The sequence below is a fragment of the Oryx dammah genome, unplaced genomic scaffold, assembly GCF_014754425.2.
Source record: "Oryx dammah isolate SB20612 unplaced genomic scaffold, SCBI_Odam_1.1 HiC_scaffold_7, whole genome shotgun sequence".
Taxonomy (NCBI): Eukaryota; Metazoa; Chordata; class Mammalia; order Artiodactyla; family Bovidae; genus Oryx; species Oryx dammah.
In genome coordinates, this window is record NW_024070191.1 from 7,342,437 (window position 1) to 7,414,525 (window position 72,089).

General features: G+C 39.6%; 1 pseudogene; it reads right to left on the reverse strand.

The window, feature by feature from the left end:
- Positions 1–16,572: 16,572 nt before the first annotated feature.
- LOC120865597 lies at positions 16,573–55,715 on the reverse strand (annotated as a pseudogene).
- Between the last annotated feature and the right edge of the window lie 16,374 nt (positions 55,716–72,089).

The window sequence follows — 72,089 nt, forward strand, 5'->3', positions numbered from 1 at the left end:
GTATATGCCTAGGAGTGGGGTTGCTGGGTTATATGGTGGTTTTATTCCTAGTGTTTTAAGGAATCTCCATACCATCTTCCATAGTGGCTATATCAATTTACATTCCCACCAAAAGTGCAAGAGCGTTCCTTTTTCCATACCCTCTCAAGCTTTTATTGTTTGTAGACTTTTTGATGATGGCCATTCTGACTGGTGTGAGGTGATATCTCATTATAGTTTTGATTTGCATTGCTCTAGTAAAGAATGATGTTGAGCATCTTTTCATGTGTTTCTTAGCCATCTGTATGTTTTCTTTGGAGAAATGTCTGTTTAGGTCTTTTCCCCACTTTTTGATTGGGTTGTTTGTTTTCTTGATATTGAGTTGTATCAACTGCCTGTATACTTTGGAACTTAATTCTATGTCAGTTGTTTCATTTGCTATTATTTTCTTCCACTATGAGGGCTGTCTTTTCACCTTGCTTCTAGTTTCTTTTTCTGTGCAAAAGCTTTTAAGTTTAATCAGGCCCCACTTGTTTACTTTTGTTTTTATTTCCATTACTCTAGGAGGTGGATCATAGAGGATCTTGTTTTGATTTATGTCAATGAGTGTTCTACCTTTGTTTTCTCTAAGAATTTTATAGTTTCTGGACTTCCATTTAGGTCTTTAACCCATTTTGAGTTTATCATTGTGTATGCTGTTAGGAAGTGTTGTAATTCATTCTTTTACATGTAGCTGTCCAGTTTTCCCAGCACCATTTATTGAAGAGGCTGTCTTTGACCCATTTTGTATTCTTGCCTCCTTGGTCAAAAATAAGGTACCCATAGGTTCATGGTTTATTTCTGGGCTTTCTATCTTGTTCCACTGGTCTATATTTCTGTTTTTGTGCCAATACCACACAATCTTGATGACTGTAGCTTTGTAATATAATCTGAAGTCACGCAGGTTGATTCCTCCAGCTCCATTTTTCTTTCTCAAGACTGCTTGGCTATTCAGGGTCTTTTGTGTTTCCATATGAATTGTGAAGTTTTTTGTTCCAATTCTGTGAAAAATGCCATTGGTTATTTGATAGGGATCACATTGAATCTGTAGATTGCCTTTGGTAGTATAGTCATTTTCACAATATTGATTCTTCCTACCCAGGAACATGGAATATCTCTCCATCTGTTTATGTTGTCTTTGATTTCTTTCATTAGTGAATAGTGAAGTTGTTCAATCGTGTCCGACTCTTTGCAACCCCGTGGACTGTAGCCTACCAGGCTTCTCTGTCTATGGGATTCTCCAGGCAAGAATACTGGAGCGGGTTACCATTTCCTTCTCCAAGGGATCTTCCCGACCCAGGGATAGAACCTGGGTCTCCCACATTGGAGGCAGACACTTTAACCTCTGAGCCACCAGGGAAGCCCTTCTAAAATTTTGTTGAAGATTTCTTTCGTTAGTGTCATAATTTTCTGTGTACAGTTCTTTTGTATCTTTAGGTAAGTTTATTCCTAGATATTTTATTCTTTTTGTTGCAGTGGTGAATGAGATTGATTCCTTAGTTTGTCTCTCTGATTTTTAGCTGTTAATATATAGAAATGCGAGTGATTTCTATGTACTGATTTTGTATCCGCAACTTTGCTAAATTCACTGATTAGCTCTAGTAGTTTTCTGATACTGTCTTCAGGGTTTTCTATGTACATGTCATCTGCAAGTAGTGAGAGCTTTACTCCTTTTTTCCCAACCTGGATTCCTTTATTGCTTTTTCTTCTCTGATTGCTATAGGTAGGACTTCCAAAACTTTGTTGAATAATAGTGGTGAAAGTGGACACCATTGTCTTGTTCCTGATCTTGGGGAGAATGTTTTCAGTTTTTCACCATTGAGAATAATTTTTGCTGTAGGCTTATCATATATGGCCTTTACTGTGTTGAGGTAGGTTCCATCTATGCCCATTTTTTGAAGAGTTTTAATCATGAATGGGTGCTGAATTTTGTCAAAGGCTTTTTCTATATCTATTATCATATGGCTTTTATCCTTCAATTTGTTAATATGGTATATCACATTGATTTGCATATATTGAAGAATCCTTGCATCCCTGGAATAAACCCAACTTGATCATGGTGTGTGAACTTTTTGATGTGTTGCTGAATTCTGTTTGCTAAAATTTTTTTGAGGATTTTTGCATCTATGTTTATCATTGATAATGGCCTGTAGTTTTCTTTTTTGTGTGTTGTCTTTGTCTGGTTTTGGTACTAGGGTGATGGTGGCCTCATGGAATAAGTTTGAAGTATTCCTTCCTCTTCAATTTTTTGAAAGAGTTTTAGAAGGATAGGGTTAGCTGTTCACTAAATGTTTGGTAGAATTCTCACGTGAAGCCATCTGGTCCTGGGTTTTTGTTTTTTGGGAAATTTTTTTTTAATCACAGCTTCAGTTTCAGAGCTTGTCATTGAGTTGTTCATAATTTCAATTTTTTCCTGGTTCAGTCATGAAAGATTGAACTTTTCTAAGAATCTGTCCATTTCTTCTAGGTTATCCATTTTATTGCCATATAGTTGTTCATAATAGTCTCTTATAATCCTTTGTATTTCTGCATTGTCTGTTGCAACCTCTCCTTTTTCATTTCTAATTTTGTCTTTTGATTCTTTTCTCTTTTTTTCTTGATGAGTCTGACTAAAGGTTTTGTTTATCCTGTCAAAGAATCAGCTTTTAGTTTTATTAATCTTTACAATTGTTTCTTTCATTGCCTTTTCAGTTATTTATGCTCTGATTTTTATAATTTCTTTCCTTCTACTAATTTTGGGGGGTTTTGTTCTTCTTTTTCTAGTTGTTTTAGGTGTAAAGTTAGGTTGTCTATTCGATGTTTTTCTTGTTTCTTGAGGTAGGATTGTGCTGCTATAAACTTCCATCTTCGAATTGCTTTTGCTGCAACCCATAGGTTTTGAGTTGTCATATTTTCATTGTCATTTGTTTCTAGAAAATTTTGATTTCCCTTTTGACTTCTTCAGTAACCTCTTGGTTATTTAGAAAGTATTGTTTAATCTCCATGTGTTTAAGTTTTTTTTACAGTTTTTTTCTTGTAATTGATATCTAGTCTCATAGCACTGTGGTCAGAGAAGATGCTTGATTCAATTTTCTTAAATTTACTGAGGTTTCATTTGTGAACCAAGATGTGGTCTATTTTGGAGAATGTTCCATGTGCACTTGAGAAGAAGCTGTATTCTGCATTTGGATGCAATGTCCTGAAGATATCAATGAGATCCATCTCATCTAATGTATCATTTAAGACTCGTGTTTCCTTATTAATTTTCTGTTTTGATGATCCGTCCATTGGTGTGAATGGGGTATTAAAGTCTCCTACTATTATTGTGTTACTGTCAATTTCTCCTTTTATGTCTGTTAGTGTTTGTCTTATGTATTGAGGTGTTCCTATGTTGGCTTCATAGATATTAACAATTGTTATGTTTTCCTCTTGGATTGATCCCTTGATCATTATGTAGTGTCCTTCCCTATCTCTTGTAATCTTCTTTATTTTAAAGTCTATTTTGTCTGATATGAGGATTGCTACTCTAGCTTTATTTTGCTTCCCATTTGCATGGAAAATATTTTTCCATCCTCTCACTTTCAGTCTATATGTGTCTTTAGACATAAAGCAAGTATATGGGTCTTGTTTTTGTATGCATTCAGCCAGTCTGTGTCTTTTGGTTGGAGCATTTAATCCATTTACATTTAAAGTAATTATTGATATATATATATATATGTTCCTATTGCCATTTTCTTAATTGTTTGGGGTTGGTTTTGTAGATCTTTTTCTTCTCTTGTATTTCTTGACCATATAAATCCCTTTAACATTTGTTGTAAAGCTGGTTTGGTGGCCCTGGATTCTCTTAATTTTTGCTTGTCTGAAAAGCTTTTTATTTCTCCATCAATTTTGAATGAGGTCTTTGCCAGGTACAGTAATCTTGGTTGTAGAGTTTTCCCTTTCAGTACCTTAAATATATCCTGCCATTCCCTCTGGCCTGGAGAGTTTCTTCTGAAAGATCAGCTGTTAAACGTATGGGGTTTCCCTTGTATGTTACTTGTTGCTTTTCCCTTGCTGTTTTTATTATTCTTTCTTTGTGTTTAGTTTTTGTTAGCTTGATTAGTATGTGTCTTGGTGTGTTTCTCCTTGGGTTTATCCTGTATGGGACTGTTTGTGCCTCTTGGACTTGATTGACTATTTCCTTTTCCATGTTTGGGAAATTTTCAACTATAATCTCTTAAAAAATTTTTCTCACACCTTTCTTTTACTCTTCTTCTGGGGCCCCTATAATTCAAATTTCGTGTGTTTGATATTGTCCCAGAGGTCTCTGAGACTATCCTCAGTTCTTTTCATTTGTTTTACTTTATTCTGCTCTTCAGAAGTTATTTCCAACATTTTATCTTCCAGCTCACTGATTCATTTTTATGCTTCAGATATTCTGCTATTGATTCCTTCTAGTTCAGTTCAGTCACTCAGTCGTGTCCGACTCTTTGCAACCCCATGAATCACAGCACACCAGGCCTCCCTGTCCATCACCAACTCCTGGAGTTCGCTCAGACTCACGTCCATCGAGTCAGTGATGCCATCCAGCCATCTCATCCTCTGTCATCCCCTTCTCCTTCTAGAGTGTTTTGAATTTCAGTAATTGTGTTGTTTACCTCTGTATGTTTATCCTTTAATTTTTCTAGGTCTTTGTTAATTGATTCTTGCATTTCTCCATTCTGTTTTCAAGATTTTTGATCATCTTTACTATCATTATTCTGAATTCTTTTTCAGGTAGTTTGCCTATTTCCTCTTCATTTATTTGGACTTCTGTGTTTCTAGTTTGTTCCTTCATTTGTGTAGTTTTTCTCTGCCTTTTCATCATTTTTTTTTTAACTTATTGTGTTTGAGATCTTCTTTTCCTAGACTTCAAAGTTGAATTTTTTCTTCCTTTTGGTTTTTGCCTTCCTAAGGTTCATCCAATGGTTTGTGTAAGCTTCATATAGGGTGAAATTTGTGCTGAGGTTTTTGTTTGTTTTTTCTCTGATTGGCAAGGTTGAGTGAGGTGGTAATCCTGTCTGCTGATGATTGGGTTTGTATTTTTGTTCTGTTTGTGCTATGTCTTGTATTCAAGTGGTTTCCTTTGTGTGAGTCCTCACTATTTGATATTCCCCAGGCTGAATTATCTGGTAATCTAGGTTCTTGGAGTCAGTGCTCCCGCTCCAAAGGCTCAGAGCTTGATCTCTGGTCAGGAACAAAGATTCCACAAGTGGTTTGTTATGACATTAAATGAGACTAAAACAAATACCAAAAATGAGAAACCAAAGATGAACCCCCAGCAAATGGCAGTTGCAAAACCAGGCAAATTATAATTAAAATAGTGGAATATACACATATGCATAAGCAAAATCAAAACAGTCAAACGAAAATAAAGTACAATAGATTGACCCAGTGAGCAAAGGAAACCAAAAATTATATGTACCAGTTAAGAACAAAACTAGGTAAAGCACAAATTGGAAAACAAAACTAAAACAAGGGGCCAAGTGGGGAATAAAGCAATGAAAACTAAAATTAAAAATATGTTGAGAGGAAAGGAAAGAAAGAATAGATATGCAAAGTTATATAGAGGTAGATAAAGACGATTTATATACATTAAAGATTAACTGCAAGGAGAAAAGAACAGTAGGAAAAGCAAGCAAAGGAATAAATGTAGAAATAATAATAGGTTTAAAAAATTAAAAATTAAAATTAAAAAAGAGAAAAAAAGGAAGAAGAAAGAAAGGAAGGAAGACTCCACAGAACTACAAAAGCCCAATGAAGAGGCAGAGTTTTATAACAACAATAAAAATTGTCACTGGGAAAAAAACTCAAGAGCTTAATTAGATTTCATAGTGCCAATAAAATTGACAGCTACAACACAGGGGGTAAAAAAAAGGAAAAGGGAAAAAGAAAAAGAAAAAAAATCCAGTAGAATCTACAGAACAAGTCAAAACATAAGAATAATAAATGTTTTTCTTGAGTCACTGCTGTCAGAGTCCTTTCCCTCACTGGGAGTCACAGTCCACCTCACCTCCCTAGGACGCCCTCCAACACTGTGCTGGTCTCTGGATCTGCTGTGGGGGCAGCTCAGATTCTAATCTGGTTCTACTCCTGTGTGTTCTTGCCTCCAATGTCCACAGCTATCAGAACTAGTGCATTTTCTTTTGTGGGAGATCTCACTGTCTTTTTATATATTCCAGAGACATGGAGTCTGCCTAGTTTATCATGTGGGTTTAATCTGAAGCTTGTACAGCTGGTGGGAAGGTTTGGGGTCTTCTTCCTTAGCCACACTGCCCCTGGGTTTCAATTGCGGTTTTATTTCCACCTCTGCATGTGGGTTGTGCTTTGGGTTTTTCTCTTGAGGCTACCCTGGAGGACTTGCTTCTGTCCCAGTGAGGACCTGGTTAACAGCAGCCCTCACCCTGGTGTTGCTCCACAATCCCTAAACTCCAGCTCCCAGCTGCTGCACCTTCCAGGGGACCTGTGCCCCTGTCTAGCATATGCATGGCTGCAGCAAGGACTGTCTGATTCTCATTCCATTTAGGCTGCCACAGATCAGCTGTTTCACTCTCATCCTTAAATGTTTCTCGTCTGACTCAGACTGTTGCCCCAGTGTGGGGATTGGACCCCTGCTTCAGTTCCCCTACCCACTGAGGGCAGGTCTAGTCCTAGTAACACTCCTGGTTTTCCCCCTAGTTCCTTCATCCTACCAAGTTTTGTGTGGTTCTATATATTCTTTTCCACTGGTCAGGTACTCCTATCTGCTTGCAGTTGGTGTTCTGCATGCACTTCTGTGTCTGAAGGTGTATTTCTGATGTATCCATGGAGAGAGATGCACTCCACAGCCACCTACTCCTCCGGCATCTTATTCTCCTTCTCCAGGCATTGCTTTCTTCACCCTCCTAAGCAGTCTCCCCAAAACCTGACATCGTTCCACTGGGCTTCTACATTGCCTGGAAAGGACATTGTCCCCTGGTGTGGCCATGTAGGACCATGGACAAGGAAGACTGGCCCAGAAAGCAGCTTCTTGAGTAGCCACTGTCTGATCAAAAGACTTACTCCATTTCAAGGAAAGGGGAATCCTTGCTTTTTCTGGACAGCAGTGTATGTTTTGGGCCATGGAATATTGAATATGTTATTTCCCATTTTCTCCTTTTTCAAAGGAGAATTTTCTTTGGGATTTCTTATTCTTTCACCATGATTATACTTGAAAAAACAGGGATGGAAAAAATCTCTCTTACCCATAGATTACTGGACCTTAGAAAGTTTCAGACAGCACAAGGAAGAGGATGGCATGTCACCAAGAGATCTTGCAAATGGATCTTTATGCAGCAAACAAAAATGTGTTATCCTATGGGAAGAGTTAAATATTTCCCTGTAGGTTGTAGGGGTTTTTGAAAAGTGTCTGTAAGATTGTGTGCTTCTGTGTGAGGGCAGGGAGTGAGTGAGAGAGAGTTAGAGGAAAAAAGAAGTAGCCATTGTATTGGTTATTGTTGGAACATCTTTTCCGTCCAAGTCTCCGTGGTCTTAGGGATAGAATGAGGCACATGATTCAGCCACCTCCTGTCTCTAGGCTGATTACAACCCCCTTGCCACAGAGATAAATTCAGAAAATCTACGTCTAAGCCAATCAGTGCATATTACTCTAGGCAAGGTGATTACTTCAGAAATGAACTTGAATTGATTCAGACCAATGGTATATGAGGGTCTTCTGGACTAGAATGTTCCTCATTCTCCTGGTCAAACATGCAGACACCATAGCTCTGTCTCCTTTTGGATGATGCGCTAAGCAAATAAGACATTTGGTACTTCTGCAGCCTTCTTGCCACCATGAGGGGAAACCACTTTAGGAAGAAACTGACACTGTGAAAGATGAAACACTGAGAAGGAAGGAGAAAGTATCTTTGATTCTATCATTAAACCACTGTAGTGCCAAAAATTCAAAAGTGTCATAATTGCATATATTATTGCTAAATGCATATCTTTATTTAGCTTTTCACCTATTTCTTCTTTTTCACCTAACTAAAGTGTACATTCTTTGAGAACAGAACCCATGTCTTACATTTCTATTTCTAGCATACCACCTAACACATAAAAATGCCTTATGAATGTTTGTTAACTGGATCATCAAGAGATTTGTTATAACTAGATGAGTTTGACCACTGATATAGCTTGCTCCAAAAATGGTTTAGATATTTCTGCATCCCTATAAAAACAATAAAATTGAAAACAATCCTTTATTTAAGTTAAAGAATGATTTATACTTGACTCTAAAATGGGTATTTTTCAACCACATGCTTTTCTAGCCAGTTCTTTAGGGTGATCCATTTCTCTCTAGAGACCATCTTCAAAGAACTCCCTCAAGGTCTGACTGAGTACACTGCTGATCTCCATGATGACTAGTATTCATTTATTGACAGTGATTATACTATATAATCTGGGCAATAAAATCAGTCATTGAAGATACAAGTTGTTTTTAATTTGATATGTTTCTTCAAGTATCTCCAGATTCATACATTTCTCTTCTACAATACAGAACATAAAAAAGCATTGTGTGGTCAAATTAACCATTGTTTAAAAAAAAAAAAAAACCTCCAAGTATTTAGGAAATTTTCTCTATGTGTAAATATTGATCTCAACTTGTTTTCCTCCCTCCAGTGAAGCAAGAGCATATAGGGTCATGGCCCAATTACAGACCATTTGATTTGCTGAGCTCAGCCTCACAACTGCTCACCAGAAATCCCTGAAGTAAAATTTATCATTATTTTCATCAAGTTGTTTAGAAAGTAAATGTTAAGTGAAATAGTTTCATCATATCTTGCAGCTTGTGTATTTTTTCTTTCCCTAAAATAAAATACTATAGCAGAGATCCAGTCAAATGATATGAAACTCAAATCTCTTATAAATAAACTCACATTGGATTGAAGTCTGATTATTGTTACTTTTTTTAATGGAGTTTAAAGATTCTTATCTTTCCTTAAATTTGTTCAAGTTTATTTTGTTTTTCCTATTTTAGTCTACAGTTTCATGGGGAGTTACCATCTGTTATGATTCAATGCTGGATCATTATAGAGATTTTTCATATCACCTGTTTTCTGCTGTTTTTCATGAATCCCTTGTTAATTTTTGAAACAGTTGACTCCTCAGTCTAGAAGCTCTTGTGTTATCATCTGTGTATATGAAGGGCACCAAAAGGACGAGCATGAAAGAACTCCGGTTTTTAGTTTTCCTGTTTCTTTTGTTTGTTTTAGTTTCCGAATATTACTCTTTTCTACAAAAGTTCATAAATGACCACCGTTTACTAACATCATAATAAAAATGGTTTTAAAACAAAATATTTTCATAAATTCCTCTCTGAAACTTCCGATCCACTGATATGAAGTCAGTAATGTTTGTATATTATAGTTTATTCTTTTAATAAAAAGGGCTTTGTACCATAGCCTTCTGCTACCAAAGAGATATGGTCAACAAGGAAATACTGATTTTCCAAAGACATGATCTTTCTAAACATATTGTTTTATTGTTCTCTTCCTTTTGTCCTTTGTCCTTTTTTTCCCCACTTTTCTTTTCCACTTGTAGAAACAAATGAAGCATATCCTAGTGACTTACTTTGAAAAGTAATACAGCCCACTTGAGAAATCAAGGAAAGCAGAGTGACACTGAATGGAATAAGTTGGGGACCAGAAGACTTGCTTGTCAGTTTTAAAATTATGGTTATGCTGTTAAACTAGTGTATGATAACCACCCTTTCTTTCTAATTTTACGAAGTACTGTAATTAATACGTGCCAAGCTCTGCACCAAGTACAATGACTACATGCAAGACAGAAATACAGATTATGTTTGTGATCACCAGGGTTGAATTCCATCATGGATGACCTGCTAGTATTAAATAATAACATGTGGTCAGAGCTATGGACAGGGAGCCCAAGGGCCTGAAAGAAACAATTGTAAGGCAACACTTGCCATTGCAGGAGTCAAGAAAGGCTTTTTAGAGAAAGACATCCTATACTTCAGGGGTCTCCAAACTTCAGGATCTAATGCCTGATGGTTTCAGGTGATGCTGATGTAATAATAATAGAAATAAAGTGCACAATAAATGTACTGTGCTTGAATCATCTCCAAACCATCCCCCCACCCATCCATGGAAGAATTGTCTCTCCCAAAACTGGTCCCCAGTGCCAAAAAGTTTGGGAACTGCTACTACTGGAAATAGAATAATAAGTATAAATTTTACCAGGGAAGCAGGCAGAGAAAAAAATACTCCAAAAGCAAGAAGACACAGGGCTGGGGAAGACTGAATGAAGTTCAGCATGGATGTGTCACAGAGTTGTTTATCACGAGGTCAGGGGAGCAAGGGAGCAGCATGGCAGGGGTTGGATACACACAGTAAGAAAGGATAAGTAAGCGTAGGCAAGAGGTGGCTGCTAGAAAAAAAGGGAGAGAAAACTGACCAGGGAAATGCAGAGGGATTCTGGTCAGGCCAGAGAATATGAAGACAGTGGGCACCATTTGTGATCATTTGAATCAAGTAAAAGATCCCTCTAAGAAAGCACATGACCCTTTCCTTGTCTCTGTAGCAACTTCATTCCTGTTTGATTTCACAAGAATGGAAAGCATCAGAAACAACCATTAAAAAAAAAAAAAAAAAAAAACAAAGGACATGCAAGTTCCTTGAGACTAATAACTCTTGTCAGTTTTGTCCGTTAATTTTGGTACTAAATTTTCCCCACTTACGAAAAACAATGAGGTTTGTGCAAACCATGATAATTGAGCAGTTCTTGGAATCGTAGAATGATAGAATCGTAAAGGTGGTGAGCAGATGGTTGAAATCAGATATTTTAGGTGCTTATTTTTTTTCAATATTAAAACTGTCATATGTTAACATGTTAATACATTTTGGTAGTCATAGAAAAGTGGGAGAAAGAAAAAATATTCATGCTGTTCCATTATCATTTTTGGATTATTCTTCTGGAATACGCCTTTAATAAAATAGATGTGCTTATGCTTTAAATATAGGCTTCTAAATTTGTTTCTCTTAACGTTATGTCATACTTAGTTGTCCATGGTACTACAAGTCCTTTATATCTTAATGACAGTAGAGTAGACCATAAAATGTGTGTATGTTTGTGTGTGTGTGTGTGTGTGTTAACTTTCCCTACAGATTTTACATTTGGGTTTTTTACATTACGATAAACAATTTTAGTTAGTATTATCTAGTTGGTTGATTGATATAACAAGTGATTTATGTTAAACATTGTGTCAAGTGCTGTGTATATACAATGATTTTTAAGAAACAAAAATTGATTTTAAGGAGTTTACTACCTTTGTCAAAAAGTCCTTTTCATATTTAGGATGAATTTCCAAATGTGGAGGGAAAACATATGGACGTAGTAAAGACTCTTAAAAGAGTCTACCAGTTCTTCCAAAATATATATGAAAGAAATATATTTCTTGTTGTCATGAAATCCAGATTGTTTACATTATGACTGACATCAAACCGACTCGAACTGGGATAAGTGGTGGCGAGGGGAATGGGAATATTGATAGAAGCCCAAATAGCTGGATAATGATTGGGTCATGTTGGCTTTGGGTGTCAAGAGATCCAATGGCTCAACCAAGGGCATCTGAGTTGTGTTTTCATTTCACTGCTCTCTTTTTTTCTGTTACGGCTTCACTCAAGCAGGCTCTGTCCATTCATGAACACAGATATTCCAGGTTTCCTCCTCCTCAAGTGTAGCAATAAGAGAGCTATTTGTGCATTTCAATAGTCTTACCAAATGTCCCACAATCAACTTTTATTGACTTGGCTTGGTCCTTGTTGATTTTGGAACAGACCTCAGTGCCATAAGACTTGCATACTGATCTACAAGGCTTGGATATCTCACCTCACTCAAAACACGTGACTGAGCACCTGAGAGGAGTTTGTGTCATAATAGAACAAGGATGCTCTCATCAGAAGAAGAAGGAGTAGGTACTGGACATGCAAACCTGACATCCACTGAAATTGGTAGTACCATGTGTTAAGTAGATGAGAAAACCAAACAGAGGAGGTGAAATCACTCAACGTCGTCCTGCTAATTAGGCACAGATCTGAGAACAGGGCCCAAAGCCATGTGCACAGACTTCAGTGCTATTTGGATGGTGTTGCCTTTCCTATGTTCAATATCAACAAATAATTTGGTATCTATCATATATAAGGTTCTGCTTTTTAAAGTAGCTTAAATTTTAGTTGGAAAACAATAAGCTGCTTTGTTGTTTTTGTTCAATGTCTAAGACATGTCTAACTCTTTACAATCCAGTGGAAAAACAGCATGCCAGGTGTCCCTGTCCTTCACTGTCTTCCAGAGTTTGCCCAAACTCATGTTCATTGAGTTGGTGATGCCATCTAACCATCTCATCCTCTGTCACCCTCTTCTCCTCCGGCCTCAATCTTTCCCAGCATCAGGGTCTTTTCCAGTTAGTTGGCTCTTCACGTCAAGTGGCCAAAGTATTGCAGTTTCAGCTTCAACTTCCATCCTTCCAATGAATATACAGGATTGACTTCTTTTAGGATTGACTGGCTTGAACTCCTTGCAGTCCAAGGGACTCTCAAGAGTCTTCTCCAGCATGACAATACCAAAGCATCAATTCTTCGGCATTCAGCCTTCTTTATGGTCCAACTCTCACATCCTTACACAACTACTGAAAAAACTATAGCTTTGACTATATGCACCTTTATGGACAAAGTGATATCTCTGCTTTTCAGCATGTTGTCTAGGTTTATCATAGCTTTTTTTCCAAGGAGAAAGCATCTTTTAATTTCATGGCTGCAGTCACTGTCTGCAATGAATTTGGAGCCCAAGAATATAAAATCTGTCACTGTTTAAACTTTTTCCCCTTCTATTTGCCATGAGGTGATGGGGCCAGATGCCATCATCTTCATTTTTCGAATGTTGAGTTTTAAGCCATTTTTTTCACTCTCCTCTTTCACCTTCATCAAGAGGCTGTTTAGTTCCTCTTTGCTTTCTACCATAAGGGTGGAGTCATCTGAATATCTGAGGTTATTGATATTTCTCCCGGCAATCTTGATTCCAGCTTATGCTTCATCCAGCCCGGGATTTCACAAGATGTACTCTACATAGAAGTTAAATAAGCAGAGTGACAATATGCAGCCTTGATGTACTCCTTTCCCAAATTTGAATTAGTCCATTGTTCCATGTCCATTCTAACTGTTGCCTCTTGACCTACATATAGGTTTCTCAGGGGGCAGATAAGGTAGTCTGGTATTCCCATCTCTTTAAGAATTTCCCAGTTTGTTGTGATCCACACAGTCAAAGGCTTTAGTGTAGTCAATGAAGCAGAAGTAGGTGTTTTTCTGAAATTCCCTTGTTTTGTCTGTGATCTAGTGGATGTTGGCAATTTAATCTCTGTTTCCTCTGGCTTTTCTAAATCCAACTTGTAAATCTGAAAGTTGTCAGTTCACATACTATTAAAACCTAGTTTGAAGGATTTTGAGAATTATCTTGCTAGCGTGTGAAATGAGTACAATTGTATGGTAGTTTGAACATTCTTTGGCATTACCCTTATTTGGGATTGGAATGAAAATTGACCTTTTCCAGTCCTGTGGCCACTGCTGAGTTTTCCAAATTTGTTGACATATTGAGTGCATCACTTTAACAAGTGCTATTATATTTTAGTATTATATCCGATTTTAGTATTTTAGTATTTGAAATAGCTTAGCTGGAATTCCATCACCTGCACTTGCTTTGTTCATAGTGATACTTCCCTAAGGCCCACTTGACTTCACACTCCTGGATGTCCAAGAAGGGTATCGAAGTTTCATACCCCAGGAACTGGAGGTTTTCTTGCAGAAAGTCACATCTTTCTGGGACTGTGCGGGCAAGAAAGTTGGAGAAGGATGAAGAATGGTTCAAGTGAAGGAAGTGGGTGACCGAAGGCCCAGACTAGGAAGGTGCTGAATCTGAAAGCTGTCCCATCTGGCCAGATTTGCTAACATACAAGGTGCCCCATCCTGAAAGGGAGGCTGTGGAGGAGAGCTGGGAATGAGGAGTCAGTCCTCTAACAAGCTGAGCTTTGTAAGAGAGATTCATGTAGTGACACAACCAGTTGGTATTTTAGAATGTTTATTCTCAGATGAGTATAGAGAAGAAATTGCAAGGGGAGGGACCTCAGAGCAGAGAAATGGGGCCTGGGTAAGAGGATCCAGGCTACAGTCTCTACAGTCTGAGCCGGCTGGCAGGGAGAGGCAGAGAGCAGGGCTATGCCAGGGCCCACATATCACTTCCAGCACCTGAAGTGCCAGGCCTCTGTGCAGTCAGCATAAAGAGTGGCACATGCTTCTTTCAGTGTCCCTGTCTGTCACCCAAACAGGAACATATGCCATGAGGTCAGAGCAGAGTCAGCTGTCCTTCTTCCTTATTGGTTGCACAACTGGAAAATAGATTTGTGACAATTTCCTGTCTCCCTTCTTTCTCATGAAAAGAAACGTGATTTGTTCAGAGGGGCCAAGTGCCCAGTATGCTTCTTCTTACAGATTTCCTTGCAGTCTATGTGGCCCTGTGATGTATTCTAGCCAGGGAGAGGTCCATCTACTTGGTGGAGTTAAAAAGAGAAAAAGAGCCAGGAAAAAAAAAAAAAGCCGCACATTTTTTTCCCTCTGCTCTTGAGGCTCCTTCCTGTCTGTAAAGTGCACATACTGCATGGAGGTGGAACAGCCACCTTAAGACCTGGAAATAAAACCCCAGTGGTGATGATGATGATGATGGAGAAAGGGAAAAAGGGAAGCTGAGTCACTGCAGACTTAATGAAACTGCCTCACTAGTCCTCTTGTCTCCTGCAAGGGTGGCTCTAATGCGAGAAAAATCAGCGTTTGTTTGAATAAGCCCTTGCAGTCGGTTTCTTTGACATTCAGGTGAAAACAGCCATAACTAAACCAGCCATTTTCTTTGCCATTTAACAGAGCCCTCTGGTATTCCTTTTTATTTTCCTTTTTTATTGAAGTAGTGTGTGTGTGTGTGTGTGTGTGTGTGTGTGTGTGTGTGTGTTGTCCCTCAGTCATGTCCGACTCTTTGTGACCCCATGGACTGTAGCCCACCAAGCTCCTCTGTTCATGGAGTTCTCCAGGCAAGAATACTGGAATGAGTTGCTATTTCCTTCTCCAGGGGATCTTCCCAGCCCAGGGTTCAAACAAACCCAGGTCTCCCACATTGTGGGCAGATTCTTTACCATTTGAGCCACCAGGGAAGCTCATTAGCTCTTCCCATTGAAGGAGTATAATGAATTATCTCTCATTGAACACATGGAGATCCACCTCGATTTTCTGGGCAGAGCTTTGTAAGGTAAACATTCAGGGTGATATCCTCAGGGTCCTCTGTGAAGCTGGGTTAATCTGTCTCCAGAAGTATTTGTAGAATTATTCAGTCCCTTTCAGAGCTCTGGCCATGAACAGTTTTCACTGTCACAAAGGGAGAATCAAAGCAAGTTTAATTTATTCAGTTAAATAAACGCTCTCATTTCCACAAAGTAATAAAAAGGAAAAAAAAAGAAGACAAGGCTTAACTTACCAATTAAACTTGACCTGTTGTTCAGTCATGTAGACGGGCTGTTTCAAAGACCTGGTCTTATTCTTAGAGTGTTACAGACCCTGTGTGAAGCCTCTGCCCCCCTGCCTCCCTAATCCAGTATAGAACAGGATTCATGCATAATACTCTTCACTCACTCACATGGTTCTTGTTTCACTAAACACTCAATAAGTGCCTGTACTAGTTGCTCACATTGGACTGACTTAGGAATCAAAGATGAAAAAGTCCCCATCCCTGACTCCAAGGAAGGGACAGTGTTCTAGGCGGGGGCGGGGCATTTAACAAGCCACCCTTTACACAAACCCCTGCACAGTGCAGCAGGACCGGGAGGAGGGGTGGGAGGCTCTAGCTGGAGATTAGCAAAGTGTCCATTGAGGATATGGCACTTGAGTGAGTCCTGAGTGTGCCTCAGTGTTTGCCAGAGGGACAGAGAAGAATGTTCACATCAGGCGCAGAGAGCCACCCAGTTGGGAATCGAACATGGCATGTGAGGAAGGAGCTGAGGCTGCTTGGGTGGAGATGAGAAGCCACAGACACAGGAAATAGGGACATGATCAGATGCAAATCTAGGTGTTAGAAGGATCATTCTAGGACTTACCTGGCAGTCCAGTGCTTAGGACTCCATGCTTCCAAAGCAGGGGGCATGTGTTTGATCTCTGGTCAGGAAACTAAGACCCAACATGTTGTTGTTGCTTTGTTGCTCAGTCATATCCAATTCTTTGGGAGCCTATAGACTGAAGCCCACCAGGCTCCTCTGTCCACGGGATTTCCCAGGTAAGAACACTAGCGTGGGTTGTCATTTCCTTCTCCAGGGGATGTTCCCAACTCAGGAATCAAACCTGCTTCTCCTGCCTTGGCAGACCAGTTCTTTTCTCACTGAGCCACCAGAGAAGCCCCAAGATCCCACATGCCACAGGGCAAAAAAAAAAAAAAGAGAAGGGTCATTCTAGAAGCATTGACATTCTAGAATTTTTTTTTTAATGAATCTAAATAGACCTTTAATGACAGACCTTTAATGCAATGTGGTTGGACCTAAAGGGTGAATGGTCTAGGGCACTGGGGACAGAAGTCAAGCCATCAGTAGGCCGTCTGAGACTGCTGCTGGTGGTAGCCACCCTGGCACATGTAGCCCTCATTTTTCTGGTAGCCATATTTCTGGTCTTGAAATTAGCCACCATAGGTACCCTGCTTGTGGTCAAACACCCGCTTGTTCTCCACCAGGCTGCCCAGCTTCTCGGCCAGCTACAGGGCCAGTTTCTGCTGGGCAGTGGGCTCTGTGCAGTGCATCACCATGCTCTGCGATGGCTGGTCCAGGGAGCCATCAACTCCTCGTTAATGATCATCTTGCTGATGATGGAGTGTACCATGGGCGGGTCCAGCTCAAACATGTCAGACAGCGTCTCCATGCTGATGGAGTCGTAGACACAGCTATAGGTGAACAGAGAGGTCCACAGTGACTCTTCCTGGATCTTCCTAACCAGCATGGTTCTGAGTTTGTCAGCCTCTGGGGAAAGGTCCCACACTTTGCCATTCATTCATCTTCTCATTGATGATAAAACTGCGGCAGGTTTTCCAGTCACCCATTTTCATGGCCTTGGAAGCAGTGACCACATGTTCCCTCATGGACTCCAGGGGGCCCAGCAAGGGCTGCCATTCGCCCACCTGCAGCTGGTGATGGAACTGCTTGCTGATCATGTGTCGGCGGGTGTCACTCTCGTGGGTGGCTATGTAGGGGATCTCTAGGAGCATGGCCGACACCAGGTAAACACCTTCCAGCAGTCCCAGATTTCTGTGCAGGGGAAGGGCACCTGCTGGCACCGCTCCACCTTCTCCTGCTCCTGATTGCGCTGCTGCAGGCTGTGCAGCAGCAGACCCTGGCCCAGAAGCTCGTTGGCCCGGCTGCTTGACTGGATGTCCAGCAGGGCGTTGTGCTCATCCTTGGTCAGGCCTTGGCGGAAGGCACAGATGCCCAGCTGCACCATGGTGTGGTTGCACGGGATCTGGACTGGTGGGTCTGCATGCTGGATGTTGTCCTGCAGGTGACTCCTGAGCATGAGGTCCCGGGCCTGGTACCAATGGGAGTGCAAGGCGTGATGGGAGATATGGCAGAGGATGGTGCACGTGTGGTTTCAGTCTGTGAGGTCCTTGGCATGGATGTACTTGCACAGTCTCTCCATCAGCACAGCTGAGCTCACCCTTATTTTTGGCCTGATCTTGCTCAGCCCTCAGCGGGGGTAAGCTACCGCTGATGGGCCTTGTCATCAGACTTGTAGTAGGTGTGGAGAATGGGCCTCAGGGAGATGCAGCACATCTCCTCAGTGGTGCCCTTCTCCGGGTAGCACTGCACATGCTTAGTGACAGGACACACCTGGGCCTCATCCTTCCGGTGCTCCATGTACTTTTGGGAGTGAGGATCAGTGTTCTGCATTATTTTGGTAAATTCTTCATCCATTCGTTCCACCAGAGTGAAGATGCAGCCACAGACACACAGTGGCTGGTCTGTGTTATGCATGTTCTCACTCTCTTCCAGCATGTTCTCTCCGACAAAGATATTGGGATTTGCAAACAGGATGTTCATCAGCTCATTGATGCAGTCCATTCTCTTCTGCCACATCTCAGGCTTCATGTATGTGGCCATGTTGGGGTTGTAGTCATAAAGAGAAGTGGTGATATTGAACTTGATCTTGATGATGACGCCCTCTCCTAGGTTGTTTTCAGAGGCAATCTGAACCAGCAGCTGAAGCAGCTCAATTTGGGCTGCACGATCAATTCTTTTCTTGCCTTGTGCCTGTAGGATCTCATTCAGTTTCTTGATGACAATAGCGTGGGTGATCTTCGTTCCCTTGGCAAACATTTTTGGCTTTTCCTTAATGAGGGGCACTCCACCTCAGACGTGAGATCTCTCACTGGGCAAAGAGAAATGATTTATTTTTGCCATCCAAGTTTGAGATCATGGGACCTTAAACTTCCAAAAGTAGAAGTTATGTGTCTGAAAATAAGGGCAAAATTTTAAAATATGAAGAGCATAAATGAAGAAACTTTAGCTAATGATGAGAAGCAGGAGATAAGAAAAAGGCATTTCCAAGGAAAAATACCAAATTTCTTTTTGGAATGCTGAATTGATTGTGATTCTCTTCTCTGAAACTGGAAATAGAGAGGAAGGAGTAAGTTTGAGGGAGGAAGGTTTTCAACCTGGCTTTAGGCTGGGCAAGGATGTGTTACAGTGCAGAGGTGCATTTGGAGGGAGACAGAGTTGCCTTCAAGCCCCAGTTCTGCGGGGCAGGAGCTCTGTGGCCTTGCTTCTTCCCTTCACCTTCCTGAGCAGTGAATCCATCTCTAAAAGGAGCACCATTGTTTATTCCTTGTAGAAGCAGTTTTTCCAAACTTGCATGTAAGAGCCTAACAGTGTCTCACTCACTAATGGTTGTTACCGTCATTACCTTGATGATGAAGTTCCTACATGAAATCCAGGTGAAAGTCTTCCGTGGTTGTTGGAGAGCAGATATATTAGTGGATCTGTGTTTCTGTACTCCTGGCATCAAATAAATGTTTGTTAAATTTAAGTGAATCTAATAATAAGAGGGATGTGGTGAAGGGCAGGAAAGGACACACATCTGCAAGGAAGGAAACATTAATTTATAAATTGCTTTGTGCCAGGCAAGTTTATATGCATTTTCTGATTTTAGTTTTGTTTGAACCCAGTGCTTTTGTCCTGAATTCAACTAATAAGAGAACTAACATTCAGGAATATTCATTGTATTACTCTGTAAAAATGTGTTACTATATCTCTGATCAATAACACATATTATGTGTCTTTGGTCTATATTGTGTTAAGGGGCTTTCCCAAGGTTATACAGCCAGCAGGCCCTTAATAGGAATTGAGTCCTTATTGACAACAAAGCCAAGCTGACAGTCACCACGCTGGGAGGTGTACCTCCCCCCTTCTCTATTCTTCCTTTGCCCATTTGCCACCAAACCCTTTGAAGGGGAAGTTACGCAGTCAAACTGGTCTGTTGTGCACGGTGGCATACGGTCATGGGAGAGGTAAAAGTAACACAGGCCTTTGACGGAGCTGTCAGCACCTGGTCACAGGCATGGTTCCAAGTGCAAGCATAATTTTTAGAAGGCCTAGGAAGAGTGTAGTATTTGTTCTGGAAAATAAACCAAATAAGATTTTTTAAAAACACGGTGGTTCCTTCATCCAGTAATAAACGCCCTGCAAGCCGTGTGGTCTCTCCTTCCCTCTTAGGGGACTACATCTCAGATGCTCCTGGCCTCAGCTGTAGCAGGAGCTGAGACAGCCAAGCCCTCTGCCTTCTGCCTCTGCTGAGTCAGCGGGTGAACTCACTGCTGTGCAGGAGCCAGTGGTCAAGTAAGTGCTTTTTTTTTTTTTAAATTATGTGTCACTCGCTTTATCACATTTTTACCTGTATGACATCACAGACTGGTAAATGGCAGCAACCTTTGACCTTCCTTTGAAGATCCAGAAAGCAGGACGGACATGCAGCTATCCAGGTGCCGGAGCTGCCCTGGCAGCCTCTGTGCACAGCCGCCCTCAGTGACCCCCGTGCGCGCGGTCACCACGGGGGTGTGGATAGAGCTAGTCCATGCTGGTGCCTCTGACTCAGTCTTGGGTGAAGCCCCTGAATTTGCATTTTTAACAAATAAACAGATATGCTAAGACAGGCCTTTCAGAGACCACATTTTGACTAATGCTGACCTACTGTCTTCTCGGATCTTCCTAAGTTTTATAGATAGTTGATTTTCCAGAGAACTTTAGTTTTTAATTCTCGTTCCTCCTGTGTAACCCTGAGCAGTGGAATCAGCCTCTTGACTCTCTGTCTCTCCATTTGTAATAGAAGCTAAGCATTGTCCACACAAAATCCAACCCTTTGTTTCTTATTTATAAACAAAAGCGTGCGTTACTTCTATATTGTATTCAGTTTATAATACATTTCTCAATGAACTCGTTATTTTTGATGATTACCAAAATAAACAAACTGCCAGACAGGTCGGTCCTCTTTTCAGAGGGCACAAATAAGAAAACAATGCTTGGAGACTTAAGAACAGCTGGTAAGGGCAGGACCTTTCTTAAGCCTGTATCTTCTGACTTTGTTTTTCTCACTTTGTTACATTCTGTCACCAGAAGGGTTTCTCAAAATTCTTACCCCAGATGTTTTTAACTAAGAAGCAAAGGCATGCTGAGTTCTTGCAGTGCCCCAGGAAGCTTTGGTCAATCTCAAGGGAAAATTCTGGAATGTTTTCTCTATTCTTCATAGTAAAGCACCTGACTTCTACAGAATGTTCTGTAGACATTGTTAGGTTTATCATTTGGGCATCTTGGGAGCCATAGTTTGACCAAAGTATAACTTCTGCTCTAATTCCAATCAATCTTCTCCCAAGACACATCTTGAATGTGGGCTCCCATGACAGGATTAATTTAAGAGTTTTCCTGGCTAGGAACATATTTGTTTTTAATTTAATATAGAACCCCGGAGATTACAGTTGACCAAAACATCACCATGAACCTCTTTACCCTGCCTTGTAAATCACAAAAATGTAAAGATTATCTCCATATGATTTATATGAAAATAAATTAAGTTCTGAGGTGGTTTTACAGATATAGAAGTATTTATTAACAATTTGGTCCTTATATATAATATGTTGAAAAAGCATATTCCCCAGTTCTTTTATCTTCTGTATCTCTGAACACTGAAGTTAAAAAGTGTATTAAGGAATGTGAATATAAAGGGAACTATGGCTTTAAGGATTTTATTGTCCCAAGATTGTTCTTACACAACTGAAACAGAAAATAAAGAAGTGCTTTGAAAAAGAAGGGATATTCAGCTATAATAAAAGTAAACAAATTAAATAAATTAGACATAGCTCCTCTGTTTGAAGAAAAAAAAACCAAGAATCTTTCCTTAGGTATTTACATTTTCTTTTTCAAGAGAAAAGAACAAAAGTTTACTTTCCAAATTACTAAGTCCAAGCAAGAAGAGAAAGAAGCTAGATCCAAGAAAAATTACAATATATCACTAGATTTTTCCAATCAAAATCTGGGCCAAAATGGAATTTCAGGCAGGCTTCTATTCTACAAGCTATCTAAAATAAATAAAAAATATCTTAAAAACTTCATGATGCAAGTCTGCAGGAAAAGTAAGAGGTGGGGAGATGGAGGGCATTTAGTCCCCAAATCATAGTGTTAAATTCAGAATAAAATAGTTGTCTCACTTAGGGTTAATTGAATAAAACTCACACAAACACAGTTTATCCCTTAATCAGTAGGCTCTGGATCCATGAACTGGCTCAATTCTAAAAAGTGGTTGAAAGGTTGTGAATTACTACTATGGCCGTCCTGGTAGACTTCTGCCCTCTTCTGCCGGATTCTCTGCCTATGATTCAGCTCAAGCAGTAATCTTCTGCTTACTGGATATTATTCGAGCCAGCAAATTATAAGCATCAATATTCTGTTTCTAAACAGAGGTACTGTGTATGAGACTGTCCTAAGTAGGTGCAGAAAATATGAGAAAATTGCATGAGCAAGTGTCCCAGCCCCACTCTTGCTGCTTGGTGGTCTTTTCCTCAGTTCCCATCTGTGACTTGGTGGGAAGTTCCTCATGACCAGTATAAATTAGTTATCCAAAGAGGGCAAAATTCAGGCATAGTTTTCTGTTGTTGTTCTTGAGCATGATAAGCTATGGTTGACTAGAAGTAGATGTACTGTTTTATAGGCCATTCAAAAATGTTTCAAAAATGTCTTTGTTAGGTGTCTCTGAAATGAAAGTTTCCCAGTAGTAATCATTATGGGCATATATCCGGTAGTCCATGTTGTTTTGTAGAAAAATAATTTGAGGTATGCATTAATACCAAATAAGGAACATTGGGTAATGTTTTTGGCCAGTTAAAAAGAATAAGGTTGGTGGCAAGGTGATCTTTTGAAAGGGTGTTGGGATGGGCACATGGTGTATCCATAGTCTTTCTGGTACGTGAATGCCCACAAGGGGCACCAGCTGCGGAGGATGCTGTCAACAAGCTCAGTGAATGCTAGAAGTAGGCTCACCTGCAGAAAATTACCCTCTTCAGGGCCGATATGTTGGCAGCTTTGTTGTTTAGTCACTCAGTTGTGTCTGACATTTTGTGAGTTGGACTACAGCACACCAGTCTTCCCTGTCCTTCACCATCACCTGGAGCTTGCTCAAACTCATGTCTGCTGAGTTGGTGATGCCATCCAACCATCTCATCCTCTGTTGTGCTCTTCTCCTCCTTCCTCCTGCCTTCAGTCTTCTCCAGCATCAAAGTATTTTTCAATGACTCAGCTCTTCACATCAGATGGCCAAGGACTGGGGATTCAGCTTCAGCACCAGTCCTTACAGTGAATATTCAGAGTTGATTTCCTTTAGGATTGATGGGTTTGATATCCTTGCAGTCCAAGGGACTTTCAAGAGTCTCCTGCAACACCACAGTTGAATAGCATCAGTTATTCAGTGCTCAGCATTCTTTATGGTCCAACTGCCACATCCATACATAACTACTGGAAAAACCATAGTTTTGACTATACGTAACTTCGTTGGCAAAGTAATGTCTCTGCTTTTCAATACACTGTCTAGGTTTATCAGCTTGCAAGGAGCAAGCATCTTTTAATTTCATGGCTGTAGTCACTGTCCACAGTGATTTTGTAGCCAAGAAAGTGAAGTCTGTCACTGTTTCCATTGTTTCCCTGTCTGTTTGTCATGAAGTGAGGGAACTGGATGCCATGATCTTAGTTTTTTGAATATTGAGTTTTAAGCTAGCTTTTTCACTGTCGTCTTTCAACTTCATCAAGAGGCTTTTTAGTTTCTCTTCGCTTTCTGCCATAAGGGTGGTATCATATGCATATCTGAGGTTATTAATATTTGTCCCAACAATCTTGTTTCTAGCTTGTGCTTCATCCAGTCAGTCTAGCATTTCTCATGATGTACTCTGCATTTAAGCAGAGGTACAATATACAGCCTTGACATACTCCTTTCCAAAATTTGAATCAGTCCATTGTTCCATTTCTGGTTCTAACTGTTGCTTCTTGACCTGCATACAGGTTTCTCAGGAGGCAGGTAAGGTGTCCTGGTATTCCTGTCTCTTGAACATTTTTTCATGGTTTGCTGTGATCCATATATAGAATGGCTTTAGCATAGTCAATGAAACAGAAGTAGATGATTTTTTGGAATTCTCTAGCTTTTTCTGTGATCCAACGGATGTCGGTAATTTGATCTCTGATTCCTTTGCCTTTTCTAAATCTGCTTGTACATCTGGAAGTTCTCAGTTCATATACTGCTAAAGCCAAGCTTGAAGGATTTTAAGCATTGACTTGCTAGCATGTGAAATGAGTGTAAATGTGCAGTAGTATGAACATCCTTTGACATTGTCCTTCTTTGGGATTGTAATGAAAACACCTTTTCCAGTCCTGTGACCACTGCTGAGTTTTCCAAATTTTCTGGTATATTGAGTGAAGCACATTCACAGCATCATCTTTTAGGATTTGAAATAGCTCAGCTGGAACTCCATCACCTCCACTAGCTTTGTTCACAGTGAGGCTTCCTAAGGCCCACCTGACTTTGCACTCCAGGACGTCTGGCTCTAGGTGAGTGATCACACCATCATGATTATCCAGGCCATTAAGATCTTTCTTGTATATTTAGTCTGTGCATTCTTGCCACCTCTTCTTAATATCTTTTACTTCTGTTAGGTCAATACCATTTCTGTCCTTCAGTTTGCCCATCTTTGCATGAAATGTTCCCCTGTTATCTCTAATTTTCTTGAAGAGATCTCTTGTCTTTCCCATTTTATTGTTTTCCTGTTTTCTTGCATTGTTCACTTAAGAAGGCTTTCTGATTTTTCCTTGCTCTTCTTTGAAACTCTGCTTTCAGGTGGATATATCTTTCCTTTTCTCCTTTGCCTTTTGCCTCTCTTCTCAGCTATTTGTAAGTCTTCTTCAGACAAGCATTTTGCCTTTTTGCATTTATTTTTTTAGGGATGGTTTTGATCAGTGCCCCCTATACAATGTTACAAACCTCTGTCCATAGTTCTTCAGATTTAATCTCTTGAATCTATTTGTCACTTCTGCTGTGTAATCATAAGGGATTTGATATAGGTCATACCTGAATGGTCTAGTGGTTTTCCCTTCTTTCTTCAACTTAATTCTGAATTTGGCAATAAGGATTTCATGATCTAAGCCACAGTGAGCTCCTGGTCTTGTTTTTGCTTACTGTATAGAGCTTCTCCATGTTTGGCTGCAAATAATGTATCAATCTGGTTTCCATATTGACCATGTGGTGATTCACGTTTTGAAGGCCAGTATGATTTGATTACAGAACTTCCACAGGGCTGGAGAAATAGAGACTCTGGGAGGGCACAAACAAAACCATCTGCACACCAGGACCCAAGAGAAAGGAGTGGTGATGGGACAAGAGACTAAGACAGACTTGCCTGTGAATATTTGGGAGTTTCCCAGGGAGGCTTGGGGATTATCAGGAGAGATCAGTTATTATCCACTCATCTAGTGGCAAGTTGATTACTTTGATTACACACCCTTTCCACCATGAGGACAGCAAATTTGTCCTCATGGAAATGGCTACATATCACATATAAAAAATTAGCTTTCCTTGTCTGCACAACTTCTGCTAGCATTGCTTGACCCCTTTAAAGATTTCTCCATTGTGGTATTTTGTGCAAAAGTATCCTGCTAAGGAATTTACAAAATATCTACTTCCTGCCCTTTCTATAAGGGATAAAATCATAGTTCATCAGTATAGGAGCTAAGATTGCTTCCCAGCCATTTAACACTTCCCTTACCGGTGAAGAGAGGGGCAGAGATTGATTTCTGTTAAGGAAGTTGGCTGCTGCTTTACAAAGTGAGTAAAGAGTTTTACATCTGAAATCTACTATTCTTTGGAGTAACTCTTAACAGTCCCACGACCATGGAAGGCTGTGGCAAAACAAAACAGAGTCTACAAATTCAGGGACTTCTAGGAGTAGGAGAAAAAATTCCTTTGAGTAACAAAACAAAGGCTGATTAAAATTCAGCCTTGAAGTGAAGATTGAATCAAGGCTAAAGCTGTTTTTTCCCCATTATTAAAACCCCTTGAAACAAAGTTTGATATCAGTTTAGTTCAGTCGCTCAGTCGTGTCCGACTCTGCGACCCCATGAATCACAGCACGCCAGGCCTCCCTGTCGATCACCAACTCCCAGAGTTCACTTAGACTCATGTCCATCGAGTCCATGATGCCATCCAGCCATCTAATCCTCGGTCGTCCCCTTCTCCTCCTGCCCCCAATCCCTCCCAGCATCACAGTCTTTTCCAATGAGTCAACTCTTCGCATGAGGTGGCCAAAGTACTGGAGTTTCAGCTTTAGCATCATTCCTTCCAAAGAACACCCAGGGCTGATCTCCTTCAGAATGGACTGGTTGGATCTCCTTGCAGTCCAAGGGACTCTCAAGAGTCTTCTCCAACACCACAATTCAAAAGCATTAATTCTTTGGCGCTCAGCTTTCCTCGCAGTCCAACTCTCACATCCATACATGACCACTGGAAAAAGCATAGCCTTGACTAGACGGACCTTAGTCGGCAAAGTAATGTCTCTGCTTTTGAATATGCTATCTAGGTTGGTAGTTCCATATATTTTGGCATCTAGTATTACTACTTAAGGTTTTGAAAGTTTATTATATTAGTGATTTTTAAAGAATTGAATAAGGCTTGAAATGTTCATCCTATTTAGAGAATATAAAGAAATGCTATGCTGTAAAAAAATAAATAAATAAAACCCAGAAAGTTAACATGTGATACAGTATTATTAATTAAAGTAGAGTTTCTTCAAATTTCACAAAATTTTATGCTAATATCCATTATTTGTTTTCATACCTTATTCAAGATCCCACATTGTATTTAGTTGTACCGAGCAGCTTCAGCTGCATGCAATAAATTCTGGTAAATTCTCTTCTTATTTTTATTCAGTAACAAATATTTTCCAATTTTCCTTGTTTTGGCTTTTAGATACACCCATAGTTTAAAAGTAAACATTTAATTTCCCAATACTTGGGGTTTTGAGAGTATCTTTGATATTAATTTCTCATTTTGATATTAGTTTCTCATTTAAATACTCTCTCCTCTTTGTTTTTTTTTTTTCAGCCTTCTAGCTTTATTGAGGCTTTCAAAGGCTAAGTCAAAGATCTCTCTTGGTAAATACTTGGATTATTTTCAAGTACATTTTGATTAGGCTTCCCTGGTGGCTCAGACTTTAAAAATCTGCCTGCAATGTGGGAGACCTGGGTTTGATCCCTGAGTTAGAAAGATCCTCTGGCGCAAGGCATGGTGACCCTCTCCAGTATTCTTGCCTGGAGAATCCCCATGGACAGAAGAGCCTGGCAGGCTATAGTCCCCGGGGTCACAAAGCATCGGGCATGACTGAGCGACTAAGCACAGCACAATACATCTTTTGGTATTGATTTCTAACACAATTCTACATTAATAAGAGAACAGACTCTGTTTGATTTCAGTACCTTTAGACCATGAAATTTTTGCACCTTGTTTTATGTCCCTGGATATGTTTCAGTGTCTCCTAGTTTATAGTCTATGGGAACTTGAATAAAATTTGTATCCTACTGTTGTGTGAAAATTGTATAAATCTTAATTATGTTGAACTGGTTCATAGTGCTTTTCAAGTCTACTATATCCTTTTACTTTTCTATATATTCCTTCTATTAATTTTGAGAGTTTGATATTGAAACTTCAACTAAAAATCTTAATTTATCTACTTAAAAAATAATTGTAATATATAGTTGAACTATATGTTACTTTCTTCTGTATTTTTCAAGTCTCCTGTAACTGTATTATCTTACTTCCATAGTTTAAAAAATAAAAAAGAAAGAGAAAAAAATAAGCAAACCTTGAATGGATTAAAGTAGCACACAGTGAATCCTTTCAATTGGATAAACCAGTTCAGGGAAAAGAGATAAAAGGTATGGATCACCCACCTTGGCCTGATTGCCTAAGGCTTATAATTAAGTTGAGAAAAAGGAAGCATAGGGCAGGAAACAAAGAAATGCTGTCAATCTAAGAAATGTGTCTAGAAAGAATTTTGAATGTGGCTATTGGCACTTGTAACTGACTAAGTCAAACATTTGAAAAACTATTAAGGTTTTAATGAGTGTGTTGCCCATGTGCATGGACACACACACACATTCAAATACATAAATGCAAGAATTAAAGTGACTTTTGGTCCCTAACTTTCGTGTAGCTGCTTAGCAACCAAAGTGAAAATAGCATCCCAGTCTTATTTCCGAGGATATATTTTGTCCAAGGAGAGTAATAAAAAAAGAATAATCAAAAGGAGTAGCCAAGGGCTATGGAGAAAATGTAGGAGGGGCCCTTCTAGGAGCCAGAATTACGGTCTAAACTAAAAACATGCTCCATTCTGTCCACATAAGTGCTCTGCAACATTTGCTAGCATGATTCGTACAGACCAGTAACTCCACTATGTTTCCCATGTCTCACCTCTTCTGGTGCTGAGAAGCATCTGTGCCTGTTCTACCAATGCAGAGAACAGGGATTGGCAGGCGGCGGTTGGTGGTGGACGAGAACTTGTCTGTTTAGTACAGAGATCTCCAGACAGAGAAATACGCCTGCATGGGTAGATGCTTGGAGAGCATGGACATTGGATCCATCATGACTTTTATTTATTTTTTATTTATTTATTTATTTTTTCATCATGACTTTTAATAATGGGAATAAGCGGCTTTACCCTGGATTTGATCTTCTCTTTAAGGGTAAATTTTAATCAGCCTTTTGTTGCTCCAAAGAATTTTTCCCACCTCCACAAGTCCTTGAATTTGTAGACTCTATATTGTTTTGTCACAGCATCCCCATGAGTTTTATTAATGGTCTTGGGATTATTAAGATTTATTCCAAGGAGAGTCATGACTTTGATGACTTTATAGGACTCTACTTCAGCAATGAGTTACTGTATATTTTATTGTTCAAGAGAGAGGAACTCAAATAGTAACCAGAAAGTCACTAGTGATGATGTAGTGATTCGTGATGAGCCCTAAATGGTGTTTTCCTCCCTTTTGGGCACAAGGATCAAATTATCCTTTCTGACCAGCTTGAAATTGCTCTAGTCAGTGAAACATCAGCTGAGTTCTATCACTTCAGGATGGAAGATTTTATGTATCAGAGCACAATTTGCCACTCCTCTTTTTTTCTGTCAAAATTACCAGTAGTACTCCACAGGGTGACTGTTGTATTGGTCTGAGTGAGGACCACAGTGAGAGGAGCTTCAACTCACTCCCATAATGGATGTGTGGTAGAAGAGAAATAAGTCATTGCTTTTTTTCCCAAATCACTAAGATTTAAAATTATTTGTTATTGTCACCTAGAACACTTTCTTATCTATTTATTCTAAAGGAATCATTACCAGACTTGAAAGACTCTGCTTATTTCCTTTCACCACATATTTTCTCAGTTTTTTTGACTTCTCACCTTGTCTTTTTTCTTTGAGGACCCTAGAAGATAAAACACTTTCTTCTCTCAAACTTCAGCTCCTTGAATTATGTCATTACTGGTTACTAATAGCTGCTACTTAACATTTTTACCCCAGCCAACTTGATATTAGTCGCTTGGTATGTTTCTAAATAAGTCTGTTTATTAAATACAATAAGACTCAAACCTGCAAAAGAAGTATTAAGAATAAAACTGGATTTGAACAGTTATGTGGGGACCTTTGCCAAGTCTTCCCTGGTGGCTCAGATGGTAAAGCCTCTGCCTACAATGTGGGAGACCCGGGTTCAATCCCTGGGTTGGAAAGATCCTCTGGAGAAGGAAATGGCAACCCTCTCCAATACTCTTGCCTGGAAAATCCCATGCATGGAGGAGCGTGATAGGCTACAGTCCACGGGATCTCAAAGAGTCGGACATGACTGAGAGACTTCACTTTCACTTTGCCAACAAAGGTCCGTCTAGTCAAGGCTATGGTTTTTCCAGTGGTCATGTATGGATGTGAGAGTTGGACTGTGAAGAAAGCTGAGCACCAAAGAATTGATGCTTTTGAACTGTGGTGTTGGAGAAGACTCTTGAGAGTCCCTTGGACTGCAAGGAGATCCAACCAGTCCATTCTAAAGGAGATCAGCCCTGGGATTTCTTTGGAAGGACTGATGCTGAAGCTGAAATTCCAGTACTTTGGCCACCTCATGCAAAGAGTTGACTCATTGGAAAAGACTGTGATGCTGGGAGGGATTGGGGGCAGGAGGAGAAGGGGACGACTGAGGATGAGATGGCTGGATGGCATCACTGACTCAATGGATGTGAGTCTGAGTGAACTCCGGGAGTTGGTGATGGACAGGGAGGCCTGGTGTGCTGCGATTCATGAGGTCGCAAAGAGTCAGACACGACTGAGCGACTGAACTGAACTGACTGAAGAGTTATCAACATTAAGGCAGCTTGCAGGGTGTGTAAGACATGAGTTGTAAGATGCATGATTTCCTCAGTCATCCTTCCAAGGCACTGAAAAGAAAATCCAAAGAGTATCTAATTTTATTGCCAAGAACACAAAGTTCTAGGCTCTTCTTTACTTATAATCATCATTCTATCTAACTAAACCCTGGAGCATCTTTGAAAGTAAATCTGCTTCTTTCCTCTTTTCTTTCTTTTCCTAATCAGTGAATTTTATACAGTCATAAGCAGGAGCAGAGGATTTATTTCAATACGTGAACAAATTACAAAAAGCAAGTAACCATGGACTGGATTTTCCTGCTTCTTGAAGGACTAGGAAGTGGGGGATATGGGATCAGGGAAACATCTTCTACTGTTTAATAGATGGAGAGCTGGGGTAAATTTGAGGAGTTCTTTGAGTTTGTGCCTTGCAGCCCTTTCTGCATTATAGGGCACAGGTGTAAGGGACAGTCATGGTTGTCTGCTGTGAGTCTGGACAACCAGCCTGAGAACCACCTAACTGCAATTAAAGCTAACAGTAGTCAGTTGTTTCTGAAAAGACCGGCTAATGGTTCTCTATACATCAGAATCTTCTAGGGAACTTTTCAGATAAAGTGATTACTTGATCCCTTATTAGACTAGTGAAATTAAAAAATTTTACTAGCAAGTTCTTTGGATGATTGTTTATTCTATGTGAGCGCCCTAGGCTTATCTTGGGGGCTTCCCAGGTGGCTCAGTATGTAATGAATCCACCTGCAACACAGGAGACATAAATCTGATCCCTGGGTCAGGAAAATTCCCTGGAGGGAAACATGGCAACCCACTCCAGTGTTCTTGCCTGGAGAATCCCATAGACAGAGGAGCCTGGCGAGCTGCAGTCCACAGGGTCACACAGAGAGACACGACTGAAGTGACTGAGCATGCAGGAATTATATATTTGCTTATGTTGACAAGCTTATATTGACATCTGGGGACTGGCCCTTTAGTGAATTCTGGAGTTCAGTGATTTCTAACTTGTTGGTATGTTCTAGATAGCCATATCCACTCACTCCAGCTTCCTTGTTTCCCTACACAACTTGGAGACATACTTAAGGCACATTTTCAAGGTGTCATGTAAATGAATATGCCAAAATACATGTAAACTCAGTTTACCATTTTGAAGTTCTATTATGACTGTGATGCTCATTAAAAATACAGATGTTATATAAATTGCATTTAAACTGGCTTATATCCAAGGCAGGTTTCTCTTTATCAACGTCAAGGAAACATATGCCCTCTGAAAGCCTAGTTTCCCTCCACAATCTCAGACTTCTCCAGGCATCCCCTCCTTCCTCCCTTCCCTCCTGCCTTCCTTCCCTCCCTGCCTCCCTCCCTTTCTTCCTTCCTTCCTTCCTTCCTGTGGGCCAGCAGGGTCCTGTCATCACTCTGTTTTATCTTTTAAACTTGCATTTGCTTTATGCCTCTGTTAGATTAATGGTCCTGTCTTTTGTACCCTGACATTAGCCTTTAATTTCCACTTGGTATTATCAGATGGAGAAGTAGTCCACTGTTTTTAGTTCAAAATGTTTCTCACTTTTCTGAAGAGACTTCTATAAAAGATGTTATTATTATCAAGTGGTTAATATTATCCCAAAGACTTTAGCAGGATGCAATTCTAGTTAAATTTAAGTTGGCTATTATACAAATACTTCTATGCATGAATGATTTCTGTAATATATTCCAGCATTCAAGATGTACTTAAAATCAGTTGCAGTTTTTATAATATCACAAGGTTGACATTATTTTCATTCACCTTAAGTTTCTGAGGGAAGAAAAAGTCATGCAAGGATCATCTATAAGTGAATTATTTCCTTTTCTGTTATCTCACAAGCATAGAACCGGCATGAATTTGAACTGAAACTTGAGAAGTTAAGTAGAAGTATTTTGTCTTTCTCTTGCTTTTCTCTGGTTATGCCCCACTCTTTTTTACAGTTCATACTTCTGATCAGCTTGGTGTGTGTAAATGACACTCCAGTTGTGGTCTGATAATGGATTAAGATGTTAACCCTCCCAGAGTTATTTGTACTTTAATAATAAATGCAAAGGACCACATGACTTTAAGAAATCAAGGTCTAAAACCATCTTATTGGGAATCACTTCCCTGCCCTTCCACGCCTCTTCTGCATAGTGGTCCTCCCCTCTTGGGGAGCATGAGCTTTGATGGAGGCGGGATGCTTGCTGGATGCTCTCTGAATGCCGGGTGCACTTTCTCCTGATGGATGCTCCCACTGCAGGCCTGAGCACAAGATTAGAGTCAGGTGACTGTAGTTCATAACCCACAGCACACAATTACCTAGCAGTGTTCTATCAGAATAAAAGATAGTCAGGAGACATTTATGCCACCCTTAAATATATTAAGCTGTTAAAGCATATAAAAATAATACTTCAGCTAATATTGCTTGTGGTGTCAGGATGCAGATATATAGAGACAGTTCATATTTTACACTTAATTAATGTGCAATGATAGGTTGGTTTCTCCATAATTGAAAAACTGAGTCTTCTGATATGCTTTGGGTCATAAGCTTGAATGGCCTTGTTCAGATTACTTTAACATATACCTGCTCATGCCCCCTTTTTCTTTTTTGCACAGACATGGATGGTTTAACAGAGTAGATAAATGTCAGGGAAGTCTTGTGGTTATGAACGATGAGTCACAAAATGGTTATGGACATCGGAGGTCATTTATTGTGGTTCTAGGGCATTTGAAACTGATCATTAACGTAATATGGTTGTGAATCTTTCTGATTTTTACATGTGAGGAATTAAATGGGAAGAAGACTGTCAAAATACTTTTCACTTTCATGCTTGGCTACGTGAAGGAATCCTACATAAAATAAATTCAAATTTTATGGCTTAAGTTTTGGGGATAGTTAGTATTTATAATACTATATATATAAGCTTATATATATATATATATATATATATATATATATATATAAAAGCATCATTTATAATGATGCTTACCCTCCATGATTACAAAGACAGGCACTGATATACAACCAAAAATCAAACCTCTATTTTGTATTGAAGGATCCATGTTAAAAAGGTGATGATGTTCACCACTAGTTTTCAAGCAAAATCAGTGTGCCAACCATTGTACATCCTTTATCTCATTTAATCCATTTAAAGCACATCACGAACAAGATAGTCACATCCCCATTTATTGAGGCTCTTAAAGGCTAATTTGCCTACTTTTAAGCTGAAAGTGAAAGTCGCTCAGTTGTGTCTGACTCTTTGCAACCCCGTGGACTATACAGTCCATGGAATTCTCCAGGCCAGAATACTGGAGTGGGTAGCCTCTCCCTTCTCCAGGGGATCTTCCCAACCCAGGGATCGATCCCAGGTCTCCTGAGTTGCAGGCAGATTCTTCACCAGCTGAGGCAGGAGGGAAGCACTGTTAAGCTGAAGATTTCCTAAATCCAAAGCCCACACATCTCCCTCAGTGCCACGCTCCTGCCTTCACTGTGGAAGCATCATGGAAGGGAAACCGTGACTCCTTTCATGGCGCTCACCCCCAGGCCGCTTTCCAGCTGGTTCCTGGCTCTTCACTACATGCTTCACTGGGCAGGGCAAGCTTGGCTTGAAGTGGTGTTCCTTGAGAGTAGTTGGCTTCTGTTAGCCAGGTTCCCCAGGGCTATTGACTTTGACCAATCTTTCCTGCTTGTAACAAATAAACGCGGCCTGAGATAAAACCTTGTAGGAAGAAATACACCATTTATATACAGATTGTTAAGAAGCATGTAGTAGCTGTTCACTAATACCATGCAGGTTATGTTTTTATAGAGAAAACACAAACAAAATTTCATGGACATCCACCCCCCAAAGCTCCTCTGAGACTAACACATTTCAAGCAAACAATTTAATGAGTGAGTGAAGTGTTGATACATTTTAGAAACTAATTTTGTAACTTAGTGAGCTTACACATAGATTAAGTATAGTATTTTATTCCCTCATAATATATTGGAAAAAAATTCTCCGGATGACATTTTGTTTTGAGCTTCTTCAGTTCAGTTCAGTTCAGTTAAGTCTCTCAGTCGTGTCCGACTCTTTGCGACCCCATGAATCGCAGCACGCCAGGCCTCCCTGTCCATCACCAACTCTCGGAGTTCACTCAGATTCAAGTACATCGAGTCAGTGATGCCATCCAGCCATCTCATCCTCTGTCATCCCCTTCTCCTCCTGCCCCTAATCCCTCCCAGCATCAGAGTATTTTTCCATTGAGTCAACTCTTTGCATGAGGTGGCCAAAGTACTGGAGTTTCAGCTTTAGCATCATTCCTTCCAAAGAAATCCCAGGGCTGATCTCCTTCAGAATGGACTGGTTGGATCTCCTTGCAGTCCAAGGGACTCTCAAGAGTCTTCTCCAACACCACAGTTCAAAAGCATCAATTCTTTGGCACTCAGCCATCTTCACAGTCCAACTCTCACATCCATACATGACCACAGGAAAAACCATAGCCTTGACTAGAGGAACCTTTGTTGGCAAAGTAATGCCTCTGCTTTTGAATATGCTATCTAGGTTGGTCCTAACTTTTCTTCCAAGGAGTAAGCGTCTTTTAATTTCGTGGCTGCAATCACCAACTGCAGTGATTTTGGAGCCCCAGAAAAATAAAGTCTGACACTGTTTCCACTGTTTCCCCATCTATTTTCCATCAAGTGATGGGACCAGATGCCATGATCTTGGTTTTCTGAATGTTGAGCTTTAAGCCAACTTTTTCACTTTCCTCTTTCACTTTGATCAAGAGGCTTTTTAGTTCCTTTTCAATTTCTGCCATAAGGGTGGTGTCATCTGCATATCTGAGGTTATTCATATTTCTCCTGGCAATTTTGATTCCAGCTTGTGTTTCTTCCAGTCCAGCGTTTCTCATGATGTACTCTGCATATAAGTTAAATAAGCAGGGTGACAATAGACAGCCTTGACGTACTCCTTTTCCTCTTTGGAACCAGTCTGTTGTTCCATGTCCAGTTCTAATTGTTGCTTCCTGATCTGCGTACAGATTTCTCAAGAGGCAGGTCTGGTGGTCTGGTGTTCCCATCTCTCTCAGAATTTTCCACAGTTTATTGTGATCCAAACAGTCAAAGACTTTGGCATAGTCAATAAAGCAGAAATAGATGTTTTTCTGGAACTCTCTTGCTTTTTCCATGATCCAGCAGATGTTGGCAATTTGATCTCTGGTTCCTTTGCCTTTTCTAAAACCAGCTTGAACATCAGGAAGTTCACGGTTCACATATTGCTGAAGCCTGGCTTGGAGAAATTTGAGCATTACTTTACTAGCATGTGAGATGAGTGCAATTGTGTGGTAGTTTGAGCATTCTTTGGCATTGCCTTTCTTTGGAATTGATGAAAACGGACCTTTTCCAGTCCTGTGGCCACTGCTGAGTTTTCCAAATTTGCTAGCATATTGAGTGCAGCACTTTCACATCATCTTTCAGGATTTGAAACAGCTCAACTGGAATTCCATCACCTCCACTATCTTTGTTCGTAATGATGCTTTCTAAGGCCCACTTGACTTCACATTCCAAGATGTCTGGCCCTAGATGAGTGATCACACCATCATGATTATCTGGGTCATGAAGATCTTTTTTGTACTGTTCTTCTGTGTATTCAATGCAAAGAAATAGAGGAAAAGAACAGAATGGGAAAGACTAGAGATTTCTTCAAGAAAAATTGAGCTTCTTAGATGTAGACAAATTAAGAGGTAGGGTTGAATTTTGCTTGAAAGAATTTAAACACCTGAATATCATCAGTCTTCCTATGGTTTTTAGAAAATACTTATTTTTATGATTATTTAAGAATGTGCTTAGTCTAGTAACCTTAGATATGATTGCATGTATGTGTGTTCTCAGAAGGGCTTCACAGGTGGCATTACTGGTAAAGAACCTGCCTGCCAAATAGAGGAGACATAAGAGACATGGGTTTGATCCCTTGAAGAAGATCCCCTGGAACGGGGCATGGCAACGTACTCCACTGTTCTTGCCTGGAGAATCCCGTGGACAGAGGAGCCTAGTTGGCTACAGTCCATAGGGTCTTAAGACTGAAGTGACTTAGTACACAGCACATGTTCTCAGAAACATGGTTGTATAACAACCAATACAAGAAAGATGAAAATTGTTTTGCTGACATCTTAAGAGGCATCTTAAGGCCATAAACTGGTTTACTGTATATTCAACACTGATAGAATGCTTTTTGAAAAAAAAATTTAACACATTCATGTCTGTGTTTTCAGAAGAAATTCAAAATGGGAGCATCTCACATAACTAAATTCTGTAGTCACTCTAAACTGAATGGAGTGAAATTTAGCAGAAAGTTTTATTATCTGGAAAGACCTTTGGCATTTCCTCTTGTAAAAGCCCCTTATTCTAACTTTTATATTCTTGGGAAGAACATTTTCACGTTGATTTATCTATCAGTTGTTTAGACAGATTCCAAATAAGTTTCACATTCCAAACAAACAGGGTTACTTGTTGCCTTGATCCTACTTCTGCTAATCTTCATGTTATCAACCTCCCCCCTCACGAGGGGAGTGAGTATAATCCATCACTCTCCTTTTAAGATGGGCTTCGTGATAACCTCAGAGTGACCCTTTCTCTCAAACTGGTTTTGTTCTTTTTGCAAGTTACTATCCAACACTTTTTAGCCTGAAAATATGACAGTAGCCTTATTTGATTTGGTATATGTTAAAAACACACCAAATAAATTTTTTCTGTAACTTATCAAATGCACAGAGAATACTGCATAAGTATTTTAAGTTTGAGTAGATGAGGCCATGCATTTAAAAAAAAACACTATTTTGAAAGTTTTACTTTATTTGAAGGCTACAGTAATATAATTTAAATCATTAGATCCCTGCAGAGATCATGTATTAAATTTTGTTTACTTTACAGATGCAAATGTTATGAAAATAGCTTTTACAGCTATAAATTTTAGAATTTACTAAAGACCAGTAAATTCACAGCAATTGCAAGACAAATATGAAAATAACGTAATTTCACATCTGTTGAACATATATGAACATATTATCATATAATGCATATATATATGCATATGATTATATTAAAGTATATTTATGTCCCATGTTTTTTATTATATGTAAATTTTTTGAGGTCTTCCTAATAGAGGCAGAAGGATGTTGTTTTGCACTGAGTGCAATTTATATAGAGTTATAATATATATGTATATGATATCAAATTTGACTTAACATATCATACCTGCTACTATAATGCTCAAATCTTGGAAGGTTTTAACAGATTTTGCTTTGGTAATAGATGGGAATTATTGTTTTTAAAAAAGACAAAGCTCTTAGTTCATTGCTAGATATGGGACACTGTGAATGGGGAATGGAGAAGAAATGATGCCCAGTGGATTCTGAAAACAGAGGTAGAATATCTTGAAATGTAGCATTTAATATAACTTGATGAGAATTGTCATAGAGCTCAGCTTTCTGACTGAACGAACTTTCAGTTTACGTCTCAAAGAAATTCTTCTTGCTGAAATGTTTAAGATGCTTTTGACTTTGCTGCAACACACCAAATGCTGATGGGAGAGATAATGTAGCATGTTTTTGCAGAACAGGTGCTTGAAATGGGAAGAAAGATACCTGCAGCAATTTCCAAGTTGAGTATTGAAGCAGTCAACACTCTGCAGAATGTGATTAATGGACAGTTCCACTTTAGAATGACAGTGATTTAAATTAAACTTTAATGTTCACATTTGCACAAAGATTTTTCTATACCAAGAGTGATCAAAGCTATATATGGCTGTGTATATACATGTATTATACACACATGGACACACACACACACACACACGTACAGTTTCCCCTGCTATCCCCAAGTAGAGCATTCTCAAACAAACCCAGCTCTTCCACTTATTAGCTGTGAGCAAATACTCACTTTCCTGAGTTCCTTTCTTTCAGAATGTTACATTAAAGAGCAGCCTACCTCACTGTATTATTCTGAGCATAGCACCAATAGTTAGCCCTCACAAATATTAAGCATTATTAATACAACTACGATATAATCCATTAATCCCACTTCTGGGTGTAAACAGGAAGGAAATGGAAGCAGACTCTCAGATATTTCTGCTCCCCCATGTTTTTCACAGCGTTAGTCATGATAGCCAAGATATGAAAACAAACTTAGTGTCCATCAAACACACACACATGTATATTATTCAGCCATAAAACATAAGGAAATCTTGCCATGTGAGGGCATTGTGCTTAATGAGATAAGCTGGACAAAGACAAATATTGTATTATATTGCATGTGGAATCTGAAAAAGCCAAACTTGTAGAAACAGAGTAAAATGGTGGTTAACAGGTGCCAGGGGTAGGGGAACCAGGGAGATGCTGCCGAACTGTATAAACTGACAGAGAGAAGATGGAGAAGTTCTAGAGTCTAATGCACAAAGCAGTGACTACAGTCAACAATGCTATACAGCAAACTTCAGAATTGCTGTGACGCCAGATCGTAAATGTTTTCATAACAATAAAGAAGTGATAATTATGTGACGAGATAGGGATTTAGCTAAAGGTGCAGCAGTAATCAATTGGATTTCGGTATTCTCCATCTAGTGATGTCCATGTGTAGTCTTCTCTTGTGTTGTTGTAAGAGGGTGTTTGCTCTGACCAGTGCATTCTCTTGGCAAAACTCTGTTAACCTTTGTCCTGCTTCATTTTATGCTCCAAAGCCAAATTTGCCTGTTACTCAGTGTATCTCTTGACTTCCTACTTTTGCATTCCAGTCCTACATAATGAAATGGACATCTTTTGGGGGTGTTAGTTCTAGAAGGTCTTCTAGGTCTTCATAGAACCATTAAACTTCAGCTTCTTTGGCACTACTGGTTGGGGCATAGACTTGGATTACTGTGATACTGAATGGTTTGCCTTGGAAATGAACAGAGATCATTCTGTCGTTTTTGAGATTGCATCCAAGTACTGTATTTTGGACTCTTTTGTTGACTGTGATGGCTATTCCATTTCTTCTAAGGGATTCTTGCCCACAGTAGTAGACATAATGGTCATCTGAGTTAAATTCACCCATTCCAGTCCATTTTAGTTCACTGATTTCTAAAATGTCGACGTTCACTCTTGCCATCTCCTGTTTGATCACATCCAATTTGCCTTGATTCATGGACCTAAGATTCCAGATTCCTAAGCAATATTGCTCTTTACAGCATCAGACCTTCCTTACTTCCATCACCAGTCACATCCACAGCTAGGTGTTGTTTTCCCTTTGGCTTCATCTCTTCATTCTTTCCGATGTTATTTCTCACTCTTCTCCAGTACCATATTGGGCACCTACCGACATGGGGAGTTCCTCTTTCAGTGTCCTATCTTTTTGCCTTTTCATACTGTTCATGGGGTTCTCAAGGCAAGAATACTGAAGCAGTTTGCCATTACTTTCACCAGTGATGAAGACCCAAGACGGTAACTGACTTTGGCTCAGATCATGAACTCATTTGCCAAATTCAGACTTCAGCTGAAGGAAGTAGGGAAAACCGCTAGACCATTCAGGTATGACCTAAATCAAATCCATTATGATTCTACAGTAGAAGTGATAAATAGATTCAAGGGGTTAGGTCTCTTAGACAGAGTGCCTGAAGAACTATGGATGGAGGTTCGTGACATTGTATAAGAGACAGTGATCAAGACCATCTCCCCACCCACCCCCGCCACAAAAAAAAGGAAAAAGTCAAAATTGTTGTCTAAGGAGGCCTTACAAATAGCTGAGAGAAGAAGAGAAGCAAAAGGCAAAAGACAAGGAAAGATATACCCATTTGAATGCAGAGTTCCAAAGAATAGCACAGAGAGATGAGAAAGCCTACCTCAGTGATCAATGCAAGGAAATAGAGGAAAACAATAGAATGGGAAAGATTAGAGATCTCGTCAAGAAAATTAGAGATACCAAGGGAACATTTCATGCAAAGACAGGCACAATAAAGGACAGAAACAGTATGGACCTAACAGAAGCAGAAGATATTAAGAAGAGGTGGCAAGAATACACAGAAGAACTATACAAAAAAGATCTTCACGACCCAGATCATCAAGATGATGTGATCACTCACCTAGAGGCAGACATCCTGGAATGTGAAGTCAAATGGGCCTTAGGAAACATCACTACAAACAAAGCTAGTGGAGGTGATGGAATCCTAGTTGAGCTATTTCAAATTGTAAAAGATAATACTCTGAAAGTGCTGCACTCAATATGCCAGCAAATTTGGAAAACTTAACAGTGTCCACAGGACTGGAAAAGGTCAGTTTTCATCCCACTCCCAAAGAAAGGTAATGCCAAAGAATGCTCAAACTACCACACAATTGCACTCATTTCACACGGTAGCAAAGTACTGCTCAAAATTCTCCAAGTTAGGCTTCAACAGTATGTGAATCAGCAATTTCCAGAATTCAAGCTGGATTTAGAAAAGGCAGAGGAACCAGAGATCAAATTGCCAGCATTCGTTGGATCATTGGAACAGCGAGAGAGTTCCAGGAAAACAGCCGCTTCTGCTTTATTGACTATGCCAAAGCCTTTGACTGTGTGAATCATAACAAACAATGAGAAATTCTATAAGAGGTGGAAATACCAGACTACATTACCTGCCTCCTGAGAAATCTGTATGCAGGTCAAGACACAACAGTTAGAACTGGACATGGAACAAAAGACTGGTTCCAAACTGGGAAAAGAGTACGTCAAGGTTGTATATTGTCACCTTGCTAACTTATATGCAGGGTATATCATACAAAATGCCAGGCTGGATGAAGCACAAGCTGATATATCAATAACCTCAGATATGCAGATGACACCACCCTTATGGCAGAAAGTGAAGAAGAATTAATGAGCCTCTTGATGAAGGTGAAAGAGAAGAGTGAAAAAGTTGGCTTGAAACTCAACATTCAGAAAACTAAGATCATGTCATTCAGTCCCATCACTTCATGGCAAAAAGATGGGGAAACAATGGAAACAGAGATAGACTTTATTTTTAGGGCTCCAAAATCACTGCAGATGATGACTGCAGCCACAAAATTAAAAGACGCTTGCTCCTTGGAAGAAAAGCTATGACCAACCTAGATAGCATATTTCAAAGCAGAGACATTACTTTGCCACCAAAGTTCCATCTATTCAAAGCTATGGTTTTTCCAGTAGTCATGTATGGATATGAAAGCTGCACTATAAAGAAAGCTGAGCACCGAAGAATTGATGCTTTTGAACTGCGTTGTTGGAGAAGACTCTTGAGAGTCCCTTGGACTGCAAGGAGATGCAACCAGTCCATTCTAAAGGAAATCAGTCCTGAATATTCATTGGAAGGACTGATGTTGAAGCTGAAACTCCAATACTTTGACCACCTGATGCGAAGAACTGACTCCTTGGAAAAAACTCTCATGCTGGGAAAGATTGAAGGTAGGAGGAGAAGGGGATGACAGAGGATGAGATGGTTGGATGGCATCACTGATTCAGTGGACATGAGTTTCATCATCTCAGGAGTTGGTGATGAACAGAGAAGGCTGGCGTGCTGCAGTCCATGAGGTCACAAGGAGTCAAACATGACTGAGTAACTGAACTGAACTGACAGCAGTAACCACATTACAAGATATAAATATATCAAACCAATATAACATATACTTTATACTTATATAATTGTTAGATGCCGGTTAGACCCCACTCCAGTACTCTTGTCTGGAAAATCCCATGGACAGAGGAGCCTGGTGGGCTGCAGTCCATGGGGTCTCACAGAGTCAGACACGACTGAAGTGACTTAGCAGCAGCAGCAGCAGCATATTGCCAGTTATATTTTATTACAAAATTTTTTACAGATCATTTTTATTCTTAATAGAGCTTAATTATTTCTATATATAATAACGTTTTCCGTATTTGGTGACTAAGGGATTTTTTTAAAATTTATTTATTTTTTATTTTACTTTACAATTCTGTATTGGTTTTGCCATACATTGACATGAATCCACCACGGGTGTACATGCATTCCCAAACCTGAACCCCCCTCCCACCCCCGTAAATTTATTTTTAATTGGAGGATAATTACAATGTTGTGTTTGTTTCTTCTGTGCAACAACATGAATCAGCCATAAGTATACACGTATCTCCTCTGTCTTGAACCTCCTTCCCACCCCTCCACTCCATCCCACCCCTCTTGGTCATCACAGAGCACTGGGTTGAGTTCCCTGTGTTATACAGCAGCTTTCCATTAGCTATCTATTTTACACATGGTAAATGTGTGTGTTTCAATCTACTCTGACTAAGGAATTTATTAAATTTAATATGTTAAGTAAAAATGTATATAACTTTAGTTGCATCTTCTGACACATAACCTGTCATTAGTAGATCCACTTAATAAACAGTTATAGAAACAGTGAATGCAATATATCATTTGCTACTATGTGTTTGATTAAAAAACAATAAAACACCATTCCTCAACCTTCATAGATTTCTGTGAATCCAGGGTGACCAGATATCTTGTGTGTGGACACAGTAGGGAGCTGACACATTTTGCTTCGTTTTTACATTCACTGTCTCCCAGAATTTCCCCCATCTCTTGATTTTGCCATCCTGGTTATGGGCTGGAAGAGGAAAAGTCACAGTTAGACAGAAAAGAACAGTATTGAGTATACGTTCACTCTGTAGTCACACTTCACGTTGCATGTCATCAGTCTCGTAAAGCTGAGCAACTCTTCCTGAGGTTCCTGTGATTGTTCATGGTCCCCAAGTGGCAGTGGGTTACATAGACCAGCCTCTCAGTTCCATGGGTTTATGTAAAGGACACTGATGTGTTTCTGTGTCCTGCAGAGGAATCTCCTTGTTTAGAGTTACATTCCCTTTGAGTCTCTCTCTCTCTCTGCTGTCTGAGTGTCAAATGGAAGGCAGCTCAGTAGAAGATCAGAAGAGGAGATTCACATGACATTATCCCCTATTTGCTCTCAGAGTCAGAAGAAAGTGGTCAAGTAAAATGAGACAGCTCACAAGAGGGCGAGGAATGTGAAGAATTCCATCTTCTGAAAGATGCACAGAATCAGGGACAGGCAAACTGGAAGAATGAGTTAAGGGAGAAAGAAGTAATTAGAGGAAGACACTGTTTGGAGAGGTTGAAGACTTGAGGGGAAACTAAAACAGCCCAGGGAGAAAGTAAACCAGAATCCTAATGTTATGAGAAAAGTAGAGCAGAAAGTTAAAAATAAAATAAAATAAAATAGCCTGAAAAGGAAGGAAGAGAAGTAAAGGAATAAGGAAAAGAAAAAAGTTTTAAATAGTAAGAAAATAAAAGAAATTAAAATCAGAAAAAAAATTGTTTTCAGACTCCTATACTGTATTTTATTTGATTTTTATGTGTGTGCAGAAAGGAAATCTGTATGAAAGCTCTTCTTTATGAAAACCAAATAAGCATCCACATGCAATGATTCCTATGTGCGATCAAGGCATGCCCCACTAACCTTCTTTCATCTTTGGAGGGAGTAGAATAAGCAGAAAAAAATCAAGTCAATAACAGACTTAATATACTCTGGCCTTCAATATATACCTTCCGGGAATTTTTTTTTTTTTTTTTTTTTTTTCTGATGAGCCGGTGAGAAGAGGGATTTATATGTGATGCAACCACGGGCAGCTTGTCTGAGATATAGGAGCATTCAACACCCAGGGGGCAGTGGTGTGGCAGGAGAGGAACTTGCTGATGGAGACACTGTATGTCCTAAACTCTGACTAGCACGTGACCAGGCACCCAGCCAACCCCACAGATGGGCCTGAGTCCTGAGAGCAGTGTGCCCATGGCGGCTCCTCAAGGTTGTTTTCTGCAGAGCAAAATTGCCACCCACGGTTGTTCCACCAACTGTTCACACTGAGCATATACACCTCCAGGTGGGAAGAGACGTCATTGCCTGTCCGTCTTTGAGTGAAATAAACTTTCTGCATGGAAAACAAAATCACCAAAGTGATGGTTCAGCGACCACAGAGGTAACTCCAATGGCAGACGCTCCCACTGAACCCTGCCATGGAGCAGGTCTGCTTGAGGGCGAGTCCAAATTTATGAGAGAACAAGTTCAGGACCCTCATAGTCTATCCTTCATTTCCCAGATCACTTGGATTTCTTTAGAGTAGGTTCCCATGTGTGTAACACCATTTTTGCAGACAAACCTGTCATTTCATTGTACTTCAAATATGGACTCTCAGAGTAAGGACATTTTATAGACTGGTATTGGTCCCTTCTCCCCATCAACACTGCAGTTGTTATACCTCAATCCATCGTGATCTAACTTGACTGTTGAGGTAACCTCCTTGCTGGTCCTCCTGATGCTGATCTTGCTAAGAGCTTTTAGCCATTCTGTTCTCCATACTGGGCTTCCCTAGTAGCTCAGCTGGTAAAGAATCCGCCTGCCATGTGGGAGACCTGGGTTCGATCCCTGGGTTGGGAAGATCGCCTGGAGCAGGGAACGGCTACCCATTCCAGTATTCCGGCCTGGAGAGTTCCATGGATTGTATAGTCCATGGATTGTATAGTCCATGGGGTCACAAAGAGTTGGACACAACTGAGCAACTTTCACTTCACTTTATTCTCCATACTACTCATGCCTTTCATAAACTTCTATGAGAGCACACACAACTTAAAACTTACTGCTCTTCTATCTATTTCACTCACTCAGACTGTAATATCCTTTAAAGAAAGAAACAGAATTTTGTGTCTATCACTGAAGACTCTAGCATAGTACCTGTCACTGAGTAATCTTCATAAATATATGTTGAATAAATATCATATATTTTACTTATATTTTAAACTATTGTGTTATTTCCTAAAGTGAAAAATGTATCCTTAATTGCTCACTCACTTATATAAAGACTGTATGGATATAAATACTCTGATATTGAAGTGTAAACTTTGTTCTGATTCACTTCAACACCTCTGAACTACAAAGAGGGCTTGATTCTGCTAGTAATATAAAGCAAAGATAAACATCTAATTATTTCATTATTGTTGGTTGAAAGTATACCATCTTCAGGATAAATTATGAATCATTCCGAATGAAATCTAAATTCTTTTCCATTTCTCCAGCCTCATCTCCCACTAGTTTTCCAAGAACACTCTCTTACTAAGTACTCACAGATCCTTAAACCCTCCCAGGTGCCCTTTTCTGACCTTTGTGTGTGTCATACTCTCTGACTTCTCTCCACAGCTTAGCTATCTCAGTTTTCCTTATTTTTTGAGCTGTGGCCCAGCTTTTAGTGTCTGTGTGGACCTTATCGACCCTATTCCCACAGCTTCCGACTAAAAAAGAAGGAGTTCCTCGTCAACCCTTTTTTGTTGCAATTCTTACATTTAAACATTTTTTTTAAAAAGCCGTTATAATAACTACCATCTATCAAATTCAAGTGTTGTAATAATTCCTAAATCTATGTGACCAAATATGTATATGATTTAATTTAATCCAAACAATAGACTATAATGTAAGCCACATTTCATTGACAAGGGAATTTTTCCCCAAAGTCACATAGCTAATAATGGACAAATCGAGAGGGATTGGAACCCAGTCGTGGCCATATGATTCTAGAACCCCCATTCACCTTGATATTTGCTGTTTGATGTTTAGACTTCTTAAAGAGTGAGTTCCTTTAGGGCAAGAGCTGCATTTTTTATTTCCGTATCACTTGTACTTGGTGTATCATTTATCATATACTCAGTCAATTCTCACTTTACTGATGAATAAATGAAAGAATGATTGAATGCACTCACGGGTGAATGTTAGTTCTGTGGCGTGGAAAAGAGGAGGAATAAAAATCCACCAGAGTCGTCCTACTTACCTTTCCATTTGAGTAAAACTAGTATTCAAAAAGAAGAATGCTTTCTTGTGAATACCAGAGTCTGCCTCTAACCAAAACCTTTTAACATTCAATAATCTGAAGGACAAATAGTACACAGTTCATGTAGTAATCTTTAAACACTTTATTTCTCCATTAAATAGTCCATTTCTGAAATATAGGCCTAAATCACAAAATCCATTTGAAATTCTTTTCTAGGATATTAAAAATATTGGACTATTAGAAAATAACCATCAACAAGGGCTTAAAATATAGACAATATTAAATAAGGAAAACTTATGCTGATTAAATCCTCTTGGACTTTGTTGGTTTTATAGATGATTATTTCTCATTTCCATCCAAATAAAAAAGAATATTTGTTTTCCAATAAGCATTTTTGAAATCTTTGAAATATGTGGAGTTTAGTCCTCAAGTTAGCTTAGTACTTTCCATTTCTTTCTTTTAAAAAGCATACAGATTAATAAGTAAAATCTTTATATGCTAAACTTTAAAATGATAAATTCTACAGGATTTTTTTCTTCTTTGACTTTACAAATAACTTATGTGGGGTATCTACATTACTTTCTTTCATTTTTATTTCTTCATATTTATTTTATAATTAAATATTACTTATGACAGAATTCTTAATATTCTGTTCTTTAGAAATTAGTGACTATATGACAGTTTCATCTGAAGAGTCCATTTTAATTATTTATTTACAAATGTCAATGCATGATATTAAATTACTGATGTAGTAGTAACTCATCGATGTCTATGTTTTGGTTCTGCTGTTAGGTGTTTTGATATATTTTAATATTTGCCTACTGCAAATTTAAAAAAGTCAAGCAAAATTATAGCAGAATATTTCCTAAAGGATAAGAATCTTTTCTTTCCTCTAAGTATTTACATTGACAATTTAGAAATAATGGAAACCCACACAGTTTGGCTTGCTGGATCAGTTAGAGCAGGTCAGGGATACTACATGAACGGGTAACCCCCAAATATTAGTAGGCTAAAATAACAAAGGTTTACTTTTATTTCTCAGGATATGTGTCTAACATAGGACACCAGAGGAATCAATTTATCATGGACAGTCGATAATATAAGATGATAGTGGCTCCATCTTTTTATGTGTCTCCAATTGTGGTGGCAGGAAGAGTAATAACATAGGAGGCAATTTGGCGCTACAGCCTGAACGTGACACATTTTGTTTCTGCCCATGAACCAGCACTTAGAGCCGGTAGAAGACACTGCCCAACCTGCAAAGATGGCTGAGCAAAGGGACTATTCCGTGTGTCATGAAAGGTAGGATGAAATATGCATGAATATTAGGTGTTTTTATTTGCAGATATCAGCTTGAAGTCATTTTGTGTTTATTTACACATATAAAAACTGTGCTTTCCAGCTTGAAAATACTAGCTTTTCTTTCATCAAATTAGACCTCAATGTACATTTATTTCAAAGTTTTTGAGCTCAATACCTATTCTCATTAATAAATCAATTTTATGTGTCCTTTTTATTTTTTAGGCTTCTTCTTGGCATAAAATGCTTTTCTTGTTACTCTATATCATAAATAAAGTGTGAGATGCTCCCAGGAACTTTTATTTCTCAAGTTCTGTCTTCACATATGTTTTGTACATATAGATTCTAGTACATCCTGATCACTACATAAGAATTTGTGTGTGTGTGTGGTTTCTTTTTAAACTTAGCTTACCTCCATAAGGTCTTCACTCCAAATTCACTATCTCAGTGAAAACTTCCCTTTATAGCTAAAACTGCAACTGGCATTTATTGGGATAATGCTTCCTGCATTTATCCATCTTTAGCACACCAGTATATTTTATCTTTTTATTTTTTGATTAATGTTTTTCCTGTACTTATGTGTATATTTCATGAGGGCAGGGATTTTTATCTGTGTCATTCACTTGTAACTCCGATGCCTGTAATTGCTAGATATGTGATAGATATTTAATAAACCTGTTAAATTAATTCACAAGTACTGCTATTTTATATTTATCAAATTTAAACTTCTCCTAGTGACTTTTTTATATAGTAGCTGAAGCTTCAACTCTTTGACAGTGCTCTGCTTTCCCCCATTCTCCCCCTATTAAGTATGTATAAAAATATATATTAATGTATGTATAAATTACTGTTTGCTTTATTATGGCTGTATAAATATTGGTCACTGATAAACCAATGGAGGATCCTGTGATTCAGTCTCTGAGATGGAAAGCAGAAAAAATAGAGGCAAAGGATGTATGGTAGTTGACTTGGTCCTCTGGGGGTTCCCTCTCAAAAACTTCTCCCTGCCATCTGCCTCTGACACCTGCATTTTTGGCACTGACCACTCACTTTGTGTTATATGCTGCCTTTCCACCTGATCATCTCTGGAAAAGTCAGTGCACGTGGGCAGGGTGGTGACTTGTTTGTCCAAGGGCTCTTCAGTGTGAATTAGGGTCCCAGAAGACAGAAAGCAGTGGTACTAGAGTGCGAGTGTAGTTCCTGTGAAGCAGGAAACAGGTGCAGAATTGAGAAGGAAGATCAGAAAACAGGACGAGTTTTGTCCTGATGTTGGGGGAGGAAGCTCCCCGAGGGTGAGCCCCAGTCGTTAGACAGGATTCCCATGTGTGTCCCAGAAATGCATAACCATGGGCTCGTAGAGCTGGGAGGTGCTTACAGAGGCTAGTCACCCACCACTTCCTTCTGCAGATGGAGAAACAGGCTTGAGGTAGCCCAACACCACATAGCTGGAAAATAGTCGACTTGCTTCCATAACTTCTTTTTTCATTCTCCCAGTCTATTTCTGAATATTCATTACTGTCTCTGTTGGCAAATCCAGTTCTTGACCCTCAAATCAGCAAAGTCTGCTCTTGCAGAATCCATGCTTCCTTCCAGTTTTCATTCTAAGAGATTAAAATGAATGTGTCAGCTGTCCAGTGTTGCTCCTACCAAACTCTAGGCACAAGCTCCCCCACTATCCACTACAGTATCTAGCTACTTAAAAGTTATACATTCTGTTATTATCCTGTACATGAGTAGTTGCCAATGAATAATGGGCTTTGCGGCTTCCAGTGCCTCAGTTTGCCTTATCTGACAGTGATTTCTATCCATCATTCTTGCTTTTCAGCTCTCTAATTGCTGTTAAGCCATTTTTAATGCCATGTAAATGTGTACATGGTTACCATCACATATTAATCTTTGTACATATAATTCACTGTTTTAATTAAGAGGAAATTGATACAGCAGTTAGATCTACTCTAAAAGGAAAAGGAAACCATGGTAAATATCCCACCATCATTACAAGATGATATCAGACAGAAAGTGACACCAAATCAGATGGTGAGCCCTATAGAAAGATAATGAGCCTGTTTTATGTATCAAATTGAAAAAAAAGAATAAGAAATTGCAATAAAAAGGGAAAAACAAAAGATATCTAAACTTGAAAGGTTCAGTGACTGACATTTTATATTCTGCTTTTGGGAAAAGCCTAAGAATTCATAGTCAACCTTTTAATTAGCTGATTCTCCTAAAGCCTAAGTTCTGCTTTATCATTTATAATCATGTAATCCATTCTCTCTTGAATTATCTGCTAACATGTGACAGTTTTTAAGAATTCTGTCTTTTATTGTTAATGGAGGATATTTAGATGTCACTTTTGGTTATAATTTATCTGATTTAAATGACACAGAAATCTTGGAAGTGTATTTATCAAACTAAAAGAACACTATTTTTGCTATTTGAAAAAGTGATCTGGTATCATATTCTATTGATGTTGTTATTGACATAAGGACAACCTTAGTAAAAATGTTTACTACACATATTATCTTAAAAATTCATATAAGTAAATTTTCTAAGAATGTGCTTTAGTGTCAAGGATTTTGGAGTAAGGGAAAGAGAAATTAGGTATTACAGAAGATGTAAATGGTAGCAGTGCCCCAAGGCTGACTTGAAATAGTTATATATTTCCCTGAAAAGCTAATATGGAACTTTGAGTCAAGCTTTGGGAATTTTAATTCTGTTTTTATCATAACATGCAGTGTCAAAGCAGTGAGTTGTGTCTAAGTTGTTCATTAATACAACCAAAATAGCTAGATTGACCTCCACATGGCCTTCTGGCCAGCTATGGAGTCAGGCCTTTACCTCTAGACAGTAACTTAGGTGCTGCCTCATTAAATCACTAAGCAGTGGTTTTATATCCTACAGCCCAGGGCTTGGCTTGCTAAGACAGAATGTCGATTTTGTTAGTTTTTATCCATCCATCTAGGCCAGAGTCTTATATTAAATGATGGCCCTTCAGTGTTTGCTGGAAGAATGAATGAATCACTGGTAAAAACAACAATCATAATTTTCTCTTGAATTATGAACTTTTGTATTTTGTGCTTGACCAGTACAGATAACTAAGGAATTATTCAGTGTAACTCTTTATATATATAGAGTATAGTTTCAATGTATAGTTGATAACACAAACCACTTTGTATTAGACTACAAAATTGTCAGGGTTGTAAGAGAGATGAAATAGTATGAAGGACTAAAAGGAAAATATAAAAAATTAAAATCCTTCACATAGATTTAAAAAAAATGAGCCAATTGAAAATTTTCTGTTCTGCCATTTTCTAAAAATGACCACAAAGTTAGAAATTAGCATCAAAATCTCTTAAGACCAAATGCAAGCATGTTGGTAACAACCGTTGAGGTCATGTCTGACTTCAAGCACTGGTTCTTTTTTGTGTGCATGGAAATGTGCTACTTTATCTAAAAAAGATGCTTACCTCAAGTCTTCATTGTTGTTCAGTCAAGTTCAACTCTTTGTAACCCCATAGACTGCAGCACACCAGGATCCTCTGTCCTCTACTATCTCCCAGAGTTTGTTCAGATTTGTGTCCACTGAGTCAGTGATGCTATCCAACCATCTCATCCTCTGCAGCCTCCTTCTCCTTTTGCCTTCAATTTTTCACAGCATCAGTATTTTTTCCAATGAGTTGGCTCTTTACATCAGGAGGCCAAAGTATTGAAGCTTCAGCTTTAGCATCAGTCCTTCCAAAGAATATTCAGGGTTGATTTCCTTTAGGATTGACTGGTTTGATCTCCTTGCAGTCCAAGGGACTCTCGAGAGTCTTCTCCAGCACCATGATTCGAAAGCATCAATACTTTCGTGCTGAGGCTTTTTGTGGTCCAGCTCTCACATCCATACATGACTACTGGAAAAGCCATAGCTTTGACTTGATGGACTTTTGTGGGAAAAGTGATGTCTTTGCTTTTTAATATGCTGTCTAGGTTTGTCGTAGCTTTTCTTCCAAGGGGCAAGTGTCTTAAGTTCATGGCTGCAGTCACAGTCCACAGTGACTTTGGAGCCCAAGAAAATAAAATCTGCCAATGTTTCCACTTTTTCCCCTTCTATTTATCATGAAGTGATAGGACTGGATGCCATGATCTTAGTTTTTTGAATGCTGAGTTTTAAGCCAGCTTTTTCATTCTCCTCTTTCACCTTCATCAAGAGGCTCTTTAGTTCCTCTTGTCTTTCTGACTTTAGAGTAGTATCATCTGCATATCTGAGGTTGATATTTTTCCAAGCAATCTTGATTTCAGCTTGTGAGTCATCCAGCCTGGTATTTTGCATGATGTACTCTGAATAGAAGTTAAAATAGCAGAGTGACAATATATAGCCTTGACGTACTCCTTTCCCAATTTTAAACCAGTGCATTTTTCCATGTCTGGTTGTTACCTCAGTCTTACTCTATTGAAAGTCATTTCTTTTGTGCTTAGCTTTTAGCACTGTATTATTCTTACTTTTAAAGTTTTTTTGCTAGTTCTTAATCAATTCAATATATACAGTGCTACTATATGGGATATTGTCTCAAATGAAGATGGGAAGATTTTCTTTTTTCCAATTGTGTGCCTAACAATGTGATTATATATTAATGAAATCATAAGTTTGGATTAACCTCCACAGTTTTGTGAAGTGCTAGAATATCTATAGGCTTCCCTGGTGGCTCAGATGGTAAAGAATCTGCCTGCAAAGTGGGTTTGATCCCCGGTTTGTGAACATCCCCTGGAGAAGGAACAGCTACTCACTTCAGTCCATGAACTCGTAAAGAGTCAGGAACAAATGAGTGACTAACACTTTCATTTTTTCCCCACAGGATAACTATATCCTCCATTAAGTCACACTCAGTTCAGTTCAGTTCAGTCGCTCAGTCTTGTCCAACTCTTTGCGACCCCATGAGTCACACCACACCAGGCCTCCCTGTCCATCACCAACTCCTGGAGTTCACCCAGACTCATGTGCATTGAGTCGGTGATGCCATCCAGCCATCTCATCCTGTGTTGTACCCTTCTCCTCCTGCCCCCAATCCCTCCCAGCATCAGGGTCTTTTCCAGTGAGTCAGTTCTTCACATGAGGTGGCCAAAGTATTGGAGTTTCAGCCTCAGCATCAATTCTTCCAATGAACACCCAGGACTGGTCTCCTTTAGGATGGACTGGTAGGATCTCCTTGGAGTCCAAGGGACTCTCAAGAGTCTTCTCCAACACCACAGTTCAAAAGCATCAGTTCTTCAGTGTTCAGCTTTCTTTATAGTCCAACTCTCACATCCATACATGACCACTCAAAAAACCATAGCCTTGACTAGACGGACCTTTATTGGCAAAGTAACATCTCTGCTTTTGAATATGCTATCTAGGTTGATCATAACTTTCCTTCCAAGGAGTAAGCATTTTTAATTTCATGGCTGCAATCACCATCTGCAGTGATTTTGGAGCCCCCAAAAATAAAGTCTGACACTGCTTCCACTGTTTCCACTGTTTCCCCATCTATCTGCCATGAAGTGATGGGACCAGATGCCATGATCTTCATTTTCTGAAGGTTGAGCTTTAAGCCAACTTTTTCACTCTCCTCTTTCACTTTCATCAAGAGGCTTTTTAGTTCTTCTTCACTTTCTGCCATAAGGGTGAAGGTTATTCTGAGGTTACTGATATTTCTCCCGGCAATCTTGTATCCAGTTTGTGCTTCTTCCAGCCCAGGAATTCTCGTGGTGTATTCTGTATATAAATTAAATGAGCAGGGTCACAATACACAGCCTTGACATACTCCTTTTCGTATTTGGAACCAGTCTGTTGTTTCATGTCCAGTTCTAACTGTTACTTCCTGGCTTGCACATAGGTTTCTCAAGAGGCAGGTCAGGTGGTCTGGTATTCCCATCTCTTTCACAATTTTCTACAGTTTATTGTGATCCACACAGTCAAAGACTTTGGCATAGTCAATAAAGCAGAAAGTGAAAGTGAAAGTGAAGTCACTCAGTCGTGTCCGAATCTTTGTGACCCCGTGGACTGTAGCCCACCAGGCTCCTCCGCCCATGGGATTCTCCAGGCAAGAATACTGGAGTGGATTGCCATTTCCTTCTCCAGGGGATCTTCCAGACCCAGGGATCAAACCCAGGTCTCCTGCATTGCAGGCAGACGCTTTAACCTCTGAGTTTTTCTGTATCTCTCTTGCTTTTTTGATGATCCAGCAGATGTTGGCAATTTGATCTCTGGTTCCTCTGCCTTTTCTAAAACCAGCTTGAACATCTGGAAGTTCAGGGTTCATGTGTTGCTGAAGACTGGCTTGGAGAATTTTGAGCATTACTTTACTAGCATGTGAGATGAGTGCAATTGTGCAGTAGTTTGAGCATTCTTTGGCATTTCCTTTCTTTGGGATTGGAATGAAAACTGACCTTTTCCAGTCCTGTGGCCACTGCTGAGTTTTCCAAATTTGCTGGCATATTGAGTGCAGCACTTTCACAGCATCATCTTTCAGGATTTGAAATAGCTCAACTGGAATTCCATCACCTCCACTAGTTCTGTTCATAGTGATGCTTTCTAAGGCCCACTTGACTTCCCATTCCAGGATGTCTGGCTCTAGGTGAGTGATCACACCAACGTGATTATCCGGGTCATGAAGATCATTTTTGTACAACTCTTCTATGTATTCTTGCCACCTCTTCTTAATATCATCTGCTTTTGTTAGGTCCATACCATTTCTATCCTTTATCTAGCCCATCTTTGCATGAAATATTCCCTTGTATCTATTTTCTTGAAGAGATCTCTAGTCTTGCCCATTCTGTTGTTTTCCTCTATTTCCTTGCATTGGTCATTGAGTGAGGCTTTCTTATCTCTCCTTGCTATTCTTTGGAACTCTGCATTCAAATGGGAATATCTTTCCTTTTCTCCTTTGCTTTTGGCTTCTCTTCTTTTCACAGCTATTTGTAAGGCCTCCTCCGACAGCCATTTTGCCTTTTTTGCATTTCTTTTCCATGGGATGGTCTTGATCCCTGTCTCCTCTACACGAACCTCCATCCATAGTTTCTCCGGCACTCTATCAGATCTAGTCCCTTAAATCTATTTCTCACTCCCACTGTATAAGCATACAGGATTTGATATAGGTCATACCTGAATGGTGTAGTGGTTTTCCCTACTTTCTTCAATTTAAGTCTGAATTTGGCAATAAGGAGTTTATAATCTCAGCCACATTCAGGTCGCGGTCTTGTTTTTGCTGACTGTATAGAGCTTCTCCCTCTTTGGCTGCAAAGCATATAATCAATCTGATATCAGTGTTGACCATCTGGTGATGTTCATGTGCAGAGTCTTCTCTTGTGTTGTTGTTTGCTGTGACCAGTGCGTTCTCTTGGCGAAACTCTGTTAGACTTTGCCCTGTTTCATTCCATACTCCAAGGCCAAATTTGCCTGTTACTCCAGGTGTTTCTTGACTTCCTACTTTTGCATTCCAGTCCCCTATAATGAAAAGGACATCTTTTTGGGGTGTTAGTTCTAAAAGGTCTTGTAGGTCTTGATAGAACCGTTCAACTTCAGCTTCTTTGGCATTACTGGTTGGGGCATAGGCTTGGATCACCGTGATATTGAAAGGTTTGCCTTTGAAACGAACAGAGATCATTCTGTCATTTTTGAGATTGCATCCAAGTATTGCATTTTGGACTCTTTTGTTGACTATGATGGCTATTCCATTTCTTCTAAGGGATTCCTGCCCACAGTAGTAGATATAATGGTCATCTGAGTTAAATTCACCCATTCCAGTCTGTTTTAGTTCGCTGATTCCTAGAATGTCGATGTTCACTCTTGCCATCTCTTGTTTGACCACTTCCAATTTGCCTTGATTCGTGGACCTGAAATTACCAGTTCCTATGCAATATTGCTCTTTACAGTATCGGACCTTGCTTCCATCACCAGTCACATCCTCAACTGGGTATTGTTTTTGCGTTGGCTCCATCCCTTCATTCTTTCTGGAGTTATTTCTCCACTGATCTCCTGTAGTATATGTGCAGCTACCGACCTGAGGATTTCCTCTTTCAGTATCCTATCATTTTACCTTTTCATGCTATTCATGGAGTTCCCAAGGCAAGAATATTGAAGTGGTTTGCCATTCTCTTCTCCAATGGACCACATTCTGTCAGACCTCTCCTCCATGACCCATCCATCTTGGGTGGCCCCATATGGCTTGGCTTAGTTTCATTGAGTTAGACAATGAAACAAAGGCTAGTTTTCTGTGATTATGGTTTCAGTGTGTCTGCCCTCTGATGCCGTCTCGCAACACCTACTGTCTTACTTGGGTTTCTCTTACATTGGATGTGGGGTATCTCTTCACGGCTGCTCCAGCAAAGCGCAGCCACTGCTCCTTACCTTGGACGATGTCGCCCCTCCTAACCTTGAAGGTGGAGTAGCACCTCTTTGCCCTCCTGCACCCATGCAGCCGCCGCTCCTTGGAGTGGGGTAGCTCAGTCTCACCTGCCGCCCTTGACATTGGGCTGGGGTAGCTCCTCTCGGCGACACTTCTGCGTGATCCATTGCAGCCGGCATGCTTTTTAACTAGTGTGAACTACGTCACACTAGTTAAGCCTAAATTAGTTAACATACATCAACATCAAATAAAATGGACTCCCACCAAACACCCTTGAATTAGTAAATAATACATCCACAAGACTGACCAATTTATGGTCTTAGAAATCAGGATTATGGTTACCCTTCAGGGAGAGTGGGAGTGAATTGTCCTACAGGCCATTTCTGAAGTGAGATTAAAGTTTTATTACTTGACCTGAGTGCTAATTATGTGGGTGCATTTTGCTGAAATTCTTCCTGCTATAGAGTTGTGATTCATGCAGTTTCGTATACTTCCATTAAAAGTTTACTTAAAAATTATTATATGCACAGCTGTCTACAAAAGCTCTTACATATTTAGCTTTTAGAAACAGCAGTGATGAATGCTATAAAAGTCTGGAAATGCTCATCATTCTCTTAACCTGGTGAACCAGAACTACTTATTGCCTTGTATTGACTCCCCAGCATCTGCTTCTGTAAATGGAACTGTTTTGTTTTTTTCTTTAGACATTCCTATTTATTCTTATGGCTGGATTTGTGATTGTGGTCAGTGGCCAAAAGTGTCAGTGTAGCATTTATCAGTGTGGCCAAGTATCAGTGTAGCATGTAGCATACAGGGCATGTATCAGTGGCAGCCAGTCAAGAGGAGCAAAGTCAGGGGCTATTGACTGAACTGTGTTTCACATCTTTTGCTTTCACGAGTTAAATCTGGTTTTTGCCCAACAAATGGTTCAGTTTGAGTGGGAGTTTCAATTTTGAATGAGATGTCTCCAACTAGTAAAAAGCTATTAGTTGCTAAGATAGGATGGTCACAATAGTATTCACCCAGCAGATAGACAAAAAACAAACACACATGGTTATCATTACTCCAGTCATCCAACAGATAGAGTTGCCCATTCCAGTGTATATATTAAGGGCCTGGGATACTGACAGAAAAAGCGTCTGCTTAAATTAATTCATGAAGTGATACTTCTGGACCACCAACCCAGATAATATCTCTTCAGAACAGAAAATTAATCTGTACTTTCCAACTGTTCACATTATTACAGTGTGAACCCATCATATTGGTTACAAAATACAGATGAAAGCCAGTGATGGCCATGCTTCAATCCACCACATTTGTAATTTTGAATATTTGTGTTTGATCACTCAATTGCCCTCAGCATAAGAAAGCTATTCTAATCATATTGGTATTTGATAAACAGACTGAGAAGTTTGGCTCTGGGTATAAAGTCTGGCTTGTTAACCTGTTTTCAGAGCATTTATGGTGTCACAATATCCCAGTCTTGAAGCAGATATAAAAGAAGGTGTGAAATATAAAGATGTAAAAGACAGTGTAAAAGAAAAAACTTTTTAATGTCAAGGAAGTTAGGAGCCTGTCATCCTACTCATCTCTTCCATGTAGCCCTGTTGTTCATCCTATTTACTTTTTAAATGTCAATAATGCCTAGTTAGTTAGACATGCTTTATGTAGATTATTCAGTTCTGCCTGGTTTACACATTTGGGCATGGATGCAGTGAGTGCTAAAAGCATGAATTTATAGACATAAGTGAGGGTAAAGTGAAAGGGATAATGTTACTTATGAATAAATTAATACACCCATGGAACTTCACCCAGCCATAATGGAAACACAACTCTAGAACATCATTAAAAATTTAGTGTAATAAATAAACCCTGAGCATTATGAGTTAGTTTGTATTATACAATTAAATGAAATATATTCTATTTTAGTAAAATATAAATATATGTGTATCCAGAAATGAATTTTCAATATTTCAGTCATGATTATATATCATATTATTATTAATATTACCATTTTAAAGTAATTCCCAAAGGAGAAAATGAAAAGTAATACAAGATCAGAATTCATTGCTATTTTCCAATCATTGGCAAAGGAAAAAAGAATGATTCAAATCACTAGCTTTAGTAAATACATTGCTTGTCTTCTTTTACTGGCTTCAAATTCTCTGTACATTTCCCAGCAATATATTTTGATTAAATATGACCCATTCCCTAGAATTTACAGAGGATTATGTACCAATCACAGTTATTCTTAACATATCATGTGCCAATATGCTTTTGATTTTTGAGTCATGAATAACAATCATATCATATTCTTACAATGAAAATAAAGTAGTATTTAAAAAGTAGGTATGCATTTTAATACATGTAATATTTTACATCTTAATATCAATTTTCATTCAAATTAAACTCTAGCTAATGTAGAAAAAAGAAGTATATATATATATATATAGATATAGATATAGATATATATATGATCTAAATTTTCCAAAAGAATTCATGCACCAACAATGGATTCTGTGAATAAATTTGGATTATTCTTTGTCTGGGATTATGTCAGTTTTGTTTGGCGTATTGTTTAAGGTAGGCAAGTGTGAATTAGACAAAGTCCTATTTCGTCATGTGGGCAGTTAAGACCTGGGTTGAACACTGTAAAATCCTGTACGTTAGGCCAGTCAATACTAGGGAAGCAGAACCAATAAGAGTGAATAGTAACCATCTTGGCTGAATTCTCTGGATCAACGTCAGTCGCCCATGTAGAAATATGCTCATGTTGTCATTAATCTCAGGAGCCAAGATATTAAATATTTATTGAAGGCATGGCCGTTGCTGCCAGTATCCCATAAACTTTGTATGAAAGTTTCCAGAGGCACCTAATTACACCTTTCTGTCCTAGTAATTCTCTATCTCACCAAATACTTGATTTCCACTGAGTAAACACTGTCAGTACTGACTGAAGCATTATCTACACACACTGAAGTCTTACATCATGAATTTTTAGACCTGAGGTATCCTAGGGGATGCTTTGACAGTAAATTCAAAAAAGCCCTATTAATTATACATAACAATTCAACATATAACATAATTGGTTCTGGAATTAGAATATGAATTTCTCTTTGAGAAGAGACTAGTGCTTGTTACTTGTCAGTTGTCATAAGGAGCAGGTAAATAAATTATTTCACAGACTATTTATGAGGAATCTAAAGCATCACTATGAACAAAGCTTGTGGAGGTGATGGAATTCCAGTTGAGCTATTTCAAATCCTGAAAGATGATGCTGTGAAAGTGCTGCACTCAATATGCCAGCAAATTTGGAAAACTCAGCAGTGGCCACAGGACTGGAAAAGGTCCGTTTTCACTCCAATCCCAAAGAAAGGCAATGCCAAAGAATGCTCAAACTACCGCACAGTTGCACTCATCTCACATGCTAGCAAAGTAATGCTCAAAATTCTCCAAGCCAGGCTTCAGCAATATGTGAACCCTGAACTTCCAGATGTTCAAGCTGGTTTTAGAAAAGGCAGAGGAACCAGAGATCAAAATGCCAATATCTGCTGGATCATCAAAAAAGCAAGCGAGTTCCAGAAAAACATGTTTCTGCTTTATTAACTATGCCAAAGTCTTTGACTGTGTGGATCACAATAAACTGTGGAAAATTCTGAAAGAGATAGGAATACCAGACCACCTGAACTGCCTCCTGAGAAACCTATATGCAGGTCAGGAAGTAACAGTTAGAACTGGACATGGAACAACAGACTGGTTCCAAATAGGAAATGGAGTACATCAAGGCTGTCTATTGTCACCCTGCTTTTTTAACTTCTATGCAGAGTACATCGTGAGAAATGCTGGGCTGGAAGAAGCACAAGCTGGAATCAAGATTGCTGGGAGAAATATCAATGACCTCAGATTTGCAGATGACACTATCCTTATGGCAGAAAGTGAAGAAGAACTAAAAAGCCTCCTGATGAAAGTGAAAGAGGAGAGTGAAAAAGTTGGCTTAAAGCTCAACATTCAGAAAACGAAGATCATGGCATCCGGTCCTATCACTTCATGGGAAATACATGGGGAAATAGTGGAAACAGTGTCAGACTTTATTTTTGGAGCTCCAAAATCACTGCAGATGGTGATTACAGCCATGAAATTAAAAGACGCTTACTCCTTGGAAGGAAAGTTGTGACCAACCTAGATGGCATATTCAAAAGCAGAGACATTAGTTTGCTAACAAAGGTCCATCTAGTCAAGGCTATGGTTTTTCCAGTGGTCATGTATGGATGTGAGAGTTGGACTGTGAAGAAAGCTGAGCACCGAAGAATTGATGCTTTTGAACTGTGGTTTTGGAGAAGACTCTTGAGAGTCCCTTGGACTGCAAGGAGATCCAACCAGTCCATTCTAAAGGAGGTCAGTCCTGAGTGTTCTTTGGAAGGAATGATGCTGAAGCTGAAACTCCAATACTTTGGCCACCTCATGTGAAGAGTTGACTCGTTGGAAAAGACTGTGATGCTGGGAGGGATTGGGGGCAGGAAGAGAAGGGGACGACAGAGGATGAGATGGCTGGATGGCATCACTGACTCGATGGACGTGAGTTTGAGTGAACTCCGGAAGTTGGTATGGACAGGGAGGCCTGGTGTGCTGCAATTCATGGGGTCGCAAAGAGTGGGACACAACTGAGTGACTGAACTGAACTGTACTGAAATGTATTATCATATAGTTGTATATCAATAGTAATGAAAAAGCATATTTGTTTCTCTTTAAATAACTATCACTCTTTTAATTTATGCATTTCACTTGCACTTCACTTTTCTCCTTTGTTAAAAAAACCAATTATTTGACTATCAGATTCAAAATATCTTTCCTATTAGAACCCTTAAAATCATGCCACAAAGACATTTATTTCCTTCTTGAGTCCCCTATTTTTATGCTGTTATTGATGCATTAAAATGACAATCTTATCTTAGATTTTTATTTATTGAGTAAAGAAATAAGTGTATGGAAAGTTACCAAATAAATGATATTCTCACACTTTGGAAGCCTGCCAAGCATGCTTTTAATTCAAACTATATTCAGAATGTGTGGGACCCTAGTACTATATTTATGTCACAGGAAAATGACCTCTTCCTGATTTGTTCCATGCCCTGTAAATCTGAGAAATGTTGAAACTTCATTTTCTAATAAGTAGACTTCCTTCATGTGAGTTTCCCAGAGTCGTGGGTCATATGTGTGTGTATGTGTGTGTGGTTATATATCTATATCTATCTATCTATCTATCAGTATCTATCAAGAGAAAAGAAGACTCAACAGTAACCATGATAGGAAAGAGAATGTGCAAAAAAATAGAAACAAACATTAGTAGATAGAAAATTTATTTGAGTAGGGGTTAGAGGCCTGGAGCTTGTCCCAGCATCATTGTGGACAAGCTTTTTGAACTCCAAGAAACCATCCTTGTATGTTTACATTTTTCTTACGTGTAAGATGATAATATACTCTTTATCCGAGGCTGCAGATTCTGTTTCCCAAATGTCCTCATTAAGTTCTCTCAGAAATCACTACTTTTTAATGAAAAATTCTTCTTATTCCTCTAAATTCATTATAAACCTTTCAGTTAGGAATGCAATGAGGCAAAGCCTACAAGTGTTAAAAAACAAAAAACAAAAAACTATCAATGATGAGTTGGGTTCTGATATCATGTTGGGATAAAACATAATGGATTATCATCATTGAAACATCCTCAGGTATTTTTCCACTTCTAATTTTTATAGTATTAATGCTTCTTTCTTATGTAAGTCATACACATTTGCATGTTACTACTGTTAGTTTTGGTGTTGGTCACAGTTCATACAGACTAAAAGTGTTTCACTTAACCACATCGTATCATGTCCCCGTATTTCACATGGTGGAAATTGTGGCCCACTTACTGTGTTATCACAGAGATATAAAGTATTTGCTTAAATAATAAATATTTTTAAATGATTAACTCAAAAAATGAGTAAAACCTTGCTTGTGAAACTAAGAGGTGTCACACTTAGCATAAAATTTAGCATTAAATTCATTTTATATGTCTTTTAGTGTTTGTGGTGGTGAAATGCACACTTCACACTATAGTGTATTTAATGATATGTAGGAAGTGAAAGATAAAAATACCAAGTAAGGAAAACTTTTGCTTACAATTTGTATCTAAATAGGAAGAGTGAAATGGGACAATGGCCAGAGTGGACTTTGGGAGCATACTTTCTGAGCTTAGCTCTTACAAAGACCTCTCACCATTCTCAGATGCTTTTCCCATCTTCATGTTTGCGTGAGATAATTCATAGGAAGCACATCTAACACTGTGAATAGTCAACACAGGTTGCTTCAATGGTTCACACAGATTGCCCTGGGAGTCTGTGGCTGTCCATGAGATTTCTCTAGGCTTCTGTAAAATCAAAAGTATATTCATAAAAATATAAGGATATTTTTTACCTTTTTCACTCTTTTCCTTAAGCTTTTTCACTCTCTTTTTCTTAAACTCTGGGGAGTTTTTCACAGACTATTTGAACTGTGAAATTATGAATATGGAAAATATGGAAACAAATATAAAAATTGAATATGGAAACAGTTATAAGAATTCAGCTTTCTTCAATTTTATCCAAATAAGATTTGCATAATGTAAAATAGTGCCTCTCTGTAAGTATATTTGTTTTGGAAAATGCAGGTATTTCTATAACTACCCTCTAACCATTACAGCATTGTTATTTTTTTTTCCTTGACTTTTGATCTTTGTGCTTATTGTTACTTGTGTCTGGAATATTCTGTCCAACTCTCTACTTGACATTTATGTCTCTACTTGAATGCCACTTCCTCAGAAAAGTTTCCCCAGATCTTCAACTTGAAGAAACCCTTGATCTTTTCATACAGTGAGAAAGACATACTCTAATTTTCAACTTGTCTTATTTTCTTTGTAGCATTTAACATTTCTTGAAATTATATTGCCCATTTTTTCACTCTTTTATTATCTATAATCAATAAATCTCAAAAATATTTATATTAAAAGAGAGAAATCAAATGCAAAATGTCATGTACTTTGTCATGTCATTTATAAAAACTTCTAGAAATGTCAAATGTGTAGTGAAATTGTTTCCTGTGTCTGGAAATGGGGAGAGAAATTTACTGCAGAGGGGCTCAATGAGCCTTTTAGACTGAGGCGATTCTTTTAAACCTATAGCCTAAGATAATTTCTCAGAAATAAAGACAAAAGTGTGTATGCTAAAAGGGCAAAATATGCACTTGGAAAAAATTCACCTGGAAGCATTAATTCCAAGACTAATCTTAGTAAAATTAATAGATGTTAAAATATGTATCAGAAATAAATATCCTTTAGGCTTGAAGACATCCATGAAGTCATTTCAAAGGGACAGAAAGTCACATTGGTATTATTTTGAGAGTAACTTACAAAGAAAGAATACAGAAGACAAACATTTTGAGGAACTCTAGAAAAGAATGCAGTGCTAAGACTTCATGTTCATCCAAGGGATCATGTGACTGTCAATATACATACATCAGTTGTAAACACTCAAATCTGAAAGAAAATGCCCAGCATCACAAGCCTTTTGTGAGAAAGCTACCATGGGATGATAATGAAGGAATCAATGCTTGGGGAAGCTGGCAAAGGACTGGTTATCTTATTCAGTTCAGTTTAGTCGCTCAGTCGTATCCGACTCCTTGTGACCCAATGGACTGCACCATGCCAGGCCTCCTTGTCTAACACCAACTCCCAGAGTTTACTCAAACTCATGTCCATTGAGTCGGTGATGCCATCCAACCATCTCATCCTCTGTCATCCCTTCTCCTCCTGCCTTCAATCTTTCCCAGCATCAGGATCTTTTCAAATGAGTCAGTTCTTTCCATCAGGCAGCCAAAGCATTGGAGTTTCAGCTTCAGCATCAGTCCTTCCAATGAATATTCAGGACTGATTTCCTTTAGGATTGACTGGTTGGATCTCCTTGCAATCCAAGGGACTCTCAAGAGTCTTCTCCAACACCACATTTCAAAAGCATCAATTCTTTGGTGCTCAGCTTTCTTTATAGTCCAACTCTCCCATCCATAAATGACTACTGGAAAAACCATAGCTTTGACTAGACAAAGCTTTGTTGGCAAAGGAATGTCTCTGCTTTTTAATATGCTGTCTAGGTTGGTCATAACTTTTCTTCTAAAAAGTAAGCTTCTTTTAATTTCATGGCTGCAGTCACCATCTGCAGTGATTTTGGAGCCCCCCAGAATAAAGTCTGTCACTGTTTTCATTGTTTCCCCATGTGTTTGCCATGAAGTAATGGGACCGGATGCCATGATCTTAGCTTTCTGAATGTTGAGTTTTACGCCAGCTTTTCACTCTCCCCTTTCACTTTCATCAAGAGGCTGTTTAGTTCTTCTTCACTTTCTGCCATAAGTTTGGTATCATCTGCATATCTAAGGTTATTGATATTTCTCCCAGCAATCTTGATTCCAGCTTGTGCTTCTCCAGCCCAGCATATTTCATGATGTACTCTGCATAGAAGTTAAATAAGCAGGTTGACAATATACAGCCTTGACGTACTCCTTTCCCTATTTGGAACCAGTCTGTTGTTCCATGTCCAGTGCTAACTGTTACTTCCTGACCTGCATACAGATTTCTCAAGAGGCAAGTCACGTGGTCTGGTATTCCCATCTCTTTCAAAATTTTCCACAGTTTGTTGTGATCCACACAGTCAAAGGCTTTGGCATAGTCAATAAAGCAGAAATAGATGTTTTTCTGAAACTCTTTTGCTTTTTTGATGATCCAGCGGATGTTGGCAATTTGATCTCTGGTTCCTCTGCCTTTTCTAAATCCAGCTTGAATATCTGGAAGTTCACAGTTCACATACTGTTGAAGCCTGACTTGGAGAATTTTGAGCATTACTTTACTAGTGTGTGAGATGAGTGCAAATGTGTGGTAGTTTGAACATTCTTTGACATTGCCTTTCTTTGGGATTGGGACTAAAACTGACCTTTTCCTGCTGAGACACTGCTGAGTTTTCCAAATTTGCTGGCATATTGAGTGCAGCACTTTCACAGCATCATCCCTCAGGACTTGAAACAGCTCAACTGGAATTCCATCACCTCCACTAGCCTTGTTTGCTGTGATGCTTCCTAGAGCCCACTTGACTTTGTGTTCCAAGATGTCTGCCTCTAGGTGAGTGATCACATCATCTTGATTATCTGGGTCATGAAGATCTTTTTTGTATAGTTCTTCTTTGTATTCTTGCCACCTCTTCTTAATATCTTCTGCTTCTGTTAGGTCCATACCATTTCTGTCCTTTATTGTACCCATCTTTGTATGAAATGTTCCCATGGTATCTCTAATTTTCTTGAAGAGATCTCTAGTTTTTCCCATTCTATTTTTTTCCTCTGTTTCTTTGTACTGATCACTGAGGAAGGTTTTCTTATCTCTCCTTACTGTTCTTTGGAACTCTGCATTCAAATGGATATATTTTTCCTTTTCTCCTTTACTTTTCACTTCTTTTCTTTTCACAGCTATTTGTAAGGCCTCCTCAGACAACCATTTTTCCTTTTTTGCATTTCTTTTTCTTGGAGATGGTCTTGATTCCTGTCTCCTGTACAGTGTCCTGAACCTCTGTACCTAGTTCTTCAGACACTCTATCAGATCTAATCCCTTCAATCTATTTGTCACTTCCACTGTATAATCCTGTATAATTCCACTATGTAATTCCCCATAGAGACTGAGACAGAACTGTGTTTGAGTATCTCCTGTAGAGGTATGCGTCAGCAGCGGGCTGCTGCAGAGGCAGCGGCTCTGGGTGCAGCAGACTTGGGTATGGCATGAGCCCTCTTGGAGGAGATTGCCATTAACCCCACCATAGAGCTGCCAGAACTTACACAGGACTGGGAAATAGACTCTTGCGGGCACAAACAGAAACTTGTGTGCACCAGGACCCAGGAAAAAGGAGCAGTGACCCCTCAGGAGGCTGACTCAGACTTGCCTGGGAGTGTCCAGGAGTCTCTGGTGGAGGCGCGGGTCGGTGGTGGCCTGCTGCAGGGCTGGGGGCCCTGAGTGCAGCAGCACATGCAAGGGACCTTTTGAAGGAGGTCACTGTTATCTTCATTACCTCCACCATGGTTTGTCCTCAGGTAAATAACAGGAAGGGTACACAGCTCCACCCATCAACAGAAAACTGGATTAAAGATTTACTGAGCATGGCCCCACCCTTCAGAACAAGACCCAGTTTCCCCCTCAGTCAGTCTCTCCCATCAGAAAGCTTCCATTAGGAAGCTTCCATAAGCCTCTTATCCTTCTCCATCAGAGGGCAGATAGAATGAAAACCACAGTCACATAAAACTAACCAATCTGATCACATGGACCACAACCTTGTCTAACTCAATGAAACTATGAGCCATGCCTTGTAGGGCCACCCAAAACAGACAAGTCGTGGTGGGGAGTTCTGACAAAATGTGGTCCATTGGAGAAGGGAATGGCAAACCACTTCAATATTCTTGCCTTGAGAACCCTTTGAACAGTATGAAAAGGCAAAAAGATAGGACACTGAAAAATGAATTTCCCAGGTCAGTTGGTGCCCGATATGCTACTGGAGATCATTAAAGAAGTAACTCCAGAAAGAATGAAGAGATGCAAAAACTACACCCAGTTGTGGATGTCACTGGTGATGGAAGTAAAGTCTGATACTGTAAAGAGCAATACTGCATAGGGATCTGGAATGTTAGGTCCATGAATCAAGGCAAATTGGATGTGGTCAAACAAGAGATGGCAAGAGTGAACATCGACATTTTAGGAATCAGTGAACTACAATGGACTGTATTGGGTGAATTTAACTCAGATGACCATTATATCTACTACTGTGGGCAAGAATCCCTTAGAAGAAATGGAGTAGACATCATAGTCAACAAAAGAGTCCGAAATTCAGTTCAGTTCAGTTCAGTCGCTCAGTCGTGTCCGACTCTTTGTGACCCCATGAATCGCAGCAAGCCAGGCCTCCCTGTCCATCACCATCTCCCGGATTTCACTCAGACTCATGTCCATCGAGTCCGTGATGCCATCCAGCCATCTCATCCTTGGTGGTCCCTTTCTCCTCTTGCCCCCAATCTCTCCAAGCATCAGAGTCTTTTCCAATGAGTCAACTCTTTGCATGAGATGGTCAAAGTACTGGAGTTTCAGCTTCAGCATCATTCCTTCCAAAGGAATCCCAGGGTTGATCTCCTTCAGAATGGACTGGTTGGATCTCCTTGCAGTCCAGGGGACTCTCAAGAGTCTTCTCCAACACCACAGTTCAAAAGCATCAATTCTTCGGAGCTCAGCCTTCTTCACAGTCCAACTCTCACATCCATACATGACCACAGGAAAAACCATAGCCTTGACTAGATGGAGCTTTGTTGGCAAAGTAATGTCTCTGCTTTTGAATATGCTATCTAGGTTGGTCATAACTTTTCTTCCAAGGAATAAGCGTCTTTTAATTTCGTAGTTGCAGTCACTATCTGCAGTAATTTTGGAGCCCCAAAAAATAAAGTCTGACACTGTTTCCACTGTTTCCCCATCTATTTCCCATGAAGTGATGGGACCGGATGCCATGATCTTCGTTTTCTGAATGTTGAACTTTAAGCCAAATTTTTCGCTCTCCTCTTTCGCTTTCATCAAGAGGCTTTTTAGCTCCTCTTCACTTTCTGCCATAAGGGTGGTGTCATCTTCATATCTGAGGTTATTGATATTTCTCCTGGCAATCTTGATTCCAGCTTGTGCTTCTTCCAACCAAGCGTTTCTCATGATGTACTCTGCATATAAGTTAAATAAGCAGGGTGACAATATACAGCCTTGACATACTCCTTTTCCTCTTTGGAACCAGTCTGTTGTTCCATGTCCAGTTCTAACTGTTGCTTCCTGACCTGCATACAGATTTCTCAAGAGGCAGGTCAGGTGGTCTGGTATTCCCATCTCTTTCAGAATTTTCCACAGTTTATTGTGATCCACACAGTCAAAGGCTTTAGCATAGTCAATAAAGCAGAAATAGATGTTTTTCTGGAACTCTCTTGCTTTTTCCATGATCCAGCAGATGTTGGCAATTTGATCTCTGGTTCCTCTGCTTAAAACCAGCTTGAACATCAGGGAGTTCACAGTTCACGTATTGCTGAAGCCTGGCTTGCAGAATTTTGAGCATTACTTTACTAGCATGTGAGATGAGTGCAATTTTGTGGTAGTTTGAGCATTCTTTGGCATTTCCTTTCTTTGGGATTGGAATGAAAACTGACCTTTTCCAGTCCTGTGGCCACTGCTGAGTTTTCCAAATTTGCTGGCATATTGAGTGCAGCACTTTCACAGCATCATCCCTCAGGACTTGAAACAGCTCAACTGGAATTCCATCACCTCCACTAGCTTTGTTTGTAGTGATGCTTTCTAAGGCCCACTTGACTTCACATTCCAAGATGTCTGGCTCTGGATTAATGATCACATCATCATGATTATCTGGGTCATGAAGATCTTTTTTGTATAGCTTTTCTGTGTATTCTTGCCACCTCTTCTTAATATCTTCTGCTTCTCTTAGGTCCATACCATTTCTGTCCTTTATCGAGCCCATCTTTGCATTAAATGTTCCCTTGGTATCTCTAATTTTCTTGAAGAGATATCTAGTCTTTCCCATTCTGTTCTTTTCCTCTATTTCTTTGCATTGATCGCTGAAGAAGGCTTTCTTACCTCTTCTTGCTATTCTCTGGAACTCTGCATTCAGATGCTTATCTCTTTCCTTTTCTCCTTTGCTTTTCGCCTCTCTTTTTTTCCACAGTTATTTGTAAGGCCTCCCCAGACAGCCATTTTGCTTTTTTGCATTTCTTTTCCATGGGGATGGTCTTGATCCCTGTCTCCTGTACAATGTCACAAACCTCATTCCATAGTTCATCAGGCACTCTATCTATCAGATCTAGGCCCTTAAATCTATTTCTCACTTCCACTGTATAATCATAAGGGATTTGATTTAGGTCATACCTGAATGGTCTAGCGATTTTCCCTACTTTCTTAAATTTAAGTCTGAATTTGGTAATAAGGAGCTCATGATCTGAGCCACAGTCAGCTCCTGGTCTTGTTTTTGTTGACTGTATAGAGCTTGTCCATCTTTGGCTGCAAAGAATATAATCAATCTGATTTCGGTGTTGACCATCTGGTGATGTCCATTTGTAGAGTCTTCTCTTATGTTGTTGGAAGAGGGTGTTTGGTATGACCAGTGCATTTTCTTGGCAAAACTCTATTAGTCTTTGCCCTGCTTCATTCCGCATTCCAAGGCCAAATTTGCCTGTTACTCCAGGTGTTTCTTGACTTCCTACTTTTGCATTCCAGTCTCCTATAATGAAAAGGACATCTTTTGGGGGTGTTAGTTCTAAAAGGTCTTGTAGGTCTTCATAAAACCGTTCAACTTCAGCTTCTTCAGCGTTACTGGTTGGGGCATAGACTTGGATAACTGTGATATTGAATGGTTTGCCTTGGAGATGAATAGAAATCATTCTGTCATTTTTGAGATTGCATCCAAGTACTGCATTTCGGACTCTTTTGTTGACCATGATGGCTACTCCATTTCTTCTAAGGGATTCCTGCCCACAGTAGTATATATAATGGTCATCTGAGTTAAGTTCACCCATTCCAGTCCATTTTAGTTCGCTGATTCCTAGGATGTCAACCTTCACCCTTGCCATCTCTTGTTTGACCACTTCCAATTTGCCTTGATTCATGGACCTGACATTCCAGGTTCCTATGCAATATTGCTCTTTACAGCATCGGATCTTGCTTCTATCACCAGTCACATGCACAACTGGGTATTGTTTTTGTTTTGACTCCATCCCTTCATTCTTTCTGGAGTTACTTCTCCGCTGATCTCCAGTACCATATTGGGCACCTAATGACCTGGGGAGTTCCTCTTTTGGTATCCTATCATTTTGCCTTTTTATACTGTTCATGGGGTTCTCAAGGCAAGAATACTGAAGTGGTTTGCCATTCCCTTCTCCAGTGGACCAGGTTCTGTCAGACCTTTTCACCATGACCGGCCCGTCTTTGGTTGCCCCGCAGGCATGGCTTGGTTTCATTGAGTTAGACAAGGCTGTGATCCTAGTGTGATTAGATTGACTAGTTTTCTGTGAGTATGATTTCAGTGTGTCTGCCCTCTGATGCCCTCTTGCAACACCTACCATCTTACTTGGGTTTCTCTTACCTTGGGCGTGGGATATCTCTTCACGGCTACTCCAGCAAAGCACAGCTGCTGCTCCTTACCTTGGACGAGGGGTATCTCCTTACCGCCAGGGTTCCTGACCTTCAACGTGGGATAGCTCCTCTAGCCCTTCCTGCGCCCACACAGCCACCGCTCCCTGGGTTGCTCTTCCCGGCTGCCGGCCCTGGCCTCGGATGTGGGTGGCTCCTCCCAGTTGCTGCCCCTGGCCTTGGGCTCAGGGTGGCTCCTCAGGGTCACCGCCCCTGGCCTCGGGCATGAGGTGGCTTCTCCTGGCCGCCCCTGACCTCAGATGCGGGTTGTCTCCTCCCGGCTGCCACTGACCTGGGGTGCAGGGTAGCTCCTCCCGGCCACTGCCCCTGACCTCGGACCCGGTGTGCAGTACTTGGATGCAATCTCAAAGAGAGAATGATCTCTGTTCATTTCTAAGGCAAACCATTCAGTATCACAGTAATCCAAGTCTATGCTCCAACCATTAATGTTGAAGAAGCTGAAGTTAAATGGTTCTTTGAAGACCTAGAAGACCTTTTAGAACTAACACCAAAAAAAGATGTCCTTTTCATTATAGGGGACTGGAATGCAAAAGTAGGAAGTCAAGAAACACCTGGAGTAACAGGCAAATTTGGCCTTGGAGTACAGAATGAAGCGGGGCAAAGACTAATAGAGTTTTGCCAAGAGAACCCACTGGTCATAGCAAACACCCTCTTCCAACAACACAAGAGAAGACTATACATGGACATCACCAGATAGTCAACACAGAAATCAGATTTATTATACTCCTTACAACCAAAGATGGAGAAGCTCTATACAGTCAGCAAAAACAAGACTGGGAGCTGACTGTGGCTCAGATCATGAACTCCTTATTGCCAATTTTAGACTTAAACTGAAGGAAGTGGGGAAAACCACTAGACCATTCAGATTATCTTATTAGATCACCAGAAATTTTACTCACTCTTTTTTTTTTTCCCATCACTCACCAATATCTGAAGTTAGACTGAATCAATACCATTTAGAACAGATAATTTATTAGGGCTTATTATAAGGCCATAAAGAAGGATGACACTGAAGAACTGATGTTTACACATTGTAGTGCTGGAGAAGACTCTTGAGAGTCCATTGTACTGCAAGCAAATCTAATCAGTCTTCCTAAAGGAAATCAACCCTGAATATTCATTGGGAGGACTAATGCTGAGATTGAAGCTCCTATGTTTGGCCACCTGATGCAAAGAGCTGACTCATTGGAAAAGACCCTGATGCTGGGAAAGATGGATGGCAGGAGGAGAAGGGGACAACAGAAGATGAAATGGTTAGATAACATCACCAACTCAGTGAACATTAATCTGAGCAAACTCCAGGAGATAGAGTAGCATAGGGAAGCCTGGCATGCTGCAGTCCATGGGGTCACAAAGAGTTGGACACAACTTGGTGACTGAACAACAACAATTATAAGGCTATATTTAAAGCTGTGTATATGTGTGTGTGTATACACACACACACACATATATAATCTTTTATATATAAATTAATTTTATATGTAATATGTAGATTACTATATATGTTTCAAGGAGCTTCCCAGGTGGCTCAGTGGGTAAAGAATCTACCTGCATGCAGGAGATGCAGGAGACAGGGTTGATCTCTCGTTTGGGAAGATCCCTTGGAGAAGGAAATGAAACTCACTCCAGTATTCTTGCCTGGAGAATCTCATGGACACAGGAGCCAGGTGGGCTACAGTCCATAGGGTCGCAAAGAAGTGACTCAGCATGCATATATAAATCAAATTTCACAGTAATACTGAAATATAGATACTACCACCCGATTTTATGGATGAGGAAGTTGCAGCAACTTGCTCAAAGTCAGACACCTTGCAGCTAATACAGTCAGACACCAGCATTTGCACACCCAGACCACAGACTCTCAGTAGGTGTACTTGTGCATGTAGCTTAGCGATGTCTCTCACTCCATCCAGGCAGCAGAAATACCTGGCTTCCTGTCTCAGTATTCTTGCAAAAATCCTCATGTCTTGAATCTTCAGAGCAGCTTACAAATAGAAAAATGTTAACACTGAGAAAGTGAGAAAACTCTTAACTAATTAAAGTGTATGCATTTATTAAAACATTCCTAGACCTCAGGACCCAGAAGACACATTTCTTGTATCTTTCTCACATTCTGCTCTATCAAAGTCTTCAAAAATGTATACTGTACAAAGGACAAAGAGTATTTATGTCAAAAATCTCCCTTCTATCTGGCCTTTAAATTGACTGTGACAGACTTCAAAACAAATACCTTTCAGATTTCATAGTGACATCCTGGCAACACCCAAGTCTGCATTTCCAG